This window comes from Aegilops tauschii, chromosome 5, assembly GCF_002575655.3.
Source record: "Aegilops tauschii subsp. strangulata cultivar AL8/78 chromosome 5, Aet v6.0, whole genome shotgun sequence".
Lineage (NCBI taxonomy): Eukaryota > Viridiplantae > Streptophyta > Magnoliopsida > Poales > Poaceae > Aegilops > Aegilops tauschii.
Window position 1 is genome coordinate 544717308 of NC_053039.3, and position 72089 is coordinate 544789396.

The window sequence follows — 72089 nt, forward strand, 5'->3', positions numbered from 1 at the left end:
TGTGATTTGGGTGCTAGTGTTTCCACGATTCCAAAAACTTTGTGTGATGTGTTAGGTTTCCGTGAATTTGATGATTGTTCTTTAAATTTGCACCTTGCGGATTCCACCATTAAGAAACCTATGGGAAGGATTAATTATGTTCTTATTATTGCAAATAGGAATTATGTGGCCGTAGATTTCATCATTCTTGATATAGATTGCAATCCTACATGTCCTATTATTCTTGGTAGACCTTTCCTTAGAACGATTGGTGCAATTATTGACATGAAAGAAGGAAATGTTAGATTCCAATTTCCGTTAAGGAAAGGCATGGAACACTTTCCTAGAAAGAAAATTAAATTACCTTATGAATCTATTATGAGAGCCACTTGCGAATTGCATGCCAAAGATGACAATACCTAGATCTATTCTTGTTTTTATGACTAGCTAGGGGCGTTAAATGATAGCGCTTGTTGGGAGGCAACCCAATTATATTTTTGTTCTTAGCTTTTTGTTCCTGTTTAGTAATAAATAATTCATCTAGCCTCTGGTTAGATGTGGTTTTGTGTTTAATTAGTGTTTGTGCCAAGTAATACCTTTAGGATAACCTACAGTGATAGTTAATTTGATCTTGCTGAAAAACGTAAACTTTTGCACGCACGAGAATAATTTTCATAAATCACAGGAGCTTGATTTTCAGTTGATTCTTTTTGCAGAAGATTAATAAACAAATTGCTTAGGACTTCCTAATTTCTCAGGATTTTTGGAGTGACAGAAGTATTCGAAAGTTACAGATTGCTATAGACTGTTCTGTTTTTGACAGATTCTGTTTTTCGTGCGTTGTTTGCTTATTTTGATGAATCTATGAGTATTATCGGGGGGTATGAATCATAGAGAAGTTGGAATACAGTAGGTTTAGCACCAATACAAATAAAGAATGAGTTCATTATAGTACCTTAAAGTGGTGGTTTATTTTCTTATACTAACGGAGCTCACAAGATTTTCTGTTAAGTTTTGTGTTGTGAAGTTTTCAAGTTTTTCGGTAAAGATTTGATGGATTTTGGAATGAGTGGCAAGAGCCAAAGATTGGGTATTCCCAATGCACCCCAAGTTAAAATTCAAGGACAACCAAAAGCCTAAGCTTGGGGATGCCCCGGAAGGCATCCCCTCTTTCGTCTTCGTCTATCGGTAACTTTACTTGAGGCTATATTTTTATTCACCAGATGATATGTGTTTTGCTTGGAGCGTCTTGTATGATTTGAGTCTTTGATTTTTAGTTTACCACAATCATCCTTGATGTACACACCTTTTGGGAGAGACACACATGAATCAGAATTTATTAGAATACTCTATGTGCTTCACTTATATCTTTTGAGCTAGATAATTTTGCTCTAGTGCTTCACTTATATCTTTTTACAGCACGGTGGTGGTTTCATTTTATAGAAATTATTGATCTCTCATTCTTCACTTATATTATTTTGAGAGTCTTTTAGAACAGCATGGTAATCTGCTTTGGTTATAAAACTAGTCCTAATATGATGGGCATCCAAGATGGGTATAATAAAAACTTTCATATAAAGTGCATTGAATACTATGAGAAGTTTGATGCTTGATGATCGTTTTGAGATATGAGGATGGTGATATTAGAGTCATGCTAGTAGTGTAATTGTGACTTTGAGAAATACTAGTGTTGAGGTTTGCAAGTCCTGTAGCATGCACGTATGGTAACCGTTGTGTGACAAATTTGAAGCATGAGGTATTTCTTTGATTGTCTTCCTTTGTGTGGAGGTCGGGATCGCGCGATGGTTAACTCCTACCAACCCTTCCCCTAGGGGCATGCGTGTTGTACTTTGTTTTGATGACTTGTAGATTTTTGCAATAAGTATGTGAGTTCTTTATGACTAATGTTGAGTCCATGGATTATACGCACTCTCACCCTTCCATCATTGCTAGCATCTTCGGTACCGTGCATTACCCTTTCTCACCTCGAGAAGTTGGTGCAAACTTCGCCGGTGCATCCAAACCCCGTGATACAATACGCTCTATCACACATAAGCCTCCTTATATCTTCCTCAAAACAGCCACCATACCTACCTATTATGGCATTTCCATAGCCATTCCGAGATATATTGCCATGCAACTTTCCACCATTCGGTTTATTATGTCATGTTTCATCATTGTCATATTGCTTTGCATGATCATGTAGTTGACATCGTATTTGTGGCAAAGCCATCATTCATAATTTTTCATACATGTCACTCTTGATTCATTGCACATCCCGGTACACCGCCGGAGGCATTCACATAGAGTCATATTTTGTTCTAAGTATCGAGTTGTAATTCTTGAGTTGTAAATAAATAGAAGTGTGATGATCTTCATTATTAGAGCATTGTCCCGTTTGAGGAAGAAAAAGAGAAAGAGTCTCCAAAAAAAGGGGAGTCTCTAAAAAAAGAGAGAGAAAAAGAGAGAAGGGACAATGTTACTATCCTTTTTTCCACACTTGTGCTTCAAAGTAGCACCATGATCTTCATTATAGAGAGTCTCTTATTTTGTCACTTTCATATACTAGTGGGAATTTTCGTTATAGAACTTGGCTTGTATATTCCAGCGATGGGCTTCCTAAAATGCCCTAGGTCTTCGTGAGCAAGCAAGTTGGATGCACACCCACTTAGTTTCTTTTGTTGAGCTTTCATACATTTATAGCTCTAGTGCATCCATTGCATGGCAATCCCTACTCACTCACATTGATATCTATTGATGGGCATCTCCATAGCCCATTAATATGCCTAGTTGATGTGAGACCATGTTCCTCCTTTTTTTTGTCTTCTCCACAACCACCATTCTACTCCACCTATAGTGCTATGTCCATGGCTCAACATCATGTATTGCGTGAAACTTGAAAAAGTTTGAAAATACTAAAGTATGAAACAATTGCTTGGCTGAAACCGGGGTTGTGCATGATTTGAGTATTTTGTGTGACGAAGATGGAGCATAGCCAAACTATATGATTTTGTAGGGATGAACTTTATTTGGCCATGCTATTTTGAGGAGACATAATTACTTTGTTAGTATGCTTGAAGTATTATTATTCTTATGTCAATATTAAACTTTTGTCTTGAATCTTTCGGATCTGAACATTCATGCCACAATAAACAAAATTACATTGATAATTATGTTAGGTAGCATTCCACATCAAAAATTCTGTTTTTATCATTTACCTACTCGAGGACGAGCAGGAATTAAGCTTGGGGATGCTTGATACGTCTCCAACGTATCTATAATTTTTGATTGTTCCATGCTACTATATTATCTATTTTGGATGTTTAATGGGCTTTAATATGCTCTTTTATATTATTTTTGGGACTAACCTATTAACCGAAGGCCCAGTGCCAATTCCTGTTTTTTTGCCTATTTCAGTGTTTTGCAGAAAAGAAATACCAAACGGAATGAAACCTTTGCGAGGATCTTTTTTTGGAACAAACGCAATCCAGAAGACTTGGAGTTGAAGTCTGGAACTCCGGGAGGCAGCCACGAGGCAGGAGGGCGCGCCCCCCACCCTCGTGGGCCCCACGGAGCTCCACCGACCTATTTCTTCCGTCTATATATACTCTTATAGCCTAAATACATTAGGGGGAGCCATGAAACCACTTTTCCACTGCCGCAACCTTCTGTACCCGTGAGATCCCATCTTGGGGCCTTTTCGGCGCTCTGCCGGAGGGGGATCGATCACGGAGGGCTTCTACATAAACACCGTAGCCTCTCCGATGATGTGTGAGTAGTTTACCACAGACCTTTGGGTCCATAGTTATTAGCAAGATGGCTTCTTCTCTCTCTTTGATTCTCAATACAAAGATCTCCTCGATGTTCTTGGAGATCTATTCGATGTAATACTTTTTGCGGTGTGTTTGCCGAGATCCGATGAATTGTGGGTTTATTATCAAGTTTATCTATGAATAATATTTGGTTCTTCTCTGAATTCTTATATGCATGATTTGATATCTTTGCAAGTCTCTTCGAATTATCGGTTTAGTTTGGCCTACTAGATTGATCTTTCTTGCAATAGGAGAAGTGCTTAGCTTTGGGTTCAATCTTGCGGTGTCCTTTCCCAGTGACAGCAGGGGCAGCAAGGCACGTATTGTATTGTTGCCATCGAGGATGATGGGGTTTATATCATATTGCTTGAGTTTATCCCTCTACATCATGTCATCTTGCTTAATGCGTTACTCTGTTCTTATGAACTTAATACTCTAGATGCATGTTGGATAGCGGTCGATGTGTGGAGTAATAGTAGTAGATGCATAATCGTTTCGGTCTACTTGACACGGACGTGTTGCCTATATTCATGATCATTGCCTAGATATTCTCATAACTATGCGCTTTTATATCAATTGCTCGGCAGTAATTTGTTCACCCACCGTAATACATGCTATCTTGAGAGAAGCCACTAGTGAAACCTATGGCCCCCGGATCTCTTTCCTATTATATTACATTTCTTTTATTTACATCGCATCTCGTTTACTATTTTGGAATCTTTAGTTTCCAATCTATACAACAAAAATACCAAAAATATTTATCTTATTATCTTTAGCAGATCTGACTTTTGCGAGTGACCGTGAAGGGATTGACAACCCCTTTATCGTGTTAGTTGCAAGGTTCTTAATTGTTTTGCAGGTACTAGGTGACTTGCGTGTTATCGATCTCCTACTGGATTGATACCTTGGTTCTAAAAACTGAGGGAAATACTTACGCTACTTTGCTGCATCACCATTTCCTCTTCAAGGGAAAACCAACACATGCACAAGAGGTAGCAGCCGGCGCCAGTGAGAGGTCGCGTCCGCTCTGGCCGGGCATGAATGCGGCACTGACCGTTTCGGGCGGGAAGCACGCGCGGGTGATGAAGAGGGTTCGAGTTGGTCAGGAGCGGGCGTGGCAGCGGTCCGGGCGCCCGCAAACAAGAGATGATGTACGTTAATAGTGCTGCGTATATAATTAACAACGTAAATAATGTGCCAGTTGGACAAATATGATTGGAGATGGAGATGGAATTTTACGTAAACACGGATATGCATGTCTATGTCTTTTTTTGCGGGGACAAACTTGTATTACTCACGTAGCCAGGCTACACTCGGAGTTACAAAGTTCGACAATGCCATCAGGGCCTAAACCTAGCCAAACAGTGATACGGCCACTAGTCCTACCATAATGAGCTAAAGTATGACTAACAATGTTGTTGTTTCGTCGAACATGAGCAATACAAGTATTTCGGAGTTCCATGAGCAATCTAATCTCACGCACCAAAAACCAAACCGAGATCTATCAAGATCTTCATTCCTCACCATATTTGTAGCTTCAAGGCAGTCGGTCTCGATATTGATATTTGGAGCTTAGACTCCCCATGTACTTTACTATATTAATATAATTTACCGTAGAACGATTGTTCTACGGTGTGTGGGTAAAAAAAGGTTAATTCACTGCAATGCGAGCGACAAACCCTCTTTGATGGCCAACAATTCTGCTTCCAGTGCGTTCACGCAATAACACAAGCTTCTACATGAAGAGAAAATTATAGCACCCCCATGATCAACAGGTGGCTCGGTGCTGTAGTGGTCAACTCCCTTCCAGCTTTGTGGAGCCAATCATCTGCAACAATCGGCTCGGTGCTGCTGGAAAACACCGGCGGATTTAGCCTCAAGAAACGGGCTAAGTGATCAACAGGTGGTGGTGGTGGGTTGTTGTTGTTGTTGTTGTTGCCTTGGTTCTGTACTAACACTTGCATCAGGGCATTCTGCTGCTGAATCAACTGTGTGATCTCCGGTGGGAAAACAAATCCGGTGTCGCGTCTCGGAGGCATCTGATAGGTTTAGAAAAGATGAGAGTTTAGAATAGAATGAGGTCTAGAGAGAAAACTCTACCCATATGCTCATGAGACAAACACAATCAATATCACTCAATCAAATCAAACAATGCATACAATCGATCTAACTAGCGTTACAAAAGTGCTCGAACTATACTATATACATGGGGGAATACTACTACTGATATGGTGGTCTACTAGAAATTTTGATCAGTCGAAGACTCCATGATATCTGCTCCAGCTTCATCAACAAAGTCATCTTCACTTGGTTCCGAGTCGGTGTCGTCGATGATGATGTAGTTATCCGGGCAAGCGCATTCATCATCTTCTCCTTTTGATGCTGGATTTCCCATGAATACTCCAATCTTCTTCTCCAGGTCGTCATTCTTCCCTACTAGTGCGACGATTTCCTCCAAATAATCCTCGCGTGTAGCCTTGAGTTCTTCCTCCAACTCCTTGATCTTGGTCAATGCCTTCTTCAGATCTATCATGTCTGAGCACATCTGGTTCTCCTGGCGACGAATGTGTTGGTTTTGCTCCTGGATGAAAGCTGCAATTGATCCATCCTTCTTGGTGCTGATCATCTCCCATTGCTCGTCTCGGCGTCCACAAATCTGATAAATAGTATCCTTAAGCTCCCTGTGGTAGACTTCTCCAATGCGTCCCATAGAGATGTGGGCTGCCATGCTCTCCCCTAAACTCCAGGTTGGTGCTTCAAAAGAAACCTTTATAGGCTCAGTGACTGGTGTATACGTCCTTCCTGGAATTTGAACTTGAATCTTCCAGCTCTCCTCTTCTGGTAGTGTGGCGTTGTAGGTTCCGATGATGCTTGGTATTCCAATGTTCAAGTACTTAGTGACTTCCTTCAAGTGTCGTTCAAAAGGTGTATCTTCATCTGGTTGCATGAACTTGTTCCTTGCATTCGCCATTCCTAAAAGAGTAGAAAGTGGAGATGAGTCAGAAATGAGAAGAGAGTAGTGTTCTAGGGTTTAAGCTTAGTGGTCGTGTCCTACAGTCAGCGTGTGCTCTGATACCACCTTTGTAGCGACCAGACCTCAAACAGTCTGTGCTGCTGTGCACCAGTGTCATCCCTGGATCAGTAATGCTGACACGCACAGTACAAATGGAGGATTTATAACAGAGTAGCAATCACACACTTATTACGACGAATGTCTCAAAAGAGAATAAGTATGATAAATATGGCGTAAGGCCATCTAATACGATAACAGCGGAAGACTTGGAAGAATAGTGAGTCCATCAACTCCAACGGCATCACTGAGTATAAGACCACGACCTAAGGCACCTTACTCGTCATCTGAAAAGTCTGCAACATGAAACGTTACAGCCTGGAAATGGGTCAGCACATGGAATATGCTGGCAATGTAACACATAGAGAATAATGAACATAATAATGCTATACTACATGCATATATGGCTGGTAGAAAGCTCTATGGTTACAGTTTTGCGAAAAGCCAGTTTTTCCCTACTGCAAAGGAATAAATTTTATTTAACTATCATGGTGGTTGTTAAACATTGAGATGGTTGACAGCATCTCAATCCCAATTAAGTATCATCATTAACCCAACAAGATTAATTAAAGTAACATGATGAGATTCACATGATAATCCAAGTACTAGATACTCAAGATGTCCATAACCGGGGACACGGCTAACCATGATTAGATTGTACACTCTGCAGAGGTTTGCGCACTTTTCCACACAAGACTCGATCGCCTCCGCTTGATTCTCGCACTACATGATGTTTGAGAAACGGATGACCGAGACACAGTCTTTCAGAAGCGTTAGCACCTTACGATGGGTAGACCGGTACACCTACATCCCCTACATCTGCTAGTCTACCACTGTAAGAGTTCACACAACTTAATCAACTATGCTAGAGCCCATAATAGCTTGTGGCTGCACACGGAAGTTTCTAGCATGAATAATCTCATGATCCCTTTGAACCTGGGTGGTGGTCCAAAAAGAAAAACAGGCAATCCTGGAATACCCAGGTACCTCAATCCACCCAGATGTGAGTTTTAGTTGCCACCTTAAGTAAACCATTAATTAACAATCTCACATCTGTCGTGAATATCTCTCAAACCCAATCCACGTCTACAAGCATAGCATAGCAATATAAGCAAACGTAGAAGTAACTCCCAAAGGTTTGATAATGAAACAGGTGATAGGTACTACCTCAACTACTTCCCAATAACCACAATTTAATTAGATCCTAACCATGCAATGTTTGAGGGTTGATCTAATGCAACAAAACTGGGTAGTAAAGGGGTATGATCAAAGTGTTACTTGCCTTGCTGATGATCCGCGAAACCTAGCGATTCGAAGTAGCAAGCGGCGCACTCCGGGTACTCTATCGTAAACAAACAAGCAAACAATAAGTACTCATCTAATGCACGGGTAAAACTCAAATAAGAGAACTAACCAGAAAGTTCAACTTAAGAACTCCGGTTTGCAAAAAGAATCAAATCGAACGAAGCAACGAAAGTCAAACGGCGAAAGAAACAAACTTTGTTTACTAATCTGGACCTAGGTCAACTTTTACAGAAACAGAAAACTTGTTTGAGTTGGTTAAACGGAAAGAGAATTTCGAGACGAAACTCTAGGCGCTTGAATCGCGATCAGAAAATCTGATCAGAAATCGCGATCAGAAAAATCGCGGAATAAATCCGAGAAAAGAAAAACGTCGAACAGATTAACGAACGAACGTTCGTTAACTGGATCTAAACGACGAACGCGTTCAATAAAACGAACGACCGAGCGAACGCTCGCTAATTAACCTAAACCAAAAAAAACCAATCTAAAAAAAACGGATCTAAAAAACCGACGAAAAACCACGGAAAAACCGAATGGTTTTTTCGCGAGAAAACCGGCGGCTACCTCCGGCTCCCGCGAGGCGGCGGCTCCGGCGACGAGGTCGGGCGGCGGCGGCGGGATGGCGAGGGGCGGCGAGGCGGGGCGGCGGCGACGGCGGCGGCGGCGGCGACGGCGGCAGCGGCGGCGGCATCGGCGCGGCGGCGAGGCGGGGCGGCGGCGGGACGACGCGGCGGCGGCGGCTGGCGGCGGGGTCGGGCTGGGGCGGCACGGGGCTCGAGGCGGCTAGGGTTTGGCCTCGGGCTGGGCCGGCTCGGCGCTATATAAAGCCCCGGTCAGGCGGAGTCCTGACCGGTTATGGCCCATAGTCGGTTTCGTTTTTTTTAATAATTACGCGCAGAAAAACGATTATAATAAATACAAAACGGACTCCAAGAATCCCGAAATAAATTTTCCCCGGCTTCTAAAATCAAGCCGGACAAGATGAACATTTATTTGGGGCCTAAATGCAATTTTGAAAAACGCACATTTTTCCTAAATTCAAATAAAATATCCGAAAACTCCGAAATAAAATCTTATTTGATTTTTTTATTAAATCTTCAATATTCCTATATTTTGGGAAAGTCATTTTATTCCCTCTCTCATATTTTTATAATTGGAATAATTGAGGATAAAATAAATAAAACCAAATGATCCTATTTTTAAAATTTGATAAATCTAAAATACGAAAATAACAAAATCCCCAACTCTCTCCGTGGGTCCTTGAGTTGCGCAAAATTTCTAGGATCAAACCAAAATGCAATAAAATATGATATGCAATGATGATCTAATGTATAGCATTCCAAATTGAAAATTTGGGATGTTACAAACCTACCCCCTTAAGATGAATCTCGCCCTCGAGATTCGGGTTGGCTAGAAAATAGGTGAGAGTGGTTCTTCTGTAGATCTTCCTCTCGCTCCCAGGTGGCTTCATCCTCAGTGTGGTGACTCCACTGAACTTTCCAGAACTTGATAACCTTGTTGCGGGTGACTCGGCTGGCATAGTCAAGAATCTTAACTGGTTTCTCCTCATAGGTCAAATCACTTTCCAACTGAATCGCTTCCAGTGGCACTGTATCTCTCAGTGGTATCTCAGCCATCTCTGCGTGGCACTTCTTCAACTGGGAAATGTGAAATACATCATGAACTCCTGACAATCCTTCAGGCAATTCCAGCTTGTAAGCAACTTCTCCCATACGCTCCAAAACTCTGTATGGTCCTACAAAACGGGGCGCTAACTTTCCCTTAACTCCAAAGCGCTTCACTCCTCGAAGTGGTGATACTCGAAGATAAACTCTGTCTCCGACTTCGTGAACTGTCTCCTTCCGTTTAGAATCCGCATAATTCTTCTGCCTGGATTGGGCTACCTTGAGCCTATCGCGAATCAACCTCACTTTCTGTTCAGACTCTTTAATCAAATCTGGTCCAAACAACTGACGGTCTCCAACTTCGTCCCATAACAATGGTGTTCTACACCTCCTTCCGTACAAAGCTTCAAAAGGGGCCATCTTCAAACTGGTTTGATAACTGTTGTTGTAAGAAAACTCTGCATATGGCAAATTGTCGTCCCAACTAGATCCATAATCTAGCGCACAAGCTCTCAACATGTCTTCCAAAATCTGATTGACTCTCTCGGTCTATCCATCTGTCTGTGGGTGAAAGGCTGTACTGAATTCTAGCCTGGTTCCCAAAGTTTCATGTAACTGATTCCAAAACTTCGAGGTAAACTGGGTTCCTCTATCTGATACAATGGTCCTCGGAACTCCATGCAAACATACGATTCTGGTCATGTATATCTTTGCCAACTTAGCACTGCTGTAGGTGGTCTTCACTGGGATGAAATGAGCTACTTTCGTCAAACGATCGACTACAACCCATATTGAGTCATAGCCTGAACGAGTCCTGGGCAATCCCGTGATAAAATCCATGCCTAGTTTATCCCACTTCCATTCGGGTATCGGCAATGGTTGTAGCAATCCTGCTGGCTTCTATTGTTCTGCCTTCACTTTCTGACATACATCACAAACTGCTACATACTCCGCAATATCCTTCTTCATACCGGTCCACTAGAAAGTATCCTTCAAATCCAAATACATCTTGGTATTTCCTGGGTGAATCGAGTACGGTGAATCATGGGCCTCTTGCAAGATCAACTTCCTGATCTCCGTATCATTGGGCACATAAACGCGGTCCTCAAAGTGTTACTTGCCTTGCTGATGATTCGCGAAACCTAGCGATTCGAAGTAGCAAGCGGCGCACTCCGGGTACCCTATCATAAACAAAGAAGCAAACAATAAGTAGCCATCTAATGCACAGGTAAAACTCAAATAAGAGAACTAACCAGAAAGTTCAACTTAAGAACTCCGGTTTGCAAAAAGAATCAAATCGAACGAAGCAACGAAAGTCAAACGGCGAAAGAAACAAACTTCATTTACTAATCTGGACCTAGGTCAAATTTTACAGAAACAGAAAACTTGTTTGAGTTGGTTAAACGGAAAGAGAATTTCGAGACGAAACTCTAGGCGCTTGAATCGCCTGATTCCGATAAACGAGCGAAAAGTTATACTAGTTTGAAAATCTGATCAGAAATCGCGATCAGAAAAATCGCGGCATAAATCCAAGAAAAGAAAAACGTCGAACAGATTAACGAACGAACGTTCGTTAACTGGATCTAAACGACGAACGCGTTCAATAAAACGAAAGACCGAGCGAATGCTCGCTAATTAACCTAAACAAAAAAACCGATCCAAAAAAACCGACGAAAAACCGCGGAAAAACCGAACAGTTTTTCGCGAGAAAACCGGCGGCTACCTCCGGCTCCGGCGAGGCGGCGGCTCCGGCGACAAGGTCGGGCGGCGGCGGCGGGACGGCGAGGGGCGGCGGCGGCGGCGGCGGGCGGCGGCGGCGGCGACGACGGCGGCAGCGGGCGTCGGCGCGGCGGCGAGGCCGGGCGGTGGCGCGGCGGCGGGACGACGCGGCGGCGACGGCTGGCGGCGGCGGGGTCGGGCTGGGGCGGCGCGGGGCTCGAGGCGGCTAGGGTTTGGCCTCGGGCTGGGCCGGCTCGGCGCTATATAAAGCCCCGGTCAGGCAGAGTCCTGACCGGTTACGGCCCATAGTCGGTTTCGTTTTTTTAATAATTACGCGCAGAAAAACGATTAAAAGAAATACCAAATGGACACCAAAAATCCCGAAATAAATTTTCCCCGGCTTTTGAAATCAAGCCGGACAAGATGAACATTTATTTGGGGCCTAAATGCAATTTTGAAAAACGCACATTTTTCCTAAATTCAAATAAAATATCCGAAAACTCCGAAGTAAAATCTTATTTGATTTTTTTATTAAATCTTCAATATTCCTATATTTTGGGAAAGTCATTTTATTCCCTCTCTCATATTTTTATAATTGGAATAATTGAGGATAAAATAAATAAAACCAAATGATCCTATTTTCAAAATTTGATAAATCTCAAATACGAAAATAACGAAATCTCCAACTCTCTCCGTAGGTCCTTGAGTTGCGTAGAATTTCTAGGATCAAACCAAAATGCAATAAAATATGATATGCAATGATGATCTAATGTATAACATTCCAAATTGAAAATTTGGGATGTTACAAAAAAGTACATGTTGGTTGTGCGGTCATTGTCCATATGCTCCTATTGCTGCTGCTAATCTAATACTATCACTGGTTAAATGAAGAAATGTTTTTTTTCTCGGGTATCATGGTTTAGTTCCCATCAAGATAATCATGATGCTTCTGTTTGTTGGTGTACTTTTCATTAATTCTTATTGACAATTGAGATGTCGTTGTTAATCTTGTACCACTGCCAAAACAAAGTAACAACACTATATCCCTTTTTTATATTTTTGCAAACAGCGATGCGTATCTCCATACCCGGGCATGTCTTCCTCAATTTTAGTGGAACTACATAAAATTGGATGGCCATTGTTGTTTCGCCTCATTGTCCTCTGCCACGTGGTTCTTCCTTCCTCGAGCTTGATTAATGAGAAGAAACAGACCACAGTGAGGATTTGTCGAACTTCATAGGTTCCTCACCAAAACTTTATGCCAAATGGATGATGCATCACCACGATGACCTATCGATGCTCATGGTTCCGCCTCATGGTTGCGTCGGCTAGTGAAGCTGATCGATTTTCCACGAAAAACAAGATGTCTTCCATCAGTGCTCTTTTCTTGTTACCCACAAAGATGATATCCTTCATCAGTTCACCTTGGTTGCGTTGGAGACACAGTCGATTTTCACGTTGGTGCAATTTTATCACACAATTGGCTATGAACCAAATGTTTCCTCGAAGAAGGATCTGTTGGGGAACGTAGTAATTTCAAAAAAATTCCTACGCACACGCAAGATCATGGTGATGCATAGCAACGAGAGGGGAGAGTGTTGTCCACGTACCCTCGTAGATCGAAAGCGGAAGCGTTAACACAACGCGGTTGATGTAGTCGTACGTCTTCACGATCCGACCGATCAAGTACCGAACGCACGGCACCTCCGAGTTCAGCACACGTTCAGCTCGATGACGTCCCTCGAACTCCGATCCAGCCGAGTGTTGAGGGAGAGTTTCGTCAGCACGACAGCGTGGTGACGATGATGATGTTCTACCGACGCAGGGCTTCGCCTAAGCTCCGCAACGATATTATCGAGGTGTAATATGGTGGAGGGGGGCACCGCACACGGCTAAAATATCGTATATCAATTGTGTGTTCAGAGGTGCCCCCTGCCCCCGTATATAAAGGAGCAAGGGGGGAGGCCAGCCGTCCCTTGGGGCGCGCCAAGGAGGGGGGGAGTCCTCCTCCTAGTAGGAGTAGGACTCCCCTTTCCTAGTCCAACTAGGAAGAGAGAAGGGGGAAGGAAAGAGAGGGAGAGGGAAAGAAGGGCCCAATTCGGACTCCCCATGGGAGGGGGCGCGCCACCTCCTGGGCTGCTGCCCTCTCTCTCCCCTCAGGCCCACCAAGGCCCAATACTTCCCCGCGGGGTTCCGGTAACCCCTCCGGCACTCCGGTTTTATCCGAAACTTCTCCGGAACACCTCCGGTGTCCGAATATAGTCGTCCAATATATCAATCTTTATGTCTTGACCATTTCGAGACTCCTCGTCATGTCCGTGATCATATCCGGAACTCCGAACAACCTTCGGTACATCAAAACATATAAACTCATAATAAAACTGTCATCGTAACTTTAAGCGTGCGGACCCTACGGGTTCGAGAACTATGTAGACATAACCGAGACACCTCTCCGGTCAATAACCAATAGCGGAACCTGGATGCTCATATTGGTTCCCACATATTCTACGAAGATCTTTATCGGTCAGACCGCATAACAACATACGTTGTTCCCTTTGTCATCGGTATGTTACTTGCCCAAGATTCGATCGTCGGTATGTCGATACCTAGTTCAATCTCGTTACCGGCAAGTCTCTTTACTCGTTCCGTAATACATCATCCCGCAACTAACTCATTAGTCACAATGCTTGCAAGGCTTATAGTGATGTGCATTACCGAGTGGGCCCAGAGATACCTCTCCGACAATCGGAGTGACAAATCCTAATCTCGAAATACGCCAACCCAACAAGTACCTTTGGAGACACCTGTAGAGCACCTTTATAATCACCCAGTTACGTTGTGACGTTTGGTAGCACACAAAGTGTTCCTCCGGTAAACGGGAGTTGTATAATCTCATAGTCATAGGAACATGTATAAGTCATGAAGGAAGCAATAGCAACATACTAAACGATCGAGTGCTAAGCTAACGGAATGGGTCAAGTCAATCACGTCATTCTCCTAATGAGGTGATCCCGTTAATCAAATGACAACTCATGTCTATGGCTAGGAAACATAACCATGTTTGATTAACGAGCTAGTCAAGTAGAGGCATACTAGTGACACTCTGTTTGTCTATGTATTCACACATGTATTATGTTTCCGGCTAATACAATTCTAGCATGAATAATAAACATTTATCATGATATAAGGAAATAAATAATACTTTATTATTGCCTCTAGGGCATATTTCCTTCAGTCTCCCACTTGCACTAGAGTCAATAATCTAGATTACAATAGTAATGATTCTTACACCCATGGAGTCTTGGTGCTGATCATGTTTTGCTCGTGGAAGAGGCTTAGTCAACGGGTCTGCAACATTCAGATCCGTATGTATCTTGCAAATTTCTATGTCTCCCACCTGGACTAAATCCCGGATGGAATTGAAGCGTCTTTTGATGTGCTTGGTTCTCTTGTGAAATCTGGATTCCTTTGCTAAGGCAATTGCACCAGTATTGTCACAAAAGATTTTCATTGGTTCCGATGCACTAGGTATGACACCTAGATCGGATATGAACTCCTTCATCTGGACTCCTTCATTTGCTGCTTCCGAAGCAGCTATGTACTCCGCTTCACACGTAGATCCCGCCATGACACTTTGCTTAGAACTGCACCAACTGACAGCTCCACCGTTCAATGTAAATACGTATGCGGTTTGCGATTTAGAATCGTCCGGATCAGTGTCAAAGCTTGCATCAACGTAACCACTTACGATGAGCTCTTTGTCACCTCAATAAACGAGAAACATATCCTTAGTCCTTTTCAGATATTTCAGGATGTTCTTGACCGCTGTCCAGTGATCCACTCCTGGATTACTTTGGTGCCTCCCTGCTAAACTTATAGCAAGGCACACATCAGGTCTGGTACACAGCATTGCATACATGATAGAGCCTATTGCTGAAGCATAGGGAACATCTTTCATCTTCTCTCTATCTTCTGCAGTGGTCGGGCATTGAGTCTTACTCAATCTCACACCTTGTAGTACAGGCAAGAACCCTTTCTTTGCTTGGTCCATTTTGAACTTCTTCAAAACTTTGTCAAGGTATGTGCTTTGTGAAAGTCCAATTAAGCGTCTTGATCTATCTCTATAGATCTTTATGCCTAATATATATGCAGCTTCACCGAGGTCTTTCATTGAAAAACTCTTATTCAAGTATCCCTTTATGCTATCCAGAAATTCTATATCATTTCCAATCAGCAATATGTCATCCACATATAATATTAGAAATGCTACTGAGCTCCCACTCACTTTCTTGTAAATACAGGCTTCTCCAGAAGTCTGTATAAAATCAAATGCTTTGATCACACTATCAAAGCGTTTATTCCAACTCCGAGAGGCTTGCACCAGTCCATAAATGGATCGCTGGAGCTTGCACACTTTGTTAGCTCCCTTTGGATCGGTAAAACCTTCCGGTTGCATCATATACAACTCTTCTTCCAGAAATCCATTCAGGAATGCAGTTTTTACATAAATTTGCCAAATTTCATAATCATAAAATGCGGCAATTGCTAACATGATTCGGACAGACTTAAGCATCACTATGGGTGAGAAGGTCTCATCGTAGTCAATCCCTTGAACTTGTCGAAAACCTTTCACAACAAGTCGAGCTTTATAGACAGTAACATTACCATCAGCGTCAGTCTTCTTCTTGAAGATCCATTTATTTTCAATGGCTTGCCGACCGTCGGGCAAGTCAACCAAAGTCCATACTTTGTTCTCATACATGGATCCCATCTTGGATTTCATGGCTTCAAGCCATTTTGCGGAATCTGGGCTCACCATCGCTTCTTCATAGTTCGTAGGTTCGTCATGGTCTAGTAACATAACCTCCAGAACAGGATTACCGTACCACTCTGGTGCGGATCTTGATCTAGTTGACCTACGAGGTTCAGTAATAACTTGATCTGAAGTTTCATGATCATTATCATTAACTTCCTCACTAATTGGTGTAGGTGTCGCAGAAACTGATTTCTGTGATGATCAACTTTCCAATAAGGGAGCAGGTACAGTTACCTCATCAAGTTCTACTTTCCTCCCACTCACTTCTTTCGAGAGAAACTCCTTCTCTAGAAAGGATCCATTCTTAGCAATGAATATCTTGCCTTCGGATCTGTGATAGAAGGTGTACCCAACAGTCTCCTTTGGGTATCCTATGAAGACACATTTCTCCGATTTAGGTTCGAGCTTATCAGGTTGAAGTTTCTTCACATAAGCATCGCAACCCCAAACTTTAAGATACGACAACTTTGGTTTCTTGCCAAACCATAGTTCATAAGGTGTCGTTTCAATGGATTTTGATGGTGCCCTATTTAGAGTGAATGCAGTCGTCTCTAAAGCATAACCCCAAAACGATAGCGGTAAATCAGTAAGAGACATCATAGATCGCACCATATCTAGTAAAGTATGATTACGACGTTCGGACACACCATTACGCTGTGGTGTTCCGGGTGGCGTGAGTTGCGAAACTATTCCGCATTGTTTCAAATGTAGGCCAAACTCGTAACTCAAATATTCTCCTCCACGATCAGATCGTAGAAACTTTATTTTCTTGTTACGATGATTTTCAACTTCACTCTGAAATTCTTTGAACTTTTCAAATGTTTCAGACTTATGTTTCATTAAGTAGATATACCCATATCTGCTCAAATCATCTGTGAAGGTGAGACGATATCCGCCACGAGCCTCAATATTCATCGGACCACATACATCTGTATGTATGATTTCCAATAAATCTATTGCTCTCTCCATAGTTCCGGAGAACGGTGTTTTAGTCATCTTGCCCATGAGGCACGGTTCGCAAGTACCAAGTGATTCATAATCAAGTGATTCCAAAAGTCCATCAGTATGGAGTTTCTTCATGCGCTTTACACCGATATGACCTAAACGGCAGTGCCACAAATAAGTTGCACTGTCATTATCAACTCTGCATCTTTTGGCTTCGACATTATGAATATGTGTGTCACTACTATCGAGATTCATTAAAAATAGACCACTCTTCAAGGGTGCATGACCATAAAAGATATTATTCATATAAATAGAACAACCATTATTCTCTGATTTAAATGAATAACCGTCTCGCATCAAACAAGATCCAGATATAATGTTCATGCTCAACGCTGGCACCAAATAACAATTATTTAGGTCTAATACTAATCCCGAGGGTAGATGTAGAGGTAGCGTGCCGACGGCGATCACATCGACTTTGGAACCATTTCCCACGCGCATCGTCACCTCGTCCTTAGCCAACCTTCGCTTAATCCGTAGCCCCTGTTTCGAGTTGCAAATATTAGCAACAGAACCAGTATCAAATACCCAGGTGCTACTGCGAGCATTAGTAAGGTACACATCAATAATATGTATATCGCATATACCTTTGTTAACCTTGCCATCCTTCTTATCCGCCAAATACTTGGGGCAGTTCCGCTTCCAGTGACCAGTCTGCTTGCAGTAGAAGCACTCAGTTTCAGGCTTAGGTCCAGACTTGGGTTTCTTCTCCTGAACAGCAACTTGCTTGCTGTTCTTCTTGAAGTTCCCCTTCTTCTTCCCTTTGCCCTTTTTCTTGAAACTAGTGGTTTTACTGACAATCAACACTTGATGCTCCTTTTTGATTTCTACCTCCGCTGCCTTTAGCATTGCGAAGAGCTCGGGAATTGTCTTATTCATCCCTTGCATGTTATAGTTCATCACGAAGCTCTTGTAGCTTGGTGGCAGTGATTGAAGAATTCTGTCAATGACGCTATCATCCGGAAGATTAACTCCCAGTTGAATCAAGTGATTATTATACCCAGACATTTTGAGTATATGCTCACTGACAGAACTATTCTCTTCCATCTTGCAGCTGTAGAACTTATTGGAGATTTCATATCTCTCAATCCGGGCATTTGCTTGAAATATTAACTTCAACTCCTGGAACATCTCATATGCTCCATGACGTTCAAAATGTCGTTGAAGACCCGGTTCTAAGCCGTAAAGCATGGCACACTGAACTATTGAGTAGTCATCAGCTTTGCTCTGCCAGACGTTCATAACTTCTGGTGTTGCTCTTGCAGGAGGCCTGGCACCTAGCGGCGCTTCCAGGACGTAATTCTTCTATGCAGCAATGAGGATAATCCTCAAGTTACGGACCCAGTCCGTGTAATTGCTACCATCATATTTCAACTTTGCTTTCTCAAGGAACGCATTAAAATTCAACGGAACAACAGCACGGGCCATTTATCTACAATTAACATAGACAAGCAAGATATTATCAGGTACTAAGTTCATGATAAATTCAAGTTCAATTAATCATATTACTTAAGAACTCCCACTTAGATAGACATCCCTCTAATCATCTAAGTGTTTACGTGATCCAAATCAACTAAACCATGTCCGATCATCACGTGAGATGGAGTAGTTTCAATGGTGAACATCACTATGTTGATCATATCTACTATATGATTCACGCTCGACCTTTCGGTCTCCGTGTTCCGAGGCCATATCTGCATATGCTAGGCTCGTGAAGTTTAACCTGAGTATTCCGCGTGTGCAACTGTTTTGCACCCGTTGTATTTGAACGTAGAGCCTATCACACCCGATCATCACGTGGTGTCTCAGCACGAAGAACTTTCGCAACGGTGCATACTCAGGGAGAACACTTTTATCTTGAAATTTTAGTGAGAGATCATCTTATAATGCTACCGTCAATCAAAGCAAGATAAGATGCATAAAATATTAACATCACATGCAATCAATATAAGTGATATGATATGGCCATCATCATCTTGTGCTTGTGATCTCCATCTCCGAAGCACCATCATGATCACCATCATCACCGGCGCGACACCTTGATCTCCATCGTAGTATCGTTGTCGTCTCGCCAACTTATTGCTTTTACGACTATCGCTACCGCTTAGTGATAAAGTAAAACAATTACATGGCGATTGCATTGCATACAATAAAGCGACAACCATATGGCTCCTGCCAGTTGCCGATAACTCGGTTACAAAACATGATCATCTCATACAATAAAATATAGCATCATGTCTTGACCATATCACATCACAACATGCCCTGCAAAAACAAGTTAGACGTCCTCTACTTTGTTGTTGCAAGTTTTACGTGGCTGCTACGGGCTTAGCAAGAACCGTTCTTACCTACGCATCAAAACCACAACGATAGTTTGTCAAGTTGGTGCTGTTTTAACCTTCGCAAGGACCGGGCGTAGCCACACTCGGTTCAACTAAAGTGAGAGAGACAGACACCCGCCAGTCACCTTTAAGCAACGAGTGCTCGCAACGGTGAAACCAATCTCGCGTAAGCGTACGCGTAATGTCGGTCCGGGTCGCTTTATCTCACAATACCGCTAAACCAAAGTATGACATGCTGGTAAGCAGTATGACTTATATCGCCCACAACTCACTTGTGTTCTACTCGTGCATAGCATCAACGCATAAAACCTGGCTCGGATGCCACTGTTGGGGAACGTAGTAATTTCAAAAAAATTCCTACGCACACGCAAGATCATGGTGATGCATAGCAACGAGAGGGGAGAGTGTTGTCCACGTACCCTCGTAGACCGAAAGCGGAAGCGTTAACACAACGCGGTTGATGTAGTCGTACATCTTCACGATCCGACCGATCAAGTACCAAACGCACGGCACCTCCGAGTTCAGCACACGTTCAGCTCGATGACGTCCCTTGAACTCCGATCCAGCCGAGTGTTGAGGGAGAGTTTCGTCAGCACGACGGCGTGGTGACGATGATGATGTTCTACCGACGCAGGGCTTCGCCTAAGCTCCGCAATGATATTATCGAGGTGTAATATGGTGGAGGGGGGCACCGCACACGGCTAAAGTATCGTATATCAATTGTGTGTTCAGAGGTGCCCCCCTGCCCCTGTATATAAAGGAGCAAGGGGGAGGCCGGCTGGCCCTTGGGGCGCGCCAAGGAGGGGGGGAGTCCTCCTCCTAGTAGGAGTAGGACTCCCCTTTCCTAGTCCAACTAGGAAGAGAGAAGGGGAAGGAAAGAGAGGGAGAGGGAGAGGGAAAGAGGGGCCGCGCCCCCTTCCCCTAGTCCAATTCGGACTCCCCATGGGAGGGGGCGCGCCACCTCCTGGGCTGCTGCCCTCTCTCTCCCCTCAAGCCCACCAAGGCCCAATACTTCCCCGGGGGGTTCCGGTAACCCCTCCGGCACTCCGGTTTTATCCGAAACTTCTCCGAAACACTTCCGGTGTCCGAATATAGTCGTCCAATATATCAATCTTTATGTCTCGACCATTTTGAGACTCCTCGTCATGTCCGTGATCATATCCGGAACTACGAACAACCTTCGGTACATCAAAACATATAAACTCATAATAAAACTGTCATCATAACTTTAAGCGTGCGGACCCTACGGGTTCGAGAACTATGTAGACATGACCGAGACACCTCTCCGGTCAATAACCAATAGCGGAACCTGGATGCTCATATTGGTTCCCACATATTCTACGAAGATCTTTATCGGTCAGACCGCATAACAACATACGTTGTTCCCTTTGTCATCGGTATGTTACTTGCCCGAGATTCGATCGTCGGTATCTCGATACCTAGTTCAATCTCGTTACCAGCAAGTCTCTTTACTCGTTCCGTAATACATCATCCCGCAACTAACTCATTAGTCACAATGCTTGCAAGGCTTATAGTGATGTGCATTACCGAGTGGGCCCAGAGATACCTCTCTGACAATCGGAGTGACAAATCCTAATCTCGAAATACGCCAACCCAAGAAGTACCTTTGGAGACACCTGTAGAGCACCTTTATAATCACCCAGTTACGTTGTGACGTTTGGTAGCACACAAAGTGTTCCTCCGGTAAAGGGGAGTTGCATAATCTCATAGTCATAGTAACATGTATAAGTCATGAAGAAAGCAATAGCAACATACTAAACGATCGAGTGCTAAGCTAACGGAATGGGTCAAGTCAATCACGTCATTCTCCTAATGAGGTGATCTCGTTAATCAAATGACAACTCATGTCTATGGCTAGGAAACAGAACCATCTTTGATTAACGAGCTAGTCAAGTAGAGGCATACTAGTGACACTCTGTTTGTCTATGTATTCACACATGTATTATGTTTTCGGTTAATACAATTCTAGCATGAATAATAAACATTTATCATGATATAAGGAAATAAATAATACTTTATTATTGCCTCTAGGGCATATTTCCTTCAGGATCGACGTTGGTACTAAGAGCATAAGTTTTGTATTGATTTCTAAGCCTTCTCACAACTTTGTCTTCAGCTCCCCTGTAATTTTATTTGTCCAGCTATTAACTTTGATTAAAAAAATGGTGTGGACTAAAAACCCGGATGGACGTAGTAGCCCTCCATTTTTATTTACTCTGCATATTAGATTTGACTGAAGTCAAACTTTGTAAAGTTTGACCAAGTTTAGGCCGAACACAACAAACCATAATTATTGAGAGAGGGCAAACTGTACATACTCTCAAACCTTTCCGATAATTGAAATTAAAATTCTTTATTTGTACACACTCTCACACGTTTCCGATAATTTGGCGCATGTGTGGTTGTTCACTTAAGAGAGGGTAGTGTACCGCACGCCCCAGGCAGGAAGTGCGACCAGGACGCGTGGATCGTTAGTTCATCGAAAGTAGTAGTTTTCTTCACGGGTACGTTAAATTAAGAGTTTCATTTCGTACTTACACAATTTAAAACGATTGTTATGGAGAGAATAAGAAAACCACTCCACTATATCTATACCCCTATATATAGTGTGCGAATAACTTTGAAAGATGGTCGTTGGATGAAGCCAATCCGACGGTGCAGAGATGGCAAATCCGAGCACTACTAGCCGTTGGATATCATCTACATTCCACCAGATTTTGCCACATGTACAATCTAGAAGACTCCATGGTTGAACTTAAGCATAATGCACAAACCTCAAAACACAAGCACTTCTCCTTTGTTCTAGAATCTTCCGTATCATAATTGCCCAAAAAAATTCTACATGAATTGCCATTATTTGTTTTTACATTATGCTTTACAACGCACAATTCCATGAATCTTAAAATAGATTTGATTTTTTATAAAAAAAACTAAATGATTTTGAATGAGATGAAGTATAAGAATTAAGCGAACATCTACATCACGCATATATGACTCAAACCTTACATGCTATAATATGGTATTTATTCATAATTTGGTTGCCAAATGTCATGCGTGCAATGCACGTGTACCTTACTAGTATTAGTAGTATACACGAGTACTATATGGACGCAGCTTCATTGACTTAGTGCACCTGCCTTTGGGTTTATGACAGGTGGGCCCAAAATGTGGCTGGCCCACCTATCATACAGCCAAAAGCAGGTGCAGTTATGGCACGGAGCTCAGTCCATACTACAGTATATATGTAGTACTATATAAGCTAGAGCCTCAGCACTTGTTCGCTAGAGTTTGCACTCTCCACACTCTCGCCGCACTACATCTTTCCCTAATAATAATAAAGCACGGGTTGAGTCTATCGGGTTCACCGTCGCGGCGCTTTTGCATAAAATCCCCTGTAGTTTTTATTAGTCAACCCGCACTCCCTTTTTTAAGTGGCTATATCCAAAAAATGTTTCGTTCTTATAAAGAACACGCTGCATTTAAAGTATTCAGCCCGCAATCCTTTTTGCTGCGCTCGGGCGTCGCATCAGACAGCGGCAGCGAGACAGGAGGCACGCACGGAGATGGAGGAGAAAATGGAGATTCGTCCGGGGGCGAGGAGTTCGCCGGCGTCGACGCCACGGACCATGGCGGCGCAATCTTGCAGGGGGCAGCAAGAAGACGAGTGTCGGTGTCAAAACCGGCGGATCTCGGGTAGGGGGTCCTGAACTGTGCGTCTAGGATTGATGGTAACAGGAGACGGGGGACACAATGTTTACCTAGGTTCGGGCCCTCTCGATGGAGGTAATACCCTACTTCATGCTTGATTGATCTTGATGATATATGTATTACAAGAGTTGATCTACCACGAGATCGTAGAAGCTAAACCCTAGAAGCTAGCCAATGATTATGATTGTTCATCTGTCTATCGACTAGCCTGGCCTCGGTTTATATAATGCACCAGAGGCCTAGGATAACAAGAGTCCTAGCCGAATACGCCGGTGGGGAGGAGTCCTTGTCTTGTTCACCAAGTCTTGTGGAATCTTCTTTGTATGCGGCAGTTGTACGAACTGGCCCATGAGTATACGGCCATGGGGGTCCTCGGCCCAATCTAACAGATCGGGACATGACGTGGTGAGTACCCCCTAGTCCAGGACACCGTCAGTAGCCCCCTGAACCGGTCTTCAAGTTAGGGACGCTCCTCGATTCTTCTGAACTGTTCTTCATCTTCGGTCGTCGGTCTTGAAAACTGGTTCAACAAATTTTCCCATCATCTGTCTTGAGGATTGCTGAGCTAAATCTGACAAGTTTATACGTCGGGTATCCGAGGAGCCCTTTAAGTCTTGGCCTTTATCAATGCCTTGTTATTTTTAGGCCACTCCTCGGGTTTGAAGTTGTTCCCGTGCGGCGGTGTCCTCTTGCATCCGAGCCCCAACGCCGGACTACATTCGAGGTATCCTTTGCAGCCAAGCACCAATGTCGGACTATGTCCAAGCTCCAACGTTGGACTGTATCCGAGCTCCAACGCCGGACTATATCCGAGGTGTCATAGATCACCTTGGTTCAAAAAAGTTGAAGGAGTTTAGCTGAGCTTAATGCCGGAAATGCCCTCTATGGAGCCAACCATTCAAATCCGAGCTTTATGCCGGACTACCTCCAAGGTGGTGCACCACCTTGGGCTTGGGCTGATTGTTTACGGATTTTATTTCCGATGCACGTAAATTTATTAGCTGTCAACATGTATAACTAGTAGCCCTCAAGGTGTGTGTCGGTCTAAAACCCGAGATGTACCTGAAGGAAAACATGAAACCGCTGATCCTAGTAGCCCCTGGGACTCAGGTCGATGCGCGAAATCGGCCTGAGGATCAACTCCTAGCTCGGTAGCACACGTAGGAATAGAAACGCGGTGTAATATATTAGAGATAATAGTGATTGGCGAATGGGCTCTTGAGAGAGGGTCTTGAAAAGTTGCCGTAATATATTTAGCTTGACGCCGGATAGGTCCAAATGGTACCTATTGTTATCCGAAGACACGTTTGCCCATAGTTCGGTCAAGCCGAACACTTGGCAGTTGGAATTTTCTGCATTGAAATAGGCAATGCAGTAGCCCCCGAGACACTGGTCGGGTGGCAACACCAGATCAGGGGATCGATGTGCCCCTTTAATATTTGTAAATAATGAGCGCAATGCCCAGTAGCCCCCGAGCCTTAATGTGGGCATGGGTAGCCGAATTAAGGATCGATATCCAGAGTAAAATCACAGATTATGTGTAATGATTCCATGTATCCAAGTACTTTACATCATTATTTTGACTCCATTGCGACCGTTTTATCAGTTGAAAGTGGCCCATCGTCGGCTTCTACCCCTTGGTAGATACTACGCAGGGTGTTTCCGCAATAACAAAACAACCCTTAGTCGACGTCTCGGTGCCTGAAGGCGGTTGTGTTAGCGGAAACGAGGCAATCAGATATGCGGGCTTTATAACTTTCGCTTAGTCATAGGAGCTTTATACTGGGGAAGCTAGCTATGAGCCCCCGGTTAGTGTTCGGTGAAAGCCGAGGTCAAGCCGTAAACACTTCAGCCAATGTTATGAACGGCCCGTCATTTAACATAGTCATCGGATCGCTGACCAGTTTACACTTATTGTGACAGTCAGTTTTTGGCTTTCTCCACTGAGGTGCTTAAACATGCGAGCTGGAAGCACAATCGCAGTGGTTCTCCCTATGCACACCTAGCCGAACAAAGCGGAACGTAGGAGGCAAGCACAGGAGCCGGGCAACCCAACTATTGACCGAAGACACAATTCGAAACCAATGCATATATGGCAATATCCGAGAATGTTTTTGCCGAATCTCTAAAGGTGTCCGGCGTTGCACTACGAGACTAATGTTGGAAACACACAAATAGTTTAAAAGTGACATAGGCTTGGAAAACCAAAAAACGTCAGTGAAAACCTGACGTCCGAACAAGATCAAGTGTTCGGTGCCAATCTGAAAATTGGACTTTAGAAAAAAAAAGTGCTTCTGTCGTGCTTTAACATGACACATCCTATCTAAAGACTTCAAGCGGGTCAGCCTATGGCTTCAACCTCCTATCCCGAAGGCGGAGTACTTCTCATTAGGCCAGTTTAGCAAACTAAACTCTAGCGGCTTTGAGAGGGAAATTAGGCTCCCCGGCTAGTGATCACACACTCGTGTCGAAAAAAGGAGTGATAAATAATAATAATAAAAACTTTGCAACGATTAAGAAGAAGAACACTTATTATAAAACGGCTCATATAAATTTAAGAGCCCCCAAGTGACTTGGGTAAAAGAATTTTATGTATAATAATTCTATGTACCGAAGTACTTATATCATATATGTGTTCACCTGAACTTTAAACGTGTCTTAACCGACCGTCGGCTTCTCCCTCTTTGGTCAAGAGCCGAAAAGTGTTATGTACTCCACCTGTTGAGAATATCGACGGTGTTTCCGATAACCAGGCAATCAGGCCATAAGGCTGTAACAGACAAAGCGCGCTCAGGGAACTTATGCTATATTACTGACGAAATGTAAGAAGGATCTTCGAAGAAAATAGTATCCCCACCGATACCTTTCTTCGGTTGCTCATTGCTACTATGAGACTTGTGCAATAGATTTTTTGTACTCATGAGTTCCGTTGTGTGCCGACCATAATTGAAAACAATAAGAGCGCTAGCTTTCGGCTTCACCCAGTCTGAGGTCCGACTCGGATGACCCGATCGTGACAATCGCAGAGGTGCTCCCATTACTCCCTAGCCGAACAATCGGGAACGTAGGGGTAAACACAGGAGCGAGGCAACCCAGCTTGTAAATCGCTTAAGTCAACATGGTGCATATTGTGGCGTAATACACGAACAAGGAACGAAGCCGTACAAGTGTAATCATTTGCAAGAGGAAAGGCTTCATAAAGGAAGCCCACAAGTAAACGGGGTATTTGAATTTGTGTGTCACAAACAAAGTTTTGACAAGGAGATTTTTTACAAGCAACTTTTTTCCAAAAAAGTATAATGCTTGGTCGAACCGAACACAAGTTAAATATTTAAAACTTTGAGCATGAAGGAAACTTAGCTGGTTAATGTGTTCGGTATTGATGACGTGGTCCGAGCTTGATGCGGGACAAGGTTCCATCCCCCAAGCCGGTCCCGAGGTGGCGGAGCGAAGAGCTCGGCACTCCGAAGTGGTGACATAGCACGGTCAATGCAGGCCGGCGAGTGATGCCGAAGTCCCCGGCATGGGGTAATGAAGTGTTGACGAAGCCCCCCGTCCAGCCGAGGTGACGTGGTATGTCAGTACGCCGAGTTGACGATACTGCCCAACCCGGATCATTTTCCTGTGCACAAAAAATAGTGCAAACTGAAGATAATAGTAATAATAATAAAAAAATCATTGCATAATAAATAATTTATGCAAAGTGAGTAATAAACGAAATATTGCCTGGCGCCGAAGTCAACGTCGATGCAGGGCGTCGGTGTGATGCGGTAAAGGCGTGGCAAAGCCTGAATTCACAGGTCGGTCCGAGTTCCGGATGTGGCGTTCGCCGGACTATGTACGGAAACTGACCGAACCACCATGCGACTGTCGTTAATGCAGCCACCATTTGATAGACCTGCGTACATATGATGGACAAACCAGAGTAATAATTCCTTGGGAAAAATGAACCCAAACAAGCAAAAAATACTAGGATTAATAGCACCTGGTTTATTTGTTGTAGCAATCCGAAGAAAGGTGATTCCCAAAATTGGGACTCGATCTGCACACCCATTGCCTGATGGGCGATAAAGCGACGACATGGCGATGCTGGCAAAGGTTGGCTCGCCGAGGCAAAGCCCTCGGTCCAGCTAACGTGACAGAGCTGATCGGCTAGTGACGCCGAAGTCTCCGGAGTAGGTTGACGAAGAGATGGCGAAGCCCCCGGTCCAGCCGAGATGTCGAAGCCTCGATGTCAACCGATGAGTCGAAGTAGGTCGGCGTGATGGACACCGGCTTGAAGGAGCAATAGTGCGGCCCTGCCGATGCAGGTCGTGACGTGGTCAATGCCGGCTTGATGAAGTGACCGTGCGGCGATGCCGGTGTGCCCGCTCCGTGTAATCCGTGGGGCGGCGATGTTGGTGATGATTTATCCTCCGCGATGCCGAACTCTTTTTTGGCTAGCCGAGATGATGATCCGAAGAAGTTGAGCTTGGCTCAGCAAAGCGACGACGTGTCTAGCGCAGGTCGGCAGCCTTGGAGCAATATTGCCGGACTGGTTTGACACCAGCATGATGGTGAAGATCATGTTCAAAAGATTTTATGTTAGTGGGATGTGTTCGGGAACAAAACACAATACCCCATACAAAACTTCCTTCAAAAAGGATGTCCGAAATCCCGTTCATAAAAAAGATGAACTCGGGTCGGATTCGTTTTCGCGCAGAAAATAGATCCGAAAAGTGATGCACTAATCGGAAGGTTCCCGAAGTTTGGACGGTCGGATCAAGCCGAAATTTTGAGGCGTGGTAGATATAGGAATTCCGCAGCTGATCAACGGTTGAATCTTCCAAAGGACGTCCGAGCTAGAAGCTGGACACCACGCCCTAAACTCGTCCAGATTCCCGTCCAGATTTGACAGGGCTCCGGTATATCGCGGATTGCCAGAGATTCCTCCATAGGAACTTGACGAAATTTTCCAGGGTTGTTGTAGACTCAATTCCGCACAATTCCATCGATGCAATCGTTAAAACGACACTTGAGGAGGTGGTGGCGGCGGATACAAGTTCGCTGTCCAGAAAAACAGCACGGTCGCCCGAGGGCAATGTTGACGTTGAGCCCCGGGCTCCCTGGATGATTCCTCCACGATCTTGATAGAGATTGGAGTTGATGTTGATGAAGGCCCTCATTCGAACATGACGATCGGAGGTAGGGCGCAGTCCTTGGTCCAACCAAGGTGACCAGCCGAGCCGGTGACGAAGAAGTCGACGTCGCAGTTGATCTGCAGTCGAGCCATTGATCCTTTTGCCGATCACACAGCGGAACTCTCAATGAAAGCACCAATGTCGGTGTCAAAACCGGCGGATCTCGGGTAGGGGGTCCCGAACTGTGCATCTAGGATTGATGGTAATAGGAGACGGGGGACACAATGTTTACCCAGGTTCGGGCCCTCTCGATGGAGGTAATACCCTACTTCCTGCTTGATTGATCTTGATGATATGAGTATTACAAGAGTTGATCTACCACGAGATCGTAGAGGCTAAACCCTAGAAGCTAGCCTATGATTATGATTGTTCTTCTGACTATCGACTAGCCTGGCCTCGGTTTATATAATGCACCAGAGGCCTAGGATAACAAGAGTCCTAGCCTAATACGCCGGTGGGGAGGAGTCCTTATCTTGTTCACCAAGTCTTGTGGAATCTTCTTCGTATGCGGCAGCTGTCCGAACTGGCCCATGAGTATACGGCCATGGGGGTCCTTGGCCCAATCTAACAGATCGGGAGATGACGTGGTGAGTACCCCCTATTCCAGGACACCGTCAACGAGCAGAGGGGAGCATCGGAGATGGGGGATGCCGGCGACGGGGCAACCGAGAATGCATCGGCGAGGGCAACCGACAGCGGCGGCGCGAACTGAAAGGAGGCGGCCATGGCTTCCTTCAGCACTGCAGCAGGGAAGAACAGAGAGAGGGTGAGAGTGGGACGATGGGGTGCGGAGGGAGGAGGAGAACGTGCACGAGATGAGGGTGGCAGCGGTGGAGGACCTCGCCGGCGGCAGCGGCCGGCAGGTGCTGGGGGTCGGCCACGCGCTGCTTCTGTCCTGGCGGCGCTAGGTGAGGTCGAGGGGATCGAAGGAGGGAGGCGGACGAGTGTGAAAGCGATGAGAATCGGGCTAGGGTTCTCTATTGGTGGGGATAAGTGGAGGCCCGGCTGGGCCTTGGGCTGGCTGGGGTTTGCTGGAAAATGTCCCGCAAAGAAAATAATTCGGCCGGTCGATTTTTAAAGAAAAGAAGGGATTTTCCACTATTGGGAAGGTAGAAAATCATGCGAGACTAAAAAAATCATGCGAGAGTTGCGTTCTTTTGTTCTTGGTTCTTTTATTCTATTTTTTTCCGGGAATGGTTCATTTATTCTAGGTGGTGTGGGTATTACATTTGTGGCTGAGAAAAAGGGTGGGGAAAAGCTCCCTGTAGTTAATTTGGGAATTCGGTCAGCAGATTCCAACGACCGAACTCAACGAAATAATTCCGTTTTTTGTCGTTCGCTAACCGATTGAACAAGAAGTTTCAGTCCTCGGTTTTTCCGCTTTGGTCCCTGTTTTCCAGCTCTGGTCTTTCGTTCTCGGTTTTTATGATCACCCTTAGGCACGAGGGAGGGAGGAGGGGATCAAGCTACACTAGGGTTCGTCGGGCGTGGGCCGGCTAATAAGGGTGGCCAGGTAGGCCGGTGTTGGGCCAAGGCAGGCAAATTGTGGTAGGCCATCTTTTGGGTCTACCAAAAATGTTTTCTTATTAACTAATAGTACCATCTCACTAATTTACACAAGATCTCACCAATTTATATATATATATATATATATATATATATATATATATCCTCAAAGGGACAATCAACAAGCCTCTTTGGAAATAAACAAAACATAGAGTGAGGTGTGGCTATAATTTGACAATGACATGCCCAGTAAAGAAGGAATGCGGGTTGTGTACAGTGTTGAGGTGTGTGTGGCTATAACCTGGCAATAAGAGTGACCCGATAAAAAAGAATGAACGTTATGTGGGTTGATGTATGTAGCTATAACGTGACAATAAAAAAGACTGTGTGGCTACGAGACAGGCCTGATAAAGAAGCAATAAACATTGTTGATGTTTCCTCCCCCATTGATATACAATGCTACTCAAGATGCCCAAGTCGATAATGCTTCAACTGAAAACCGTAGTTTGCCAAATCCAAAAGACCGACTATACCATGTGCTATTTTTCCCCGTTGCAACGCACGAGCCCTTTTGCTAGTATATATATACACGCTGGAGGCCCATCGTTCCTTTGCTAGGGTTTGCTATATTCACAGTCTCTCACCCAGTCACCCTCTTCACCAGATCTAAACAAGACTGCGTTGGCCTCTGTCTCTCCCCCCCCCCCTCATAGCTGGTGAAGGAGGCGTCCGGATCCCGTCGCACCGAGAAGGGGAGGAGGTGCAGCGTTCACTCTATCGCCTTTGGCGAGGGAGGCAATCCACTGCCGACTGCGCTGTTCTCTTTCACCCAGCGCCTGTGTGGGAGGGCCACCGACCCCTTCTTCCTCGCTGTCGTACGTAGTGTGGGCAGATCCGGCCTCCCGCCGCACGCCTTCCACATCCCGACGACCCTAAGGTATAAGTTTCTTTGAAACCGTCATTGCTCTAACTGCATGCGGATCTTTTTTGATTCTGTAGTCGAATCTAGGTCTTGGTTCAAAGAGGAAAGAAGGGTGCGGTGGGGTGGAGCATGAATCTAGGACGTGGTTCAATGAGGAAAGGAGGGAGGGAAAGTAGTATAGACTGGCTATCCAGCCGCTTTGTTGGTCGAAAGGGAAAAAGGGGGTAACCCAGTACACACATCTGTAAGGAACCAATCTCTTTGTTGAAAAGGGAAAGAAACTAGGGGGTCGGGTAGTTTGTGCAGGAGTAGATTTGCTGCCCTCACATAGGAAAAAGGTTCAAAGAGAACAAATATGGGACCAACACAGATATGATGCTTAGCTACATACTCTGCATCACCCAGTTATACGTGTGGACGCACATGGTGCTGGCATGTCCCATATCCCATACAACTATTTTCTTGTTGTTAATCTAAGAATGCCGCTGGAAATTTGAAGCAATGCCACTGTTAAAGTAAACTACATTTTTAACGAATGTTGTTTTAAGAGAATGTCTCTGATTAATATGAATCAATGCAATCGTTTTAGAAATGCTACTATCCTACTTTGTTTTCCATCAAGATAAGTTAGATGCTTCTTTTTGTCGCCGTTTGTTTCATCATCCTTTATTGGCCAGTAATTGTTCCCTTTTTTGCCTCTGTTAAAACAGGGATATCTATTCAACTTGTTGCTATTGCGACATTTTGCTTCGCTACGCAAAACACTTATGTTTTAAGAGTGTTTTGTGCAGTTCAACTTGAATGTCACACCGGCAACTTTGCTTCATTTTGGTGGAACTGCACAAAAGGAGATCATGGATTTTCATATATGTGTTGGGATTTCTTTCAAGTCCTCCACGCGAGTTGTTTCATATCTTGGTCAAGAAAGGTCAGTACCGACTTTCATCCACATGATGATGCAGTGTGCTTTGAGATGTTGTGCTACTTGTATTGGTACTGTTTTGGATAAATGTTGAATTGAAGCTATTGAACTGCTGTCTTTTACCATTGAGTGGGCAAAAATTGTTCCAACCCAGACATGATGCTTGTTTCTTTGTTACAAATAAACTTTGCATCATCCCCTTTATAAGTAGATGGAAGCACATGGTGTTGTTGTGCCCACTCTCCCTTGGAACTGTTTATGCTTTTTGTTAATCTAATGCCGCAAGCAATGCCACTCTCAGAATTAACTACTGAATCTTAGTTCAAAACTGCAACACTTGTTAGGGATTGGCGGGATTACCATTTTTTTGGCCGCATGTTTCATCCTCCTTTATTGGCCAGTAATTGATTCCTTTTTTGCCTCTATTAAAACAGGGATATCTATTCAACTTGTTCCTATTGTAGACCGGATTTCCATATATGTGTTGAGATCTCTTTTAGGTCTTCCTCAGGAGTTGCTTCAAATATTGGTCTTGAAAGGTCAGTACCAACTTTCAGTACCGACTTTCCTCAGAATTAACTACTGAATCTTAGTTCAAAACTGCAACACTTGTTAGGGATCGGCGGGAGTACCATTTCTGTTAGGGATCGGCCGGAGTACCATTTCTGTTAGGGATCGGCCGGAGTACATGTTTAAGAAATGTATTGTTCAGATAATGTCTCTGTTATTATATATCAGTTACAGTGTTTTACAAATGGTACTATCCTGCTTTGTAGTTCTTTCTACATGTTTAACCAGGGTATTGTTAAGATAATGTCTCGGTTAAAATGAGTCAGTCGCATTGTTTTAGGAATGGTACTTTTCTGCTTTGTCGTTCTTTATACATGTTGAAACAAGGCATTGGTAAGATAATGTCTCAGTTAATATGAATGAATCACACTGATGGAGAATTGCTACTCTCCTACTTTGTTTCCCATTAAGATAAGGTAGATCAGTAGATGTTTTTCTTCTGGGAGTACAAGTCATCAACCGTTATTTCTCAGTAATTGTTTCCCTTATACCTATTGTTGCTTACAGGGATATCAAAATTAAAGCTCGGTTTTATTCCGACTTTGATTTTAGTTGAACTACACAAAAGGAGCCAATGTGTGTAAGGCAAACTACTGCATTAGTGGGTCCAGTTGGTTTTACCACTTTGCAGAAAGAAGCAGTCTTTCTGTTTGTGCTACATTACATAAGGAATGATTGAGAAGCTTTACAGAGTATTAGTAGACGCTGGTGACATGACTAGTCTGCAGAGAGCATAGGCAACTCTACAGCACATGGAGTGCACTTGGCAAAAAGTGCCCAAACAAGTACAAGAAGCCATGACAGGACTCCAAGTCTGTCAATGTCATTCTAAGCAACAATGATGGGGCATCTGGGTATGGTAATATGTTTACCGTACTTTCAGTTTGTTAGTCCACCGATTGGTGGGTTGACACTGGGGCCAATATTCATGTGTGTGCTGATGTGTCTTTGTTTTCTTGCAGCATATAAATACGAAATCCACAAGGATGCTCAGCTTGATTTTAGTGGAACTGCACAAAATGTTCAGATGGTTCGTGTCCTCCAAATACTTCATAATGCACAATACATCGAATGGTTCTCTAATCATTCGTCGTCACCTTGAGCCACCAGACTATCAGATGACAAACTGATGACAAACCCTGCCCGTTCCACAATCATAGGCATTACATATTTTGAATGGGAAAAGCTTGTCAAAGTTTAATCATGATGTTATCAAGAAGACATTAGTTTAATATATTAGAATTGGAAAACCTTGTCAAATTTTGCTCATTGATGTTAGCCAGAAGACATGCATTTGATATTTTTGAGCGGGACGCCCTTTGCTGTGAGCAACGTCGATCGTTTTTTCCCTATTCCTGTCTTCAGTTCAGAAGTAAATATTTACTCTGCTGAGATGCATAGTCACATGAAGGTTGACTTATGTAAGGTATTTTAAGAGTTTGTTCTGGATGTTGTCTATGTAATGCCAGGCCTTGTGAGTTTGATTGCAAAGTTGAGCTTGGAATGCTGTGGCATGCGGCATCACGAGCTGTTCACCATGCCTCCTGAGAATAATGCTTCATATTGTTTTGCATGTTGAGCTAATGCCTATGATTTGCATGTTAAGAAGATCATCCTCTTCTGTTGTTTCTATGCTTAAGAAGTTCATTGTCTTATGTTTCATTCATAGCCTATACGACAACTCGGGTGGGTTAGAGGTGAAACCATATGATCTTCCAACCAACTCATCATCTTAGGCCGTGATTGGATCGTCGTTTTCCAACCAAAACCGCTTGTAAAACTGACGCTTGTAAATAAAAGCAAATGGTCTCGGGCGAAGCGTTTGGTTGGCCGACTTCGACTAGTAAAATATACACTGGTCTCTCAAATTACACGTGTAACTCGCCGGTTTTCGCTACAGACCTCGGGCCCTCGGTTTCATTATGCCTGTATTTTACGCGTTGTTTTCGATGACGAGTAAATTACACTTGTATCTTAATACAGGTGTGAAATAAACCAGAGCTCCCAAGTGCGGCCTTACCGTTTCATGTCGTCTCAGTCTCTCGAAGGTGCTCATAGGTGTCCGATGACCTGGCTTCCTGAATGAGCAGCGGGCGATGTATCAGACCATCTGTAGGGCCCGCGAGGCCCTCTCCGTCGTCCTTCGAGTTTTTGCGCTCGCCGTGGCGCCGAGCATTGTCAACATGGTCAACGAACATGAGGATTCAGGAGATGACTTTATTTTGACTGGATGACAGTAGGGACCCACTAGGGCCATAGCCGTACGTACGCAAGTGCCTCCTTATTATGTACAACTATAATTTTTTTGCTTCCTCCTGGTTTCCTAACATCACGGTCCCACACCATTATCAACCTATGTAGTCAATAAACGAGAGAATTGCACAAGGAGCGGCCGACTGCTGGGACCAAGCAGCTCGAGCAGTATTTGTGTTTTTGAGGTGTGAGCACTGTAGGGTTTTTCTTGAGCAATGTTTTCATTGTTGTTCAGAGGAGAGCAGGGTATTAACTGGGCAGATTGTGGCCCGTCTAGCCGAGGCTAGATATCCAGCCCAGATATTAATTTTTTTTCAAGCTGAAAATGGCTAGCCCAGCTATACCTTTTTTTGAGGAATACCCAGGCAAGGTCAACTTGTTATTCTCCGCCCCGCTGGGCTGCAAATCTTTCCTAGGGGGGATGCATTAGGCTTACCAGGAAAATGGGCTTTAAGAAATAATAAATGGGATGTAATTATAAAAACTGGGCAGTAACTATAAAAAAATGCACCAAACACGTGATTAGTTTATAAAATATTATTTTCGGATTTTGTCAACTTATAGTCAACACACGGTTCTAGCAGCAGTGGCCGTTGGATGTCCATCCAACGGATGTCGTGCTTCTTCTTCAATCTCGAATATTCTTGCTTCAGCCGCCCAAAAAATGATTCCTCCCCCTGACATTTGGGGTGCACCGTTTCGGAGGCTGACCTGTGAGCCTACTAAGTTGACGCGTACCAAGGGCTTTGTCAACTTAGTCAATATAAACGATTCTAGCTGCAGTGACCGTACGATGTCCATCCAACGGCGTAGTGCTTCTTCAACCTCTGGTCTTCTTACTCCAGCCGCCCAAAGCAGCGCCGGTCGTGTCGCGTGCTCCTGCCTCCCATGGCCAGCTGTGATGCCGCGGAGGCCTCACCGCCCCCTACTACTCCCACCGCTGGCCAGGCCATCCGCCTCTACTTACTCACACCCCCTGTTATTTCATGGCGACGGCAGCCTCACACCGCAGCCGAACCAGTGAACCCTCATACTCCGCTCCGCGTGGGCTTCCACTGCCGCGTCTTCCCCAGCTCCACGTCGTCCCCTTCCTAGGCCTCGCCGTCGTCCACCGCCGTGGTGCTCTCGGCGCGGCGTGGTCAACATGGTCAAGGAACGACTTCCATCAGAAGAGTACTATATGTGGAGAGGCTGACGGCTGGGTCCATGGCCGCAGCAAGGAAGTGCCTCCTTATTACGCGCAAAATAATTATACCTCCACCTGACAGCAGGGACCCACCGGACGGGCCACCGTATTTCGCGAAAAAAATATTTCCCCCCTGACTGTTGGGACTCACCAGCCACATCTTCGCACGCAAGGAAGTGCGTCCATATTACGGGCAAAAAAACGATTCGCCCCCTGACTGCTGGGACCCACCAGCTACATCTTCGCACGCAAGGAAGTGCCTGACAGTCGGGACCCACCTGGTCGAAGCGTACGTAGCGTTGTCATTTTGGTCGCGAATGTGTACGTACATACGATCGGTCTGTCTGCAGGCTGCAGCGATGAACCGTGGCCGTGCAAGGAAGGGCACGTGTCGTAGTAGAGGCGCGCACGTGTCGTAGTAGAGGCGCGCACGTAGCATGTACACGTACGTACAGCGGCCAGGGTGCAAGAAAGAAAATACGGCCACGTACGTACATATGGACGGGGTCTCGAACGCCTACTCACGCATACGTACGGCCAGGGCTCGTGTACATGGCTGGGACCGAACGGAGAAACTACGTCGTCGTTGTGTTCATGGGGAGGCAACGGAATGCATCGTATTCATCGGGAGGCAACGGAACGCGTGCTGTTCATTGGGAGCCAACCGGCTTGGACGGAACAGCCGATGGAAATGAGGCCTGGCGTACCGCAGAACGGAGGAAACGGCCTTGTGTTCGACCAGCCACGGTCGAAACGGGATCCTGTTCATCGGGAGGGGTCTGGCATACTGCAAAACGGAGGAAACGGACCTCCTACGGTGGAAACGGGGTCCTGTTGATCGGGAGGGGTGTGGCATACCGCAAAACGGAGGAAACGGACTTATGTTGGAGCGCTACGGTCGAAATGGGGGTTCTGTTCATCGGGAGGGGTGTGGCGTACCGCAAAACGGGACTCCACGGGATACTGTTCATCTGCACCATCGACTGCCTCCACGGGCTACTGTTCATCCACCGTCGACTGCCTCCACGGTCTCATGTTCATCCACCGTCGACCTCCTCCAGCCTTCACCTGCGACTGTTCATCCACGGGCTCCTGTTCATCCAGCCTCCACCGCTCCTCCATCGGCTACTGTTCAACCAGCCCTCTCCACGGGGTCCTATTCAACCACCCCTCCACGGGCTACTGTTCATCCAGCCCTCCACCGGCTACTGTTCAACCAGCCCTCCACCGGCTACTGTTCAACCTTCCCTCCACAGGGTCCTGTTCATCCAGCCCTCCACGGGGTCCTGTTCATCCACGCCCAACCGGCTCGATCGATCGGGGTCCTGTTCATCCAGCGGCAAGACCACGGGGTCCTGTTCATCCAACCCCCCACCGGGAACTGTTCATCCAACCCCCCCCCCCAACAACGCTCACTGTTCATCAAGGGAAGGAGGCAGCATGTTCGATCGGCTTCAGTTAGCAGCAGTAGCGAACGAAGGAAGCGCTCGATCGGGTTCAGTTAACAGTCATCAATCGATCGCTCAGGTTCAGTAACGCGTATCCTGCAGTGCGATCGGTCGGGTTCAGTTAGGCGAACACCTCGCTCGGGTTCAGTTAGAGCCCAATGCCTCGCACCCACGCACGTACGTGTATGAGAAAAACGCGCATCGCTCGGCCCCCGACCACCCACCGTAACCGGGAACTCCCCGATATTTTCCTCGCCCTCACTTCTACCACGGTTTTTTCCGTCATGGACGGCCCAAAGAATGCCATGCAGCTGCGTCTCCGGCCCGCCCAGGACGAAAAGCCTATTTTCTGTCATGATATTTTGTCATAAAAGTAAGAGCCCACCACATCTATGATGATACCGGGTTTTTTCAGAATTATCGTCATAGAAGTGTCATAAGCATGACAGAAAAAATCGATCGGCCCAAAATGTCACAGATGTGTCTTTTTTTAGTGCCATTATCGCCCACAGCTCTTTGTGTTCTACTCGTGCATATAACATCTACGCATAGACCTGGCTCGGATGCCACTGTAGGGGAACGCAGTAAATTCAAAAAAAATCCTACGATCACGCAAGATCTATCTAGGGGATGCATAGCAACGAGAGGGGAGAGTGTTGTCTACGTACCCTCATAGACCGAAAGCGGAAGCGTTATGACAACGCGGTTGATGTAGTCTTACGTCTTCACGATCCGACCGATCCTAGCACCGAAGGTACGGCACCTCCGCGATCTGCACACGTTCAGCTCGGTGATGTCCCACGAACTCTAGATCCAGCTGAGATCGAGGGAGATTATCGTCAGCACGACGGCGTGATGACGGTGATGATGAAGTTACCGATGCAGGACTTCGCCTAAGCACTACAACGATATGACCGAGGTGGAAATCTGTGGAGGGGGCACCGCACACGGCTAAACAATCAACTTGTGTGTCTATGGGGTGCCCCCCTCCCCCGTATATAAAGGAGTGGAGGAGGGGGAGGGACGGCCTCCTATGGCGCGCCCAAGGGGGGGAGTCCTACTCCCAGTAGGAGTAGGTTTCCCCCCTTCCCTAGTTGGAGTAGGAGAAGAAGGAAGAGGGAGAGGGAGAGAAGGAAAGGGGGGGCGACCCCCTTCCCAATTCGGATTGGGCTTGGGGGGCCGCGCCCCCACCTTGGCCGCCTCCTCCTCTCTTCCACCATGGCCCATTAAGGCCCATTAACTCCCCGGGGGGTTCCGGTAACCTCCCGGTACTCCGAAAAAATGCCCGAACCACTCGAAACCTTTCCGGTGTCCAAACATAGCCTTCCAATATATCAATCTTTATGTCTCGACCATTTTGAGACTCCTCTTCATGTCCGTGATCACATCCGGGACTCCGAACAACCTTCGGAACATCAAAACACATAAACTCATAATACCGATCGTCATCGAACGTTAAGCGTGCGGACCCTACGGGTTTGAGAACTATGTAGACATGACCGAGACTCATCTCCGGTCAATAACAAATAGCGGAACCTGGATGCTCATATTGGTTCCTACATATTCTACGAAGATCTTTATCGGTCAAACCGCATAACAACATACGTTGTTCCCTTTGTCATCGGTATGTTACTTGCCTGAGATTCGATCATTGGTATCTCAATACCTAGTTCAATCTCGTTACCGGCAAGTCTCTTTACTCGTTTCGTAGTGCATCATCCCGTGACTTAGTCATTAGTCACATTGCTTGCAAGGCTTATAGTGATGTGCATTACCGAGAGGGCCCAGAGATACCTCTCCGAAACACGGAGTGACAAATCCTAATCTCGATCTATGCCAACCCAACAAACACCATTGGAGACACCTGTAGAGCATCTTTATAATCACCAAGTTACATTGTGACGTTTGATAGCACACTAAGTGTTCCTCCTGTATTCGGGAGTTGCATAACCTCATAGTCATAGGAACATGTATAAGTTATGGAGAAAGCAATAGCAATAAACTAAACGATCATAGTGCTAAGCTAACGGATGGGTCAAGTCAATCACATCATTCTCTAATGATGTGATCACGTTCATCAAATGACAACACATGTCTATGGCTAGGAAACTTAACCATCTTTGTTTAACGAGCTAGTCAAAGTAGAGGCATACTGGTGACACTTTGTTTGTCTACGTATTCACACATGTACTAAGTTTCCGATTAAGACAATTCTAGCATGAATAATAAACATTTATCATGATATAAGGAAATATAATTAACAACTTTATTATTGCCTCTAGGGCATATTTCCTTCACCCGGAGCTTTACACCACAATGATTGAGCTCAGAGACACCACCAACCATATAGGGCACCCAAGAATCCAAGAGGAACAAGCTCTAGGGTAATAAGCACCCAAGAGTAATAAGCTTCTCAGCTTTTCACTTCCATGTATCACCATGGAGAACTCAAACTGATGCAACTAATGCAATGGCAAGGGCACACAGAGTGCCCAAGTCCCTCACTCTCAAATCGTACCAAAGCAATGAAAGCTATGAAGGAAAATGAGAGGAAGAACAAGAAGGAGAACACCAAGAACTCCAAGATCTAGATCTAAGGGGTTCCCCTCACATAGAGGAGAAAGTGATTGGTGCAAATCTAGATCTAGATCTCCTCTCTATTTTCCCTTAAGAACTAGCAAGAATCATTGGAGGGATTGAGAGATAACAAGCTCGAAGAAGGTCAACAATGGGGGAAGAACACGAGCTAGAAGGATAGGTTTCGTTGGGGAGGAAGACCCCCTTTTATAGGCACCCCCAAATCCAACCATTATGTGCATAGGTTGTGCGCAAGCGGTACTACCGCTCATAGGACCGGTACTACCGCTACAGGCGATAGTACCGGAAGGTACAACGGTACTAAGTGGGATGACAGTGCGGTAGTACCGCACGGAGCAGTACTACCGCCCAAGTACCGCTAAAGCTGTGAGGGACTACAGAAGCAGAGAGATAAGTGGTACTGTGACGGTGGTCAACGGCGGAAGTACCGCGTCAAGCAGTACTACCGCTGGGCAGGTGCGATACTACCGTGTGAAACGGTACTACCGTGCCCAACTGCCGCCCTACTGTCGCCAAAGCGAAAACGAGTAGTCCAATAGCCGAAAAACAAGTGGTAGTGCTCATGGCACTGGAACCGCATAAGTACCGTGCTAGCGGTACTACCGCTACCTAGGGCGGTACTACCGCTAGAGAGAAACAGAAGGCCTAAGCAAAACTGATGGAGCAAGAAAACCAGAACTGCCATAACTTCTGCATATGAGCTCCGAATTGAGCAAACTCAAGCTTGTTGGATAGATGATGACAAATACTATCCAACACCGATAGTAGAAAAATGCCAATGATATAGATATGTGAAACCTCTATGAATGGAGAACCAGCAAAAACTCCAACATCAAAAACATCATAGAAGATGCATATGAACTCCGTTTTCGATGAACTCGAGCTTGTCATGAAGATAACCATAAGCTCTAAAACTCACAAAGAGAAACACGAAACAAGAACTGAGAAATATGATGCAAGGATGCAATGGTTTGAGCTTTCTACGAACAATATGATCAAACTACTCACTTGTGAGCCCCCCTTGATAGTACGGCAATCGATCCTATAACCCGGTCTCCCAACTACCACCATGAGACCGGTAAAATAGAAAACCTACCAAGGGCAAACCTTTGCCTTGCACATAGTCCACTTGAGCTAGATGATGACGATCTTGACTCCCTCAAGTTGGACCACCTTCCTTGATTGCGTTGGCTTGATGAAGACAAGTAGATTGCTCCCCCATACTCCACTATCGATGAGCCACTCTTAGGCACATCTTCACAAGTACATTGTCACCACAATGGACGGTAAGCTTCAAGCATGATCTCTTCATGATGCTCCACTTGAACTTGCACACCACAATCTTGATGCTGATTACCACTTGATGGCATCCTCCATGGGTTGTATGAGATCTTCCTCTTGACGCAAGCCCACGGAAACATACCTAACCCCACATAGAACTCTCAGGTAGACCATGGGTTAGTACACAAAGAGTAATGGACAATGCTTACCATACCATGGGATCACTTGATCCCTTTCGGTACATCTTCTACGCTTTGCGTGTTGATCAACTTGATTCACACTTTAACTTAGTCTTGATCAACCTTGTATCATGTTCTCGACATGACCAATCTTTGGATAATTCCTTGAATAGCACCTTGGTCATCTCATAAACTCCTTGAAACCAACAAATGGACTTCAAGAAATGCCTATGGACAAATCCTATGAATATAACTCAAGGCAACCATTAGTCCATAGAGAATGTCATCAATTACCAAAACCACACATGGGGGCACCATGGTCTTTTTGCCCTGTTCTCTAGTAGGTGGGGCTAAGAGCCACCATCAGAGCGCCCTAACTGAAGCCATCCATGTCCATCACGATGTTGTATAGGGAAGGGTGGACATCGACATGCTTGCTCTCCCTGATGGTGTTGCCACCTCATTAATGACCTTAGGCATGCTGTTAAAGAAGTTGAGCTCCTCGTCCATCATGTGGCCCATCTTCCTCCTAGGAGTAGGACCGCGATCAGTAGCATCATCCTTGTCAGGGCCATCAAAGATGATAAACTTTGACTCCTGGGTGTCTGGATACTTAGGCGTAGGCATGGGAATATCGAGAGGCTCACTGGAGCCCATGGCATGCTTCCTGGTAGCAAGACCACACACGAAGATGGTCTACATCCGTGAGTGGTTATGGATAGAAGTGTTGAGAAACTCAACATCTTTGGGGTGGGGGTCCTAAAAAAGAAAGAGACATGTTGTTAGTGGTGATTGACTTGTTAGAGAAGCTAAGCTAGTCTAAGTAAGAAGTAACATGTTAAGTAACAATGGTGTGGCCTTGGCAGTGCTTTGTCTCCAACAGGATCGTGAAGTGTCCTCATCTTATTGTGCGCCGCTAAGATCTCTGAGCTTGGACACTTAGATCCATCTGGCTCTCCACTTCCTAAGGTGTTTGTAGACCTGGTTGAGGTCACAATACTCAAAGATCTACTTGGCAATAGTGTTGAGGTGTACGTGCTTGAAGCCCTTGTCAATCCTCAACACATTGGATATAATGTCACACATCTCGTTACTTAAGTGGACATGAAAGGATATCATTTCATTTGTCCCCTTACCAGACGCCTTCATCGCTGCCTTTCCAGCCTTAATGGTCGTCTCATGTGCAGTAGTAGTAGCAGAATTAGGCATCGCTACTACAAGAGATGGTTGCTTAACAGGCCCCTCGAACACATCTAAATCAAGAGGCTATGAGCCGACGGGCGCTGAATAGGGCGGACGAATCGATGAGAGGTGCCCAATACCTCTGTCCGCCCTTTTAGGAACACGTGCGAGCTTGCGTCATCTCCATGTTCGCGTGAGCTAGCGCCGCGCTTCCATCCCCTGCATTTCATGAGTTTGAGGGGAAACGACTGAATTGGTCATTCCTAGCGGATCTGGTTAGGGGTTGCTTTAAGATTTAAAGTGTAATGCAGGCAATCAAACAAGCCCTACCAGTATTTGGATACAAATAAAAAATACAAGGAGATCAGGGTTTAAAAATCATGATGGATGAGAAGCCGAAGGCCACTCCTATTTGGCGTGTAGGTCGTCAAATAGCGAGTGGGTGCGTACCCCCGACAGCATCCGCTCCTTATTGGGACGGCCCATTGCGGGATTCCTCCCCCACCGGTTTTGGGAAGGTTTCCAGAACCTTCCCAGAAGCATTTTTTTCGTTTTTTCTTTCTTTTCCTTTTTGTCTTTCTTTTTAGTTTTCAACTTTTTTATTTTTCCTTTTTCATTATTGTTCCGCTTTTATTTTTCTCTCTTTTCTTTTTTGTCCATCTTTCAATTTTTTCTCAAATTGTGAACTTTTTTTGAACTTATGAACATTTTCCAAATTCGCAAATATTTTTATTGATGAATAATTTTTACAAGCGCAAATTCATGAACATTTTTTGAAATCATGATCAATTTTTTGAAATCGTGAATATTTTCAAATTCATGAACAATTCTTGAAATTGCATACATTTTTGGAATACATGAACATATTTTGAAATTTGGGAACAGTTTTTGAACTTTAAGAACATTTTTTTTATGAACATTATTTTAGTTCATTAATACTTCTTGAAACAACAAACATTTTTTTGGTTTTTTTAACATTTTCTATCATTTGGGAACATTTTTTTAAATTCTCAATTTTTTTGAATATTTTGAATATTTTTCTAGATATTCATGCCTTTTTTAAAAATTGTAAACATTTTTTTAATAGATGAACATCTCTTTTTGAATTCATGAACATTTTTTGAATCCATTATCATTTATCATTTCCCGAACATTTTTCAAATCATGGAAATTTTTTGAATTCAGGAACAATTCAACAATTTGCGTTTTTTTCAAAATTCTGAATTATTTTCAAAACAAAAAAACTTAAAACAGATAAATGAATAGAAAAACAAGGGGCTCCTCGCCCTACACATGGGCCAGCTCATGAGAGCGCGGGGGAGCGCGGAAGATGCGCGCTCCCGTGGCTTTCGGTGCATACGGCGCCATATAGGAGGTCCTGAAGCCGAAGACGTTTCACAAATCAATCGCTGCTGCTCATGCAGTAATGCTACATGTATGAATAAGTTACAGAGTTTTATAAAAAGGATTAATTTATCAGCTTGTGATTGGTTAATGGGTAAGGGAGCCAGCCCACCCTAGGAATTTTATAGGCTCTTTTCATCTAATGACCAATCGCAAACTTGCCCCCACCCACTTAAAAAATCCGAAGGGTGGGCCGGCCCCCTCACCTGTTAACCAATCACAAGCTGATAAATTAATCATTTTTGTAAAACCCTGTAACTTATCCGTATGTGTAGCATTACTGCTCCTCATGTGCTCTCCCTGTCGTATATGGGACCCGGCAACGCAGCTTGGTTGGGGCATGGCAGACGGGCATCACGGCCAACAGTGTGGCGTCGGGATGGTCGCCACGACCATGTTCTACGCCGGGAAGTGCGAGGAGCGCGTGAGGGCCGTCGCCACGCCTGACGCCCATTGTAGGCTTCATTCGGTGAGCACCGATCTTTGTTGAAGCCGGCGGCGAGCTCACATGCTTCTGGTAAGTAGTACTTCCTCTATCCCATAATATAAGAGCGTTTGTTATACTACACTAGTATCAAAAATGCTTTTATGGACAGAGGGAGTAGCAAACTGCTCGACGCAATGCTGAGAACCAGGTGCCATTTCCGCAATGGTGCGCCTGATAGAGCTGTTGAGCTCTTTGTGGTCCTTTACGGCGAGCCCAGTGCCCACTCCTAAGCTTGTTGCTCAAGGTCCGTGTTGTTCTCCATGGCTTCACAACTTTCTGGTAAGTACTCCTTCTGTCCCAAAATATATGTCGCTGATCTAGTACAATTTTAGTACAAAATTGTACTAAGTCAGCGACACTTATTTTGGTCTGGATGGAGTAGCAAACTAGCACACACAATGCAATATTGAGAGGTTAGTTTAACTTGGCTCAGAACACACCAGGCAATGTGTGGCCATGGCTGGAGCAAGATCAAGCCGAAGAAATCCCACGGTGGTCTCTGGCTAGAAATTCAACTCCTTTCTGCTTTAAAGATTCTTAGGCATGTGGCAATGAGACTCGACTCCTTGCGATGAATTTAGTTTAATGTGTTCTTGTTAAATTTTGTTGGTTCGACTCAGAAATTCCTGTTGCTGCTTGTATTATGCACCTGAAATCTCCATAACAATTCTGCTTTTTGTATCATCCCAGGAAAGCTCTGCATCTCACAAATCAGCCGACCTACCTGGAGACTGGTGGACTCGTGGTGCTCCTCGGCAGCTATATCAAAGCTATATACCTGGGGAGGCAAAATGTGGCGGCAAAATTCAAAGTGAACGCTTTGTATGGTTTATTTTCGACAAAGGACTTTTGGCTCAATATTATGCGAGTAACACAATAATTTGCTGCAAATTTGTCCTTTTTTTCTGAACGACCAGTCTAAAAAAACGTGTGCGCCACCCAAACAAAATTAGACATATTGGGAACAAAATAAACGTTACTCTGAAAATAAATTATTAGATCCGAATAAATTTGTGCTGCATTCGAAGCGAATTTCAGTTTGCAATGGGAACAAATTCCATTGTATCGTGTATAATCTTGAAAGCGGAAGAATGGGAAATAAATGTGGCAATTCTGGAGTAATTCTTAGGAGCAGTTAATTCTTGGGAAAAAAAGGGGTTAGAATTATCTAGTCTTACTAGATGAAATATACAAGATTCCTCTACAAAACTAGTGTCAGTTATAATTTTTATGGGTAATGGCAGCACTTTAACCATTTTCCCCGGCGACGAAGTTAACCCTCATTTTTGTATACTTGGACAAAGATAAAGGAGACTTATGTGAATGAGTGATAGACTAACAGTAGCACTGAGGCTAAACAATAAATATAGTGCACTGCTGCATTACAGCGATAAAACCAACACCTAGCAGGTTAAATATCATGTCTTGACAAGCCAGCCACCTAATCACAAGTCATGAACGAAAACACCTAGCAGGTTACGAACCAAGTAAATATCATGCCTTGCCAAGCCAGCCACCTAATCACAAATCATGGAACACAAACTCCTAGCAGGTTGATTATCATGTCACCACAATATTCATCATGATACTACTTAGGTTCGCAAAACCAGCAGGTCCGCCATCAGCCAAGATCATCTATGAACCGTATTTCTAGCAGCGGTCGATGACAACATGCCACAGCGTGCTGTTGACGACTTTGAAGGTGCAGATGTCTCCTGCCTTGAGCTCGTTCTCCTTACAGAAGGCCTTCCAGCCTCTCGTAAGACAATTATAAGACCTGCGGGTGCCTGGATGGTAGTTGACACCTTCCACCTCCCAAGACTTGTTCCTCTCCACGGACTTGAGCGTGATCTTGCAACGCTCCAGGAATCCGAAGCGCGCTGGAAAATGCTGCAAGCCATTGCGATCGCACGGGTTATTTGTATCACAGTTCGTGGGTGTATATGATGACAAATATTATGCACCGAGTTGATATACACTGGCATGTCAAGTAGTTTGATTGGTTGGTTGGTTCCCTTATTTCCAAAAGGTGCACTGTTATTTCTTACTCTCTTTTTTCAAACAAGTTCCTAATTTGCTCAGAGTAAAATAATGATTGTACTTACAAGATATCTTTTAAGCGCGAGTTCGTTGATCTCCTTCCTTAACCAAGCCTGCGACCCCGTCGACCCAAGCTCACAGAGAGCCTTCTTTCGGTGTTGTGAAGTTGTGGATCCGTCTAGCATGCTTTTGACTTCGCTTTGTTTCCTTTTCCGGGTGCAAACATGTTCTTCCTCTTGGCTTTGTGCTCCAGGTGCTAAGAGGACAATGGTAGTAATCAATTTAATCTATTACCAAGATATATAGTTTTTCAGAAAAGTTGAGGCTTGTTTCATACTTTTGCCATTGCTTTGTTTCCTTTTCTGAGTGGAGACAGGTTCTTCTTCTTCGCTTTGTGCTCCAGGTGCTAAGAGGACAATGGTAGTAATCAATTTAATATATTACCAAGATATAGTTTTTCAGAAAAGATGAGGCTTGTTTCATACTTTTGCCATTGCTTTGTTTCCTTGTCCGAGTGGAAACATGTTCTTCCTCTTGGCTTTGTGCTCCAGGTGCTAAGAAGACAATGTTAGTAATCAATTTAATATATTACCAAGATATAGTTTTTCAGAAAAGTTGAAGCTTGTTTCATACTTATGCCATTGCTGTGTGTCCTTCTTCGAGTGGAAACATGTTCGTCCTCTTGGCATTGTGCTGCAGGTGCTAAGAGGACAATGGTAGTGATCAATTAAATCTATTACCAAGATATAATTTTTCAGAAAATTTTGTTTACTCACATTGCTCGCTTTGCTGAGACGAGCTTATTTTTTCCTCGATGTCCTCATTATTCCCATTTTGGAAGGTCTCGAATGAGAAGTTCATGCACCCCTGATACTTGATCAGCAGGACATCGGTTTCAGCAATTTCAAAGTAGGCCAGAAACTTTGGCCATTCGGAACCAGTGAAGAAGACATTCGGGCCATCCTTCTTGAGCTCGATATGCCAGGATGTTAAAAAAGTGGCTATCGGTCTCGGTCTGTTCAGGTCTTCTTCCGAGATGTATCCTCGTTGCAGAAACTCGGGAGGAATAGGCTGCGAGGACAGGTGAAACAGCATAATGGAGTGAACATAGTCAGCAGCTTAATGATGGTGCACTTAAGGACTTGGTTCTGAACATTTAAACAAGAAAAGTAAGCAAACCATCTTTTCCATGAAACTTCTCTGAAGTGGCACGATGAACTGTGGCTTACGAGCAAAGGCATTCTCAATCTCGGCTGGGCTCAAAACTAAACATGAACAAGAGTGAATTAACTATGAATTTTTAGGCCGAAAGTACGAGTAACTGTGAAAGTCCAAACACACCAGTGATCGTTAGGCCGAACTCTTTAATGACAAAGCTGGCGTTGAACGCCTTTAGAGTGAGCACGCCGCACCCTTCATGCCGGATCACCAAGTACCAGCCAACGCCGATACCATGCGCGGCAACAAACTGTGGCCACCCATCACCCAGGAATGCCCCTTTGGCGTCTCGGTCGACCTTGACAGGCCAGGCATTCTTGCCGAACGGGCTGAGAACGAGGGCCGTCTGCCCGTCGCCATGATCTTCGGTGCCAAAGCACCCAGCAAGCTCATCGTTGATGTGCTGCATAACCAAAGTGGGGGTCGTCACGGAAGTATATATAAGAATTTAAGATGGACAACACAACAGCAGTAACAGTGGTGTCGTTCTTACAAGATATTTGGAATCAGGCAATTTCACACACTGCTGGACCTTGATTGTCTTAGCACAGTTACTTGACAATCCCATTGCTTTAACAGATCCAAGAAAGAAGTTCCACCACCTGCAAGCAGTGAATAACATGTAAATGTGCATGAGAATGACAGAGCAATGCATCAATCAACTTGGGGACCGAGGCATCAAGTGTAAAAGAATGTTAAAACAGTTTTTTTTCCCAGTCTTTTATGTACTGAAGAAAAGAGTCAGTAACTGCAAAGGCCCACTTATTAGCTTGCATTACCTTCTGGTCCAGTGAACAGAGTATCTATTCCAAAGCAACACTATGCATAACGAATGTATGGAGGCTGGTACAAGTAAAAATTATTAGCTGATTATTTACAATCGCATGTCTTAGTAGTAGATGAAAGAGAATTGTATATGCAAAACTGTTTAATCTTAGGGATGCTTTTGAGTATATCTTCTAGTCCTCACTATATATGTGTGCCCTGTGAAGAGTTCTATTTTGTGATTGATACCTGGCTGTGTCCTCTTCACGCTGCCGGATGCTTTAATCTTAGGGATTTTTTCTTTCTTAAAAAAAATTTGTGATGGCAATGCTAAATTTTAGCATCGTGTAGTTTATTTTTATTTTTTTGAGACATTCGTGTAGTTTATTGTAGATGCTAATTGTGATGGCAATGCTAGATTTTAGCCCATTGGAACCGGCCCATTTATTGTAGGGGTTGGACCTGGCCATGTCGTGCACGGAGTAGAGGGCGGCGCCGCCTCTTCCTCCTCGCAAGTAGCCCGTCCCTCCCCCGCCTCACACCCTCGTCCCCATCAAGAACCGGCCGGACGCGACGCCCAGGCCGACGAGGTCGCCGCTACCGCAGATCCATTCCCCGTTCACTCTCCCACTGCTCGACACCCTCGATTTGAGTGAGGGAAACTAATTGCATCTAACAAGCCAAGGGTTTCAATCAAGAATTTAGGAGGAGAGGAGAGGGGGGAAAGGAGGGAGGAGATGGGGTTACCTCCTGCCCTTCCGGCCTTGTTCCTTCCTTGCGCTGGCCGTCGGCCGTCGGCCGCCGCGCCAAGCTGCGCGCGTGCCTACGCTAGGGGAGGGGAGGGGGGAGGGGAGGGGGACTGGAGGAACGGGACGAGGGAGGGGAGGCCAGCGGCGGACTAGCTAGTCGATGATACTCCTTTACTGCACTGCATTCACTGGAGTGGAGAGCTAGCTTCCTTTCTTGGCTCGTCAGTTGTCAGCGTGTCATATGGATTTGTTTGCCCTGCCTCCAAGTTCATGTCTTTTTTCTTTGCCAGAAAATTGGTTAGTTCAAGTCATGCTCTTGCCTCATACTACTACTCTTGTAGAGAAAGTTTTATTTGTCAAGAAAGTTTATTTGTTGCAGATGATTGGATGAACAATACTTCGTCTGATCAGTTAGAGCAACTCTCCAAGGGGCCGGCCCATTTTGTCCGTTTGGGTCATCCGGACGTAAAACTGGCCCAATGGGGCGACCCAAACGGATGTCCGTGTCCGCCTGCTATCCGTCCCCGACCAAACTTGACCCAAATCTGGGAACAAATGGGTACGAAGCGGACAGAAGCGGACGCTCTCGTCGCTCGCTACCGCCCGCTCGTGTCCGCCCTGGTCCTACCTACCAGCGACCGCGCACAGCTGCGCTAGCACGCATCTCTCGTCTCTCTCTTGTACAACTTTCTCTCTCTATCCCCTCTGCTGCCTCCGCTACGTCGGCCGATTCCGGCTGGAGAGGCCCAGCGGCGCGATGGGGAGCGGACGGGCGGCGCGGAGAGGGGCCCGGCGGCCGCGAGGGGAAGCGGACGGGCGGCGCGCGGAGGGGCCCGGCGGCCGCGAGGGGAAGCAGAGAGCACAACGGCCGGTCGTTGGAGTGGAGAGGCCTGGCGGCGCGCGGAGGCCAGCCCGTCCCGCCTGACGCGCCGCGTCCAGGGAACGCCGCCGAGCACCACAGCGAAGAGCGCCTGGTGGAAGCCGTCGCCGCCGCGAGGGGAAGCAGGGAGGCATGGCGGCGGCTGGAGTGGACGCCCCGCAGCTCGCCCTAGCTCGCCTCGCTGCTCCTTGCGCGCGTCGCGCGCCTCGCCGTTCGCCCCAGCTCGCCTCGCTGCTCCCTGTCCACTCTGTCCGCTTTTGTGCTCTCCCGTTGGATACCCGCAGTGTCCGCCCCACGTTCACTTGGCGGACAGGAGACCCAAACCGACAAAAAGCGGACAAAATCCGTGTCCGCTTGGGTCCCTGCGTTGGAGTTGCTCTTAGTTTATACTATTTACTCACTACATTCTTTACTATTGACTATCGACTGCTGAATCTGTTAGCTCCGGCTCCTCAAAAGTGACCCTCGTATATGTCTACGGACCGTCTCGCGTTTCCGCAACAAGGTCTGGTCAACCCTCATTTCTACTGCAACCACAGATCTCAAATCTCATATTTTTTATAATACATCAGGTAGCATAAAGTGAGTTAGTATAGTATCAAAAATGCTCTTATATTATGGGACAGAGGGAGTATTAAGCAGCTACAACTTTTCTAGTTCTCCATACGTTCACGACCTCACTGCCGGCAGTGTCGGACGGTATCTGTGAGGAAGCAATCCATAGCATTCACACTTATCTAGACAAACACACTTATCTAGACAATTTTAGAGTGTTTGTTAAGGCTGTCTATGATTAATCATGTCTCAAGTAGTCATTAACCACAGACACGACTATTTCAATAGGTTTCAACCCTGCAGGGGTGTACTTTTACACACATGCTCCATCAATTACCATCTTGGGGTGGAGTCCTTCAAGAGGATACCGGTGTGGATGTTACCACGACCGTAGGCTAGGGAAGTCGCCTATCTGAGTGGGAACCCGCGATTGGAAGTTCGGCCGAAGTTTTCAACACGGTCTCAAACGTTGTGTGCGGGGCCCAAGCCTGTCCCGATTGGGCCATTCATCCACTTCGTAGGTCGTGCCATGTCCTACAAACGCTTCAAACTACTACGACTCCTAGACTAAGATCAAGGAAATTAATAAGTCGAGAGGGTCGTTAGCTGCAATCCGTAGTTTCGGCTCCTCGTCGTACTCCATGTCCGCGAAGACTTCCTCCAGCTAGCGCCGCGGAGGATTACCGTGACCTCGAGCTCCGGCCGGATGGACGCAAGGATGGCCTACTGCTCTGCCGCCTCCTTAGCTTGGGCCAACATGTCATCCATGACGAATCTGGTCGAAGGAAGCGCCGGATTCGCCTCACCGCCACCTCCTCCTCTTCATCTGTTTTTGCGCCCCATGCCTGCTGCTCCGCCTCCTCCTGCTCTAGCGACGCATTCTTTGCCTCATCCTACTCCGGACAGTCCGGACATAAGCCGGTGACGATGCAAGCGGCACGGCGTGCCTCGATCTCCGCCCACCACTACAGAGTGAGCATCCTGTACGTGATGATCCGTTGGCGGACCATGGCTGTCGGCGGGCGGCGAGCTTGGAGCGGATTGGAGTGGATGACAAGCTCGGAGTTCGGGAGTGGTGGTGCGAATGAGACACTACTAGGGAAAACGTTATAAACAGAACTTTAGCAGTAGTGCTTGTTAAAAAGCCCGCTACTGCTAGACAGCAATAGCGAGTGCAAAATAAGCGCGCTGCAGATGCATATATATCAGTTGCGCGTCTCAGCGAAAACTCGCTACTACTGAAATTCCAACCACTAAGCCGATGGGCTACACATAGTAGTAGCGATCTTTAAAAAAACAGCGCTACCGCTAATATTCTTATAGCAGCGCGTTTATGTGTAAAGCGCTACTGCTAACGAAAATAAAATAAAATGAAAAACAAATAGAAAAGTAAATGAAAATGAAAGAAATAGAAAAAGGAGAAAGGAAAATATATAATGTAAATAAAAATAAACAAAAATGGGAAAAAGGATGAAGGAATAGCAGTAGCGCGTTTTAGTATAGCTAACTTAGCTATAGCGCGTTTTCCCTAACGCGCTACCGTTATTTTTGACTTAAGCAAAAACGGTTTCCCCCCGACCACCACTTCTCCCCCAAATCCCTCGCCCCGCCACTTCGCCGCCGTCTCCCCCACTTCCCCGTCACCCCCACTTCGCCGCCATCTCCTGCCGGCATTAACGTCGCGCTCATCCTCACCGCCCCCGCCCGAGGCCGCCTAGCTTCACCGCTGCCGCCGCCTCTCGGGCCGCCCTTGACCTCACCGTCCCCGCCCTCGACCTCACCGCCGCCGCCCTCGACCTCACCGCCCCCGAGCCCGCCCAGGACCGCCGCCTCCCGATCCCAAGCCCGCCCTCGCCGCCCCTACCTCCGCCGCCGAGCACCTCCCCGCCACCGTCTCTCCCCTCTCTGTAAGCCCCTCACCCCCTCTCTCTGCTTTTTCTTCCTCTGCCATGTTAATTAGCAGTAGTAGTAGATGTTAATTAGTACTAGGGTTCATACATAATGATTTTTAGTAGTAGTAGTAGATGTTAATTAGTAGTAGTGATGGTACTAGTTAACTAGGGCAGTATGGTTAATAGTAGATGTTTTTTAGTTAGGGTAATAATAGATGTTAAGTAGTAAATAATGTAGATGTTAATTAGTTCAGTAGGGTTTAGTTTTTGCATTGAGTTTGTTTAATTAGATGTTAATTAGGGCAGTAGGGTTTAGTTTAGAGTAAAGTTTAGTTCAGTAGTTAACTAAATATAATCTATATTTGGTGTTTGAATTGAGTTTGAGACAGCATGAGATTTGTGTAGATTTTCTTGAAGTGTCAAACGCTAGGACATGCAAATTTGAAGTGGTCAGGATATATGCAAATTCCTCAATTGTGTTTGCCCATGTTTCGATTGTGCCCAAGTGGCCTTTTGTTGTTTCTAGGGAATGAAGCTGAGTGGCCTATGTTTTGCCGGGATGTTGATTCATTTCCGTTCCGGCAAATTTCAGGTTCTCGATTTGTCCACTTTTTAGCAAAGGTCATGCCGAAATTTTCCGTGAATTTCGGCATGACTTGTGCTACAAACTAGGACATATCGAGTGCCCGGGATTTGCCGCACCGGGAAGGAGTCAACGTTCCTGCAAAACATATGCCTTTTTATGTCATTATTCATTTTATTAGGTGCACCTGCAGTTGCACCTGCTCCCGCACCGGCTCCGGCACCGGACGTGCTCGGCGGTGCTTCAACTTTGGCTGATCTCGATGCCCTCATGGTATCTGTCACACCGGCCCCCTTCAATAAATGTATAATCTCCCATTTTCGTTGCCTTCGGATGTCTCACGTCGCAGACTTTTCTTTGCAGGCCGACGAAACCCCGTGCACCATATTGTACACCATCGGCGACCAGAAGGTGGACGTGGGGAGGGCGACGATAATGAAGCCGAAGGAACCATTGTTCCACAGCCGGCCGATCCCCCCGAACGTCTTCAAGGTTTTCGTGGCCAGTGTCAAACCGGGCCACGAGAATTTGCCTCCTCTGGTACTAGTGGGGGATGACGACGAGACCCCGTGGCGGCTTGGTGATTGTTGCAATGGGTGGGTCCTGTTGTGGCCAAAGAGTCTGCTTCGTCTGGAGGCAGCCGGGAGCACACCCACGAGCACGCAGCCTCAGCAAGGTATGAACATCAACACCCCACCTACCCAATTAGTGTCGGGTGTCGGGTTGCGTGATAGCGGACGGGGTAAGGAAGAGGCTCCATTAGTCGCTGATGACGTCGCCATGGATGAGGATGAGGATGACGATGGCACTCAACGGTATGTCTATACTGGCGCCTACTTAGGGTTTGAGCGTCATGAGTCGGTGCCTGAATTGTCGTCTCCGGAGGCTGAACGTATTATGGACGACCTTCCGGTAGTAAAGAAGTCTAGGAAGAGATCGAGGAAAGGCAAAAAAGCTGATTCTATGATCCAGCCGCCTCAGCAGCCTCGGGTTCAAGACCGTATAGATATCCCCGGTGCGGATAAATGGCATATCCCCGGTCAACCAATCCTACCTGCAGCAGCGCTAGGGGCCAGATTTGGCGATCTAAGGAGACTTCATGACGATGTGTTGCGGATAGAGAAAGGCCTCATCGCCTCAAAAGATCCAGGATACCCACTCTACGTGGTTAACGTTTCGCGGCAATTGTCATACGTCGACTTCTTCCCCGCGGATAAGTTCTTCCTTCGATTCGATTACATATTCGACATGTTTCACGTGAAGAAGTTGGATTTTACGTTTGTCCGCCTTTATGCCTTGCACATGAACTACATCATTGGGGTTGAGCAGATACCTCATATCTGTGTCGCTGACCCGTACTTCATGCACGAGGGCTTCTTGGGAGTCTGCGCAAAGCACCGTGAATACGCGTGGGAATACATCGTCAATTTCATGCTCGCCAATAAGGACAAGGAGGTGATTCTCGTGCCTTATCATCCCCTGTAAGTCATCCGCGCGGATATCCTTCCTTCGATTTCAACCATTCATTTGCATGGTGGAGGCTAATTAATTTGAGGTGTACTTATTTTGCGCAGCGGCGGGCACGCCGTCCTCATCATCCTCTACCCCCAATACTCCCACACTCTTTACTTGGACTCGTCGAAGAACATTAACAAAAAGGATTACACCCACATCAAGGATGTTCTCGACAGTGCTATGTTTTACTACGACGCACGGGGTGGAGAGGTCAAGGACAAGAAGAGAAGGGGCGGCAGGCCCGCCTTCGGCCATAAGACCGACTTCTGCTGCATCCAGCAACCGAGTGATTCTCTTAATGATGGATTCTATGTCCTACACCACATGCTGGAGTACAGACGGGATCACCAGAACCTTCGCATGTCACCTACATCCGGCGATGCCCATATTCTGCAATGGGCAAAGAACGTAGGAGATATCGAGGATCATCGACTTCAAGCTGAGTTCTATCACATCCAGCGCGAACTTGCCCAAATCATCATGAAGGAGGTCGTCAGAAAAACAGGGATGTTCTACGAAGAAGGACAAATATCGCGGGAAGACGTCCGAACACGGGTAGCCGCTCAGCGTCTCGACCTGAAGCCTTTCACTAGGCTCGGGGACTATCTCCCTGACTTGGATGGATGGAACGACATGTTGGAGTGATTGTCGATATATGACAATGTGTCCGTTTAGTCCATACTTTCTGTATGACGAAACTTTGAGTTATGCACGACGAAACTTTATTTGTGATGTAATTAAACCGTCCTCCTCGACTAGCGACGATCACTCTAGTTAGGGCATTTTGGGTACGATCAACTTTGTTATTTATGCTTATGATATGTTGCTTCTATTTTTGCCAAGTCTGTCTCTTTCTGTTGCTCAACTATATATGTTGCATATCATCGACTCATGTGACGATGCAGGTGCATAGATCATCGATGGCGAAGAAGTGCTACGCCAGGAGTATATATACGACGAGTGGCCGGAGTGTCAGGCCCAGGTGTACCGGTTTCCGGTTTCCGAGCGACAAGCAGTAGTTAGTTTAGGTTCACGCTAATGCGAGAGAGGGATCCGAACTCATGTACTGCATAGTTCCGCTCTCACTCAAAGTGATAGCTCTTCTCGCGTATATCATTGTTTAGATGGATGACGATGTAGTTGCAAGTAATCGAGACTTGTATAGCTATTTTCGAGATGATGACGAGAGACCACTTTGTGTTGGATGATGATTATGAGGATGACATGATTTGATGAGACTATTTGTATGTATATGCTATGATTACATTTGTATGTGTATGATATGCTAAAGATTATTGTATAAAGCCTATTCAAATACAAAACAAATATGCAGAAAAAAAAACAGAAACTAATAAAACTAGCAGTAGCGAGGGGAACAAAGTTAGCAGTAGCGTTGCCTTACCAGTAGCGCTTCCTTCTAAAAAGCGCTGCAGATATTAGCAGCAGCGCTCTTCACCAAAGCGCGCTACTGCTATCCATGTATAGCAATAGCGTGGGACGACAGGCGCTACTGCTACACGTTAGCTGTAGCGCCTTATCAGTAGCGCGTCCTCCCGCGCTACTGATAGGCAAAATACCCACGCTACTGCAAGGGTTTTCCCTAGTAGTGAGAGGGAGGGGATGGAAATGGGAGTGTAGGGTTGAGGCTCGTCATCCGGCTTAAATAGCCAGATTTAGCCCCTTGGGAGGCGCGCCGGAGCGGCGACATGAATGCATCCTCACCAAGTCGATAGGTTTTGACGTGTGTCCATGTGGGTCATCCACGTCAGTCCGAAGTGGCAGACGCAATTGCTCTTCCTCATATCCACCCCAAATATGGGATGGGTATGAGGAGTGTTGGTCAGTCCGGACGTATAAGGACCATTTGAGGAATCCGGTTGGGTCATGATTTTGTGACCAGTCACTGATTGGATCGTCCACCTGGACGTATAGGTTGCATTCAAGGATACCGGATGTAGATACTTATGGGGCCACTTGGTAGGTTGCATTATTCTTGTGTTATTTGCACTTGTGACTGAGGTGGCCCTGGTTGTGAATATAGGCCAAAACCTATGTTTTGTATATAGTTTGGTAGCCTGCATTGCAACACTGAGTAGTTCCATGCCTGATATTTGCGGCAATTATGTGTTATGATTGTCAACGTGCAAACACATGGCGTTTGGTTGTGCACGGCCTATGTTGTGGTCACCCTTTCTCACTAATAGTGACCTTACCACATATTACACTACATATGCATTACAAAATAGACATCAATAAATTACAGTACAAATTAACAGCCATACGGCTCAATAGGAGAAAGTTCATCGACGTAGAATAGGGTGAAGTCCATCCTCCTCTACTGCTTCTTCTTCAGATCCTTGTGTTACCTTTGTTTGCCTACATTGCGTCAGCTGATAACCCACAAGTATAGGGGATCGCAACAGTTTTCGAGGGTAGAGTATTCAACCCAAATTTATTGATTCCACACAAGGGGAGCCAAAAAATATTCTCAAGTATTAGCAGCTGAGTTGTCAATTCAACCACACCTGGATAACTTAATATCCGCAGCAAAGTATTTAGTAGCAAAGTAATATGGAAGTGACAGTAACGATAGCAAAAGTAATATTTTTGGGTTTTGTAGTGATTGTAACAGTAACAACGGAAAAGTAAATAAGCGAAGAACAATATGTGAAAAGCTCATAGGTATTGGATCGGTGATGGAGAATTATGCCGGCTGCGGTTCATCATGTAACAGTCATAACATAGGATGACGCGGAACTAGCTCCAATTCATCAATGTAATGTAGGCATGTATTCCGAATATAGTCATACGTGCTTATGGAAAAGAACTTGCATGACATCTTTTGTCCTACCCTCCCGTAGCAGCGGGGTCCTAACGGAAACTAAGGGATATTAAGGCCTCCTTTTAATAGAGTACCGGACCAAAGCATTAACACATAGTGAATACATTAACTCCTCAAACTACGGTCATCACCGGGAGTGGTCCCGATTATTGTCACTTCGGGGTTGCCGGATCATAACACATAGTAGGTGACTATAGACTTGCAAGATAGTGTTGGGAATCGTAGCATAATTTTAAAATTTTCCTACGCTCACCAAGATGCATCCATGGAGTATACTAGCAACGAGGGGAAAGGAGTGCATCTACATACCCTTGTAGATCGCGAGCGGAAGCGTTCCAATGAATGTGGATGACGGAGTCGTACTCGCCGTGATTCAAATCACCGATGACCGAGTGCCGAACGGACGGCACCTCCGCGTTCAACACACGTACGGTGCAGCGACGTCTCCTCCTTCTTGATCCAGCAAGGGGGAAGGAGAGGTTGATGGAGATCCACCAGCACGACGGCGTGGTGGTGGATGTAGCGGGTCTCGGCAGGGCTTCGCCGAGCTTCTGCGAGAGGGAGAGGTGTAGCAGGGGAGGAGGGAGGCGCCCAAGGCTGTTATATTACTGCCCTCCCTCCCCCCCTTTATATAGGCCCCCTGGGAGGGGGGGCGCCGGCCAAGTCCCATCTAGATGGGGGGGGGGGGGGCGGCGGCCAAGGGGGTGCCTTGCCCCCCAAGGCAAGTGGGGCGCCCCCCCACCCTAGGGTTTCCAACCCTAGGCGCAGGGGGAGGCCCATAGGGGGGTGCCCAGCCCACTAGGGGCTGGTTCCCTTCCCACTTCAGCCCACGGGGCCCTCCGGGATAGGTGGCCCCACTCGGTGGACCCCCGGGACCCTTCCGGTGGTCCCGGTACAATACCGGTAACCCCCGAAACTTTCCCGGTGGCCGAAACTTGACTTCCTATATATAATTCTTCACCTCCTGACCATTTCGGAACTCCTCGTGACGTCCGGGATCTCATCCGGGACTCCGAACAACTTTCGGGTTTCCGCATACACATATCTCTACAACCCTAGCGTCACCGAACCTTAAGTGTGTAGACCCTACGGGTTCGGGAGACATGCAGACATGACCGAGACGCCTCTCCGGTCAATAACCAACAGCGGGATCTGGATACCCATGTTGGCTCCCACATGTTCTATGATGATCTCATCGGATGAACCACGATGTCGAGGATTCAATCAATCCCGTATACAATTCCCTTTGTCAATCGGTATGTTACTTGCCCGAGATTCGATCGTCGGTATCCCAATACCTTGTTCAATATCGTTACCGGCAAGTCTCTTTACTCGTACCGCAATGCATGATCCCGTGACTAACGCCTTAGTCACATTGAGCTCATTATGATGATGCATTACCGAGTGGGCCCAGAGATACCTCTCCGTCATACGGAGTGACAAATCCCAGTCTCGATCCGTGCCAACCCAACAGACACTTTCGGAGATACCCGTAGTGCACCTTTATAGTCACCCAGTTACGTTGTGACGTTTGGCACACCCAAAGCACTCCTACGGTATCCGGGAGTTGCACGATCTCATGGTGTAAGGAAAAGATACTTGACATTGGAAAAGCTCTAGCAAACGAAACTACACGATCTTTTATGCTATGCTTAGGATTGGGTCTTGTCCATCACATCATTCTCCTAATGATGTGATCCCGTTATCAATGACATCCAATGTCCATAGTCAGGAAACCATGACTATCTGTTGATCAACGAGCTAGTCAACTAGAGGCTTACTAGGGACACATTGTGGTCTATGTATTCACACATGTATTACGATTTCCGGATAACACAATTATAGCATGAACAATAGACAATTACCATGAACAAAGAAATATAATAATAACCATTTATTATTGCCTCTAGGGCATATTTCCAACAGTCTCCCACTTGCACTAGAGTCAATAATCTAGTTACATTGTGATGAATAGAACACCCATTGCGTCCTGGTGTTGATCATGTTTTGCCCTAGGGAGAGGTTTAGTCAACGGATCTGCTACATTCAGGTCCGTATGTACTTTACAAATATCTATGTCTCCATTTTGAACACTTTCACGAATGGAGTTGAAGCGACGCTTGATATGCCTGGTCTTCCTGTGAAACCTGGGCTCCTTCGCAAGGGCAATAGCTCCAGTGTTGTCACAGAAGAGAGTCATCGGGCCCGACGCATTGGGAATCACCCCTAGGTCGGTAATGAACTCCTTCATCCAGACTGCTTCCTGTGCTGCCTCCGAGGCTGCCATGTACTCCGCTTCACATGTAGATCCCGCCACGACGCTTTGCTTGCAACTGCACCAGCTTACTGCTCCTCCATTCAAAATATACACATATCCGGTTTGTGACTTCGAGTCATCCAGATCTGTGTCGAAGCTAGCGTCGACGTAACCCTTTACGACGAGCTCTTCGTCACCTCCATAAACGAGAAACATATCCTTAGTCCTCTTCAGGTACTTCAGGATATTCTTGACCGCTGTCTAGTGTTCCATGCCGGGATTACTTTGGTACCTTCCTACCAAACTTACGGCAAGGTTTACATCAGGTCTGGTACACAGCATGGCATACATAATAGACCCTATGGCCGAGGCATAGGGGATGACACTCATCTTTTCTATATCTTCTGCCGTGGTCGGGCATTGAGCCGTGCTCAATTGCACACCTTGCAATACAAGCAAGAACCCCTTCTTGGACTGATCCATATTGAACTTCTTCAATATCTTGTCAAGGTATGTACTCTGTGAAAGACCAACGAGGCGTCTTGATCTATCTCTATAGATCTTGATGCCTAATATATAAGCAGCTTCTCCAACGTCCTTCATTGAAAAACACTTATTCAAATAGGCCTTTATACTTTCCAAGAATTCTATATCATTTCCCATCAATAGTATGTCATCCACATATAATAAGAGAAATGCTACAGAGCTCCCACTCACTTTCTTGTAAACACAGGCTTCTCCATAAGTCTGTGTAAACCCAAACGCTTTGATCATCTCGTCAAAGCGAATGTTCCAACTCCGAGATGCTTGCACCAGCCCATAGATTGAGCGCTGGAGCTTGCATACTTTGTTAGCATTCTTAGGATCGACAAAACCTTCCGGCTGCATCATATACAACTCTTCCTTAAGGAAGCCATTAAGGAATGCTGTTTTGACGTCCATCTGCCATATCTCATAATCATAGTATGCGGCAATTGCTAACATGATTCGGACGGACTTCAGCTTCGCTACGGGTGAGAAAGTCTCATCGTAGTCAACCCCTTGAACTTGTCGATAACCCTTAGCGACAAGTCGAGCCTTATAGATGGTCACATTACCATCCGCGTCCGTCTTCTTCTTAAAGATCCATTTGTTTTCTATGGCTCGCCGATCATCGGGCAAGTCAGTCAAAGTCCATACTTCGTTTTCATACATGGATCCTATCTCGGATTTCATGGCTTCTAGCCATTTGTCGGAATCCGGGCCCGCCATCGCTTCTTCATAGTTCGAAGGTTCACCTTTGTCTAACAACATGATTTCCAGGACAGGGTTGCCGTACCACTCTGGTGCGGAACGTGTCCTTGTGGACCTATGAAGTTCAGTAGTAACTTGATCCGAAGCTTTATGATCATCATCATTAACTTCCTCCCCAGTCAGTGTAGGCACCACAGGAACATTTTCCCGCGCTGCGCTACTTTCCTGTTCGGAAGGGGTGACTATCACCTCATCAAGTTCCACTTTCCTCCCACTCAATTCTTTCGAGAGAAACTCCTTCTCTAGAAAGGACCCGTTCTTGGCAACGAAGATCTTGCCTTCGGATCTGAGGCAGAAGGTATACCCAATAGTTTCTTTAGGGTATCCTATGAAGACGCATTTCTCCGACTTGGGTTCGAGCTTTTCAAGTTGAAGTTTCTTGACATAAGCATCGCATCCCCAAACTTTTAGAAACGACAGCTTAGGTTTCTTCCCAAACCATAATTCATACAGTGTCGTCTCAAAGGATTTCGACGGAGCCCTATTTAAAGTGAATGCGGCAGTCTCTAAAGCATAGCCCCAAAATGAGAGCGGTAAATCGGTAAGAGACATCATAGATCGCACCATATCCAATAGAGTGCGATTACGATGTTCGGACACACCATTTCTCTGAGGTGTTCCAGGCGGCGTGAGTTGTGAAACTATTCCACATTTCCTTAAGTGTGCACCAAACTCGTGACTTAAATATTCTCCACCACGATCTGATCGTAAGAATTTTATTTTTCTGTCACGTTGATTCTCAACCTCACTCTGAAATTCCTTGAACTTTTCAAAGGTTTCAGACTTGTGTTTCATTAGGTAGACATACCCATATCTACTTAAGTCATCAGTGAGAGTGAGAACATAACGATATCCTCCGCGAGCCTCAACACTCATTGGACCGCACACATCGGTATGTATGATTTCCAATAAGTTGGTTGCTCGCTCCATTGTTCTAGAGAACGGAGTCTTGGTCATCTTACCCATGAGGCATGGTTCGCACGTGTCAAATGATTTGTAATCAAGAGACTCCAAAAGTCCATCAGCATGGAGCTTCTTCATGCTCTTGACACCAATGTGACCAAGGCGGCAGTGCCACAAGTATGTGGGACTATCGTTATCAACTTTACATCTTTTGGTATTCACACTATGAATATGTGTAACATCACGTTCGAGATTCATCAAAAATAAACCATTGACCAGCGGGGCATGACCATAAAACATATCTCTCAAATAAATAGAACAACCATTATTCTCGGATTTAAATGAGTAGCCATCTCGAATTAAACGAGATCCAGATACAATGTTCATGCTCAAAGCTGGCACTAAATAACAATTATTGAGGTTTAAAACTAATCCCGTGGGTAGATGCAGAGGTAGCGTGCCGACGGCGATCACATCGACCTTGGAACCATTCCCGACGCGCATCGTCACCTCGTCCTTCGCCAGTCTCCATTTATTCCGTAGTTCCTGTTTTGAGTTACAAATATGAGCAACGGCACCGGTATCAAATACCCAGGAGCTACTACGAGTACTGGTAAGGTACACATCAATTACATGTATATCACATATACCTTTGGCGTTGCCGGCCTTCTTGTCCGCTAAGTATTTGGGGCAGTTCCGCTTCCAGTGACCACTTCCCTTGCAATAAAAGCACTCAGTTTCAGGCTTGGGTCCATTCTTGGACTTCTTCCCAGTAACTGGCTTACCGGGCGCGGCAACTCCCTTGCCGTCCTTCTTGAAGTTCTTCTTACCCTTGCCCTTCTTGAACTTAGTGGTTTTATTCACCATCAACACTTGATGTTCTTTTCTGATCTCCCCCTCCGCTGATTTCAGCATTGAATATACCTCAGGAATGGTCTTTTCCATCCCCTGCATATTGAAGTTCATCACAAAGCTCTTGTAGCTTGGTGGAAGCGACTGGAGGATTCTGTCAATGACCGCGTCATCCGGGAGATTAACTCCCAGCTGGGATAAGCGGTTGTGTAACCCAGACATTCTGAGTATGTGCTCACTAACAGAACTATTCTCCTCCATTTTACAGCTGAAGAACTTGTTGGAGACTTCATATCTCTCGACCCGGGCATGAGCTTGGAAAACCATTTTCAGCTCCTCGAACATCTCATATGCTCCATGTTTCTCAAAACGCTTTTGGAGACCCGATTCTAAGCTGTAAAGCATGCCGCATTGAACAAGGGAGTAATCATCAGCACGCTGCTGCCAAGCGTTCATAACGTCTTGGTTCTCTGGGATTGGTGCTTCACCTAGCGGTGCTTCTAAGACATAATCTTTCTTGGCTACTATGAGGATGATCCTCAGGTTCCGGACCCAGTCCGTATGGTTGCTGCCATCATCTTTCAGCTTGGTTTTCTCTAGGAACGCGTTGAAATTGAGGACAACGTTGGCCATTAGATCTACAAGACATAGTGTAAAGATTTTAGACTAAGTTCATGGTAATTAAGTTCATCTAATCAAATTACACAATGAACTCCCACTCAGATAGACATCCCTCTAGTCATCTAAGTGAAACATGATCCGAGTTAACTAGGTCGTGTCCGATCATCACGTGAGACGGACTAGTCAAGATCGGTGAACATCTCCATGTTGATCGTATCTTCTATACGACTCATGCTCGACCTTTTCGGTCCTCCGTGTTCCGAGGCCATGTCTGTACATGCTAGGCTCGTCAAGTCAACCTAAGTGTATTGCGTGTGTTCCGAGGCCATGTCTGTACATGCTAGGCTCGTCAACACCCGTTGTATGCGAACGTTAGAATCTATCACACCCGATCATCACGTGGTGCTTCGAAACAACGAACCTTCGCAACGGTGCACAGTTAAGGTGAACACTTTCTTGAAATTATCATAAGGGATCATCTTACTTACTACCGTCGTTCTAAGCAAATAAGATGCAAAACATGATAAACATCACATGCAATCAAATAGTGACATGATATGGCCAATATCATTATGCTCCTTTGATCTCCATCTTCGGGGCACCATGATCATCTTCGTCACCGGCATGACACCATGATCTCCATCATCATGATCTCCATCATTGTGTCTTCATGGAGTCGTCACGCCAACGATTACTTCTACTTCTATGGCTAACGCGTTTAGCAACAAAGTAAAGTAATTTACATGGCGTTATTCAATGACACGCAGGTCATACAAAATAATAAAGACAACTCCTATGGCTCCTGCCGGTTGTCATACTCATCGACATGCAAGTCGTGATTCCTATTACAAGAATATGATCAATCTCATACATCACATATATCATTCATCACATCTTCTGGCCATATCACATCACATAGCACATGCTGCAAAAACAAGTTAGACATCCTCTAATTGTTGTTGCAAGTTTTTACGTGGTTTGTAGGTTTCTAGCAAGAACGTTTCTTACCTACGTATGACCACAACGTGATTTGCCAATTTCTATTTACCCTTCATAAGGACCCTTTTCATCGAATCCGTTCCGACTAAAGTAGGAGAGACAGACACCCGCTAGCCACCTTATGCAACTAGTGCATGTCAGTCGGTGGAACCTGTCTCACGTAAGCGTACGTGTAAGGTCGGTCCAGGCCGCTTCATCCTACAATGCCGCCGAAACAAGAAACGACTAGTAGCGGCAAGAAGAATTGGCAACATCAACGCCCACAACTTCTTTGTGTTCTAATCGTGCATAGTAACTACGCATAAACCTGGCTCATGATGCCACTGTTGGGAATCGTAGCATAATTTTAAAATTTTCCTACGCTCACCAAGATGCATCTATGGAGTATACTAGCAATGAGGGGAAAGGAGTGCATCTACATACCCTTGTAGATCGCGAGCGGAAGCGTTCCAATGAAGGTGGATGACAGAGTCGTACTCGCCGTGATTCAAATCACCGATGACCGAGTGCCGAACGGACGGCACCTCCGCGTTCAACACACGTACGGTGCAGCGACGTCTCCTCCTTCTTGATCCAGCAAGGGGGGAGGAGAGGTTGATGGAGATCCAGCAGCACGACGGCGTGGTGGTGGATGTAGCGGGTCTCGGCAGGGCTTCGCCGAGCTTCTGCGAGAGGGAGAGGTGTAGCAGGGGAGGAGGGAGGCGCCCAAGGCTGTTATATTACTGCCCTCCCCCCTTTATATAGGCCCCCTGGGAGGGGGGGCGCCGGCCAAGTCCCATCTAGATGGGGGGGCGGCGGCCAAGGGGGTGCCTTGCCCCCCAAGGCAAGTGGGGCGCCCCCCCACCCTAGGGTTTCCAACCCTAGGCGCAGGGGGGAGGCCCATGGGGGGGCGCCCAGCCCACTAGGGGCTGGTTCCCTTCCCACTTCAGCCCACGAGGCCCTCCGGGATAGGTGGCCCCACCCGATGGACCCCCGGGACCCTTCCGGTGGTCCCGGTACAATACCGGTAACCCCCGAAACTTTCCCGGTGGCCGAAACTTGACTTCCTATATATAATTCTTCATCTCCGGACCATTCCGGAACACCTCGTGACGTCCGGGATCTCATCCGGGACACCGAACAACTTTCGGGTTTCCGCATACACATATCTCTACAACCCTAGCGTCACCGAACCTTAAGTGTGTAGACCCTACGGGTTCGGGAGACATGCAGACATGACCGAGACGCCTCTCCGGTCAATAACCAACAGCGGGATCTGGATACCCATGTTGGCTCCCACATGTTCTACGATGATCTCATCGGATGAACCACGATGTCGAGGATTCAATCAATCCCGTATACAATTCCCTTTGTCAATCGGTATGTTACTTGCCCGAGATTCGATCGTCGGTATCCCAATACCTTGTTCAATATCGTTACCGGCAAGTCTCTTTACTCGTACCGCAATGCATGATCCCATGACTAACGCCTTAGTCACATTGAGCTCATTATGATGATGCATTACCGAGTGGGCCCAGAGATACCTCTCCGTCATACGGAGTGACAAATCCCAGTCTTGATCCGTGCCAACCCAACAGACACTTTCGGAGATACCCATAGTGCACCTTTATAGTCACCCAGTTACGTTGTGACGTTTGGCACACCCAAAGCACTCCTACAGTATCCGGGAGTTGCACGATCTCATGGTGTAAGGAAAAGATACTTGACATTGGAAAAGCTCTAGCAAACGAAACTACACGATCTTTTATGCTATGCTTAGGATTGGGTCTTGTCCATCACATCATTCTCCTAATGATGTGATCCCGTTATCAATGACATCCAATGTCCATAGTCAGGAAACCATGACTATCTGTTGATCAACGAGATGGTCAACTAGAGGCTTACTAGGGACACATTGTGGTCTATGTATTCACACATGTATTACGATTTCCGGATAACACAATTATAGCATGAACAATAGACAATTACCATGAACAAAGAAATATAATAATAACCATTTATTATTGCCTCTAGGGCATATTTCAAACAGTCTCCCACTTGCACTAGAGTCAATAATCTAGTTACATTGTGATGAATCGAACACCCATTGCGTCCTGGTGTTGATCATGTTTTGCCCTAGGGAGAGGTTTAGTCAACGGATCTGCTACATTCAGGTCCGTATGTACTTTACAAATATCTATGTCTCCATTTTGAACACTTTCACGAATGGAGTTGAAGCGACGCTTGATATGCCTGGTCTTCCTGTGAAACCTGGGCTCCTTCGCAAGGGCAATAGCTCCAGTGTTGTCACAGAAGAGAGTCATCGGGCCCGACGCATTGGGAATCACCCCTAGGTCGGTAATGAGCTCCTTCATCCAGACTGCTTCCTGTGCTGCCTCCGAGGCTGCCATGTACTCCGCTTCACATGTAGATCCCGCCACGACGCTTTGCTTGCAACTGCACCAGCTTACTGCTCCTCCATTCAAAATATACACATATCCGGTTTGTGACTTCGAGTCATCCAGATCTGTGTCGAAGCTAGCGTCGACGTAACCCTTTACGACGAGCTCTTCGTCACCTCCATAAACGAGAAACATATCCTTAGTCCTCTTCAGGTACTTCAGGATATTCTTGACCGCTGTCCAGTGTTCCATGCCGGGATTACTTTGGTACCTTCCTACCAAACTTACGGCAAGGTTTACATCAGGTCTGGTACACAGCATGGCATACATAATAGACCCTATGGCCGAGGCATAGGGGATGACACTCATCTTTTCTATATCTTCTGCCGTGGTCGGGCATTGAGCTGTGCTCAATTGCACACCTTGCAATACAGGCAAAAACCCCTTCTTGGACTGATCCATATTGAACTTCTTCAATATCTTGTCAAGGTATGTACTCTGTGAAAGACCAACGAGGCGTCTTGATCTATCTCTATAGATCTTGATGCCTAATATATAAGCAGCTTCTCCAACGTCCTTCATTGAAAAACACTTATTCAAATAGGCCTTTATACTTTCCAAGAATTCTATATCATTTCCCATCAATAGTATGTCATCCACATATAATAAGAGAAATGCTACAGAGCTCCCACTCACTTTCTTGTAAACACAGGCTTCTCCATAAGTCTGTGTAAACCCAAACGCTTTGATCATCTCGTCAAAGCGAATGTTCCAACTCCGAGATGCTTGCACCAGCCCATAGATTGAGCGCTGGAGCTTGCATACTTTGTTAGCATTCTTAGGATCGACAAAACCTTCCGGCTGCATCATATACAACTCTTCCTTAAGGAAGCCATTAAGGAATGCTGTTTTGACGTCCATCTGCCATATCTCATAATCATAGTATGCGGCAATTGCTAACATGATTCGGACGGACTTCAGCTTCGCTACGGGTGAGAAAGTCTCATCGTAGTCAACCCCTTGAACTTGTCGATAACCCTTAGCGACAAGTCGAGCCTTATAGATGGTCACATTACCATCCGCGTCCGTCTTCTTCTTAAAGATCCATTTGTTTTCTATGGCTCGCCGATCATCGGGCAAGTCAGTCAAAGTCCATACTTCGTTTTCATACATGGATCCTATCTCGGATTTCATGGCTTCTAGCCATTTGTCGGAATCCGGGCCCGCCATCGCTTCTTCATAGTTCGAAGGTTCACCTTTGTCTAACAACATGATTTCCAGGACAGGGTTGCCGTACCACTCTGGTGCGGAACGTGTCCTTGTGGACCTATGAAGTTCAGTAGTAACTTGATCCGAAGCTTTATGATCATCATCATTAACTTCCTCCCCAGTCAGTGTAGGCACCACAGGAACATTTTCCCGCGCTGCGCTACTTTCCTGTTCGGAAGGGATGACTATCACCTCATCAAGTTCCACTTTCCTCCCACTCAATTCTTTCGAGAGAAACTCCTTCTCTAGAAAGGACCCGTTCTTGGCAACGAAGATCTTGCCTTCGGATCTGAGGCAGAAGGTATACCCAATAGTTTCCTTAGGGTATCCTATGAAGACGCATTTCTCCGACTTGGGTTCGAGCTTTTCAAGTTGAAGTTTCTTGACATAAGCATCGCATCCCCAAACTTTTAGAAACGACAGCTTAGGTTTCTTCCCAAACCATAATTCATACAGTGTCGTCTCAAAGGATTTCGACGGAGCCCTATTTAAAGTGAATGCGGCAGTCTCTAAAGCATAGCCCCAAAATGAGAGCGGTAAATCGGTAAGAGACATCATAGATCGCACCATATCCAATAGAGTGCGATTACGATGTTCGGACACACCATTTCTCTGAGGTGTTCCAGGCGGCGTGAGTTGTGAAACTATTCCACATTTCCTTAAGTGTGCACCAAACTCGTGACTTAAATATTCTCCACCACGATCTGATCGTAAGAATTTTATTTTTCTGTCACGTTGATTCTCAACCTCACTCTGAAATTCCTTGAACTTTTCAAAGGTTTCATACTTGTGTTTCATTAGGTAGACATACCCATATCTACTTAAGTCATCAGTGAGAGTGAGAACATAACGATATCCTCCGCGAGCCTCAACACTCATTGGACCGCACACATCGGTATGTATGATTTCCAATAAGTTGGTTGCTCGCTCCATTGTTCTAGAGAACGGAGTCTTGGTCATCTTACCCATGAGGCATGGTTCGCACGTGTCAAATGATTTGTAATCAAGAGACTCCAAAAGTCCATCAGCATGGAGCTTCTTCATGCTCTTGACACCAATGTGACCAAGGCGGCAGTGCCACAAGTATGTGGGACTATCGTTATCAACTTTACATCTTTTGGTATTCACACTATGAATATGTGTAACATCACGTTCGAGATTTATCAAAAATAAACCATTGACCAGCGGGGCATGACCATAAAACATATCTCTCAAATAAATAGAACAACCATTATTCTCGGATTTAAATGAGTAGCCATCTCGAATTAAACGAGATCCAGATACAATGTTCATGCTCAAAGCTGGCACTAAATAACAATTATTGAGGTTTAAAACTAATCCCGTGGGTAGATGCAGAGGTAGCGTGCCGACGGCGATCACATCGACCTTGGAACCATTCCCGACGCGCATCGTCACCTCGTCCTTCGCCAGTCTCCGTTTATTCCGTAGTTCCTGTTTTGAGTTACAAATATGAGCAACGGCACCGGTATCAAATACCCAGGAGCTACTACGAGTACTGGTAAGGTACACATCAATTACATGTATATCACATATACCTTTGGCGTTGCCGGCCTTCTTGTCCGCTAAGTATTTGGGGCAGTTCCGCTTCCAGTGACCACTTCCCTTGCAATAAAAGCACTCAGTTTCAGGCTTGGGTCCATTCTTGGACTTCTTCCCAGTAACTGGCTTACCGGGCGCGGCAACTCCCTTGCCGTCCTTCTTGAAGTTCTTCTTACCCTTGCCCTTCTTGAACTTAGTGGTTTTATTCACCATCAACACTTGATGTTCTTTTCTGATCTCCCCCTCCGCTGATTTCAGCATTGAATATACCTCAGGAATGGTCTTTTCCATCCCCTGCATATTGAAGTTCATCACAAAGCTCTTGTAGCTTGGTGGAAGCGACTGGAGGATTCTGTCAATGACCGCGTCATCCGGGAGATTAACGCCCAGCTGGGATAAGCGGTTGTGTAACCCAGACATTCTGAGTATGTGCTCACTAACAGAACTATTCTCCTCCATTTTACAGCTGAAGAACTTGTCGGAGACTTCATATCTCTCGACCCGGGCATGAGCTTGGAAAACCATTTTCAGCTCCTTGAACATCTCATATGCTCCATGTTTCTCAAAACGCTTTTGGAGACCCGGTTCTAAGCTGTAAAGCATGCCGCACTGAACGAGGGAGTAATCATCAGCACGCTGCTGCCAAGCGTTCATAACGTCTTGGTTCTCTGGGATTGGTGCTTCACCTAGTGGTGCTTCTAAGACATAATCTTTCTTGGCTACTATGAGGATGATCCTCAGGTTCCGGACCCAGTCCGTATAGTTGCTGCCATCATCTTTCAGCTTGGTTTCCTCTAGGAACGCGTTGAAATTGAGGACAACGTTGGCCATTAGATCTACAAGACATAGTGTAAAGATTTTAGACTAAGTTCATGATAATTAAGTTCATCTAATCAAATTACACAATGAACTCCCACTCAGATAGACATCCCTCTAGTCATCTAAGTGAAACATGATCCGAGTTAACTAGGCCGTGTCCGATCATCACGTGAGACGGACTAGTCAAGATCGGTGAACATCTCCATGTTGATCGTATCTTCTATACGACTCATGCTCGACCTTTTCGGTCCTCCGTGTTCCGAGGCCATGTCTGTACATGCTAGGCTCGTCAAGTCAACCTAAGTGTATTGCGTGTGTTCCGAGGCCATGTCTGTACATGCTAGGCTCGTCAACACCCGTTGTATGCGAACGTTAGAATCTATCACACCCGATCATCACGTGGTGCTTCGAAACAACGAACCTTCGCAACGGTGCACAGTTAGGGTGAACACTTTCTTGAAATTATCATAAGGGATCATCTTACTTACTACCGTCGTTCTAAGCAAATAAGATGCAAAACATGATAAACATCACATGCAATCAAATAGTGACATGATATGGCCAATATCATTATGCTCCTTTGATCTCCATCTTCGGGGCACCATGATCATCTTCGTCACCGGCATGACACCATGATCTCCATCATCATGATCTCCATCATTGTGTCTTCATGGAGTCGTCACGCCAACGATTACTTCTACTTCTATGGCTAACGCGTTTAGCAACAAAGTAAAGTAATTTACATGGCGTTATTCAATGACACGCAGGTCATACAAAATAATAAAGACAACTCCTATGGCTCCTGCCGGTTGTCATACTCATCGACATGCAAGTCGTGATTCCTATTACAAGAATATGATCAATCTCATACATCACATATATCATTCATCACATCTTCTGGCCATATCACATCACATAGCACATGCTGCAAAAACAAGTTAGACGTCCTCTAATTGTTGTTGCAAGTTTTTACGTGGTTTGTAGGTTTCTAGCAAGAACGTTTCTTACCTACGTATGACCACAACGTGATTTGCCAATTTCTATTTACCCTTCATAAGGACCCTTTTCATCGAATCCGTTCCGACTAAAGTAGGAGAGACAGACACCCGCTAGCCACCTTATGCAACTAGTGCATGTCAGTCGGTGGAACCTGTCTCACGTAAGCGTACGTGTAAGGTCGGTCCGGGCCGATTCATCCTACAATGCCGCCGAAACAAGAAACGACTAGTAGCGGCAAGAAGAATTGGCAACATCAACGCCCACAACTTCTTTGTGTTCTACTCGTGCATAGTAACTACGCATAAACCTGGCTCATGATGCCACTATTGGGAATCGTAGCATAATTTTAAAATTTTCCTACGCTCACCAAGATGCATCTATGGAGTATACTAGCAACGAGGGGAAAGGAGTGCATCTACATACCCTTTTAGATCGCGAGCGGAAGCGTTCCAATGAACGTGGATGACGGAGTCGTACTCGCCGTGATTCAAATCACCGATGACCGAGTGCCGAACGGACGGCACCTCCGCGTTCAACACACGTACGGTGCAGCAACGTCTCCTCCTTCTTGATCCAG

The 72089-nt window shown here is 45.6% G+C and overlaps 1 protein-coding gene across 6 annotated transcripts; it reads right to left on the bottom strand.

Annotated features, from left to right (window-relative positions):
- Positions 1 to 45835: 45835 nt before the first annotated feature.
- On the bottom strand, positions 45836 to 49540 carry LOC109767532 (putative B3 domain-containing protein Os04g0346900). 6 transcript variants are annotated; one of them, XM_073498388.1, is made up of 11 exons: positions 49291 to 49498; positions 48558 to 48621; positions 48272 to 48380; positions 47902 to 48181; positions 47740 to 47825; positions 47337 to 47631; positions 47194 to 47253; positions 47046 to 47114; positions 46898 to 46966; positions 46626 to 46816; positions 45836 to 46410 (listed from the first exon to the last, which is right to left on the bottom strand). In XM_073498388.1, exons 3-11 carry the CDS (start codon positions 48344 to 48346, stop codon positions 46171 to 46173), a joined length of 1365 nt encoding a protein of 454 aa, XP_073354489.1. In that variant the 5' UTR covers positions 48347 to 48380; positions 48558 to 48621; positions 49291 to 49498; the 3' UTR covers positions 45836 to 46170. The 6 variants fall into 6 exon arrangements, with proteins under 6 accessions (XP_073354489.1, XP_020181878.1, XP_045085247.1 ...); XM_020326289.4 differs by having other exon boundaries at positions 47194 to 47262; positions 49291 to 49468; XM_045229312.2 differs by lacking the exon at positions 48558 to 48621 and having other exon boundaries at positions 47046 to 47105; positions 49291 to 49540.
- Between the last annotated feature and the right edge of the window lie 22549 nt (positions 49541 to 72089).

Excerpts from the sequence above, each read along its gene's own strand:
- LOC109767532 (XM_020326288.3), bottom strand. The coding sequence starts at position 48,346 with ATGGGATTGTCAAGTAACTGTGCTAAGACAATCAAGGTCCAGCAGTGT. Across the intron at positions 46,967-47,045 it reads GAAACAAAGCAATGGCAAAA|CACCTGGAGCACAAAGCGAA; the intron begins GTATGAAACAAG and ends TTGTCCTCTTAG. Across the intron at positions 46,817-46,897 it reads GAAACAAAGCAATGGCAAAA|CACCTGGAGCACAAAGCCAA; the intron begins GTATGAAACAAG and ends TTGTCCTCTTAG.